General features: G+C 44.1%; 1 protein-coding gene across 1 annotated transcript; it reads left to right on the top strand.

The window, feature by feature from the left end:
- The first annotated feature begins 9,967 nt into the window (after window positions 1–9,967).
- NCKAP1L (NCK associated protein 1 like) lies at window positions 9,968–52,834 on the top strand. The gene is made up of 31 exons (XM_065886996.1): window positions 9,968–10,099; window positions 11,184–11,294; window positions 12,023–12,115; window positions 16,478–16,534; window positions 17,251–17,393; window positions 18,220–18,310; window positions 18,401–18,538; window positions 19,351–19,399; window positions 19,495–19,651; window positions 25,186–25,242; window positions 25,535–25,631; window positions 26,052–26,161; window positions 26,333–26,465; window positions 26,866–26,947; window positions 27,127–27,185; window positions 27,402–27,547; window positions 29,818–29,950; window positions 30,228–30,347; window positions 32,483–32,628; window positions 32,937–33,068; window positions 36,311–36,529; window positions 38,044–38,174; window positions 40,541–40,638; window positions 40,771–40,864; window positions 41,016–41,098; window positions 41,394–41,474; window positions 44,852–44,945; window positions 45,855–45,971; window positions 46,305–46,414; window positions 48,457–48,546; window positions 52,445–52,834. The coding sequence occupies exons 1-31, from the start codon at window positions 9,998–10,000 to the stop codon at window positions 52,574–52,576; spliced, it is 3,405 nt and encodes a 1,134-aa protein (XP_065743068.1). The 5' UTR covers window positions 9,968–9,997; the 3' UTR covers window positions 52,577–52,834.
- The last annotated feature ends 6,201 nt before the right edge of the window (window positions 52,835–59,035 follow it).

Genomic DNA, 59,035 nt, shown 5'->3' with positions numbered 1-59,035 from the left:
ACTGCCTAATAAGTGATGACTTATTAGGGTAGTTGACTCGGTTTGTCTGGCTGTTATCCCAGGATAATTATTGTTCCCCTTTTCAAGCTCAAGAGTATCCTGGTTTGGAGGAAAAATTATATGGTCCCCCAGTTAAGACTGCATGCTCTTTTAGGGGAAGATTCCATATAGCTAAAATATGATAAAGGAAGACAGTTTTATCTTTTAGGGCCATTTTTCCTGGGAAACAACCTTTTGTTTTTATATAGTCTGGTGTTAATATACCAAAGTATAATTTTAAAAATTCAAAATATGTGTAAGGTCTTAGTCAAGAGATAAAAGTAAATCTTGTTTATATTCTGTAAAGCTAAGTGAGAAAGTCAGTAGCCCCCTACCCCCTCCACTTTGTACCAAATATACTGGAATGTGCTAGATGCTAAAAGTGTCTAGTGTTCTCCCTTCTATTTTAGTGGAAGAAAAAAAAAAGATCATTTGAAAAGGATCTAGAAAATACTTAGGTAGGGATAGGACTCTTTAAGTCTAAATATACCTGGACTAGTCAGTAAACTAGCAAAACCCCAAACTCATTATTTTAAAAGGATTAGCTAGCTGCAATAAAAATTACAGGTTAAGAGGAACTAATTTTGGCCTGTTTTAAATTGGGTCTTGGTTCAGTTTAAGCACCAAGTATTTGAATATCTCCTAGATGCACAGCACTAGGCTAATGAGGTAGCAAATATAAAGCAGTATGTGATTCTGCCTTCCTTCACGAAGGTTTGTGGTTTGGTTGAGGTCGGAGACAGGGAAGGTTTAAATGAGGTGACGATTAAGAATTGGACTTAAAAAAAGCTAGAACAGGGATTTGAATAGTTGAAGGGCAAGGGGTGACATTTTAAAAGGAACCAAGTGAAAAAGAATAAAACATATTTAACATGGGTGTAAACTGACTTCTGCAGAGTTAGGAAGGTAGATTTGGAGCCATGTTTCAAACTCAGCTTGTCATAAAAACTATATCCTTTAAGCATGGAAGATTCGTATGGAGAATTGATTGAAGAAGGTTGATATGATGGTCATACAGTAAATGACTTGGAGGTAGGAGAAAAAGGTTGGGGGATAAAGAACCTAACTAAGGAATAGCAGTATAGACCACACGGTGACTGTATTTCCCCTACAAAGAGAAATAGGCAAATCAGCCCTCCGGCCCTTTGGTTGAAATATGAGGATATGACAACAAGGAAGAATAAAAAACCAAAGGAAGCTTGTCATAGGAAAAATACTCTTCATTTAAATAAATAAAAGCATGTTAAGATGTCAACAGTGACAAGAGTTGTTACCTAAAACTTGACAGTAAAGATTTCCCCAAAGTTTTAAAAAAAGAATAAATCTTCCATCTGCTGGCTCTTTAATCTACAACTTCCCCATCAGTTCTTCTGACCTAAGGATAGAAAGAGGACATTGAGGCAGTGCCATTTTGATAGCAAGCGTTTTTATGGAAGACCTAAGCTTGATGTGTGTTAATAGCATTTCAAATAGAGTTCTAGACAGCTCTTTCTCCAGTCTGATTTAAAGCCGTCAGGACTTTCCCTGCATTCTGTTGTGAGAGGAGGAGGACTTTGAATAGAAAACGTTTATTTTTATTTATTTATTTTTTGAACGTGTTTATTTTTAAAGAAGAAAAGCTTGTCTAAGAATCTTTGAAGATTTAGAATACGATGTTAGTGATATTAGTTAAAACTATGTTAATATATATTAAAACTGTGATGTTAAGAAAGTTATTCTACCTTTTCTCCAGGACTTGTGGTTGTTAGGATGTTTATCATCCATAGTCTCTTTTTTTATGTCTCTTGAATCGCTATAGAAGATGACCAAAGGAGGAAAGTTAGCTGGAAATCAGAACTAGAGAATTAGTCTAGATAACCAGTTCTAGGAGATTAAAGTTACTTTAACGAAAATAGTTGATGCTACTACATGTCAGGGTAGGAATTACTGGTTTTGTGCTAGCATCTGTTTTATATAGTTCCTTTGCACCTTCCCTCCCCACTGTGTATCCAGTGGGTAGCTCCACTGAGGGCTCCTCTAGCTCTTGGCTGTGCCCTTGAAGTTTGTGTGGTTGGGGATCCTGCCCATGTATAGTATACTAGCTCTTTCCCCTTTGTAGCTTTAGGAATTGGGGGTTTTTTCCCTTGAAAATCTTACACAGAATTGAGAACCTTGTGTAATCAAGTCCTTGATGGATTAAAGTCCTAAGTGGAGCCTCAGGAAAGGAATGGAAATACTCAGAGCCCATGAATACAGCTCTTTTAAAATTTGTAATTGAAGCTTAGGCATCTGCCATGCCTATGATCTAGTGGCCATTCTCCTAAGGTATTAAAGGTATTCCACTCTCTATTCCAATAACTTCTATAGGATGATTTATCTTACCTTTCACAAACCAGCATTTTTGGAGCAAACGTCTTAAGGACAAATGAAGGAGAATGATGTGTGTTATCTAGAAAGAAAGAAATCAGGATGAAGTAACACAAGTACTAAGTATTTTTACATTATTGCAGAGAAGGCTAGCTGGCAGGAGATTTGAGTCTCCCTTCCATAGCTGTTGCTGGGAAGTGACTGCTCTGCCTGGGCCTACATTTCTGCCTCCCTGACATAGGTATGGTCTTGTTACTAGTTTTTGCCAATGGGATGCGAGTAGAAATATTGTCTTCTGGGCTGAGGTGGTTATGAGGTAGCTGTACTTTCTCCATTCTCTTTTTGTGGCAGCTTGGGAAGCCAGGTGTGGGAGGTGACAGTCAAAAGTCAAAGAGCCTCTGTTCTTGAATCACCACTCCTACCAAATACTTGCACTGGATTGTATACAAGGGAACTTCTGTTGTGTTAAATCATGACATTTAACACAGTTTGGACTTTATCTGTTAAAGGGGCTTGCATTGCTCTAACACATACATACATCTTTATTTAATATTAATCTACCTTATGAGGTAGATATTATTCCTTTTATGGATGAGGAAGATGTGTTTGAGAAGTAACTTGAGGCCAGAGCAGATAGTTGAACCTAGATCTGACTGAAAAGCTAGTGAATTCTCCAATATAACATGCTGCATCTTAGAGAAAGGATATCACTTGAGATAGGATAGATCCTAATCTTTCAGATTACAAGTAAAAAATTACTTCTATGGAAAGTGACTGGGTATTGGTAAGATAAGAATCTTTTAACTGTTATAAGTGAATTTAGATTTAATTAGATTCCTTTTTACTGGGTTGCCTCTCCAGAGAGAGATGAAATTCTGAGATTTACTCTTTTGATTGCTTTGGTGAAGGATTTTGTGGGAGTAGTATTAAGACTAATTACTGCAGGGCTTCTGTACTTATTAGCTATAGAGGACTTAGGGTCCAAGCCTTCACTTAAGACTGTGTTCACTGTCTCACCCTTGCTTACCTACATTCCAGACATCAGGGTCAGGAATCTGATTGGCGGCGTCAGAAAATTTTTCACTTGGTTCCAAACTTGGAGAAGTAACCTTTGGAAGATTAAATGGCTCTGAAATAAAGCAGACCAAAAGTTATAGAAGCAGAGTGGAAACTTCTTTTTGTTTTTCATTCCTCATTTGGCTAAGGTGTCCATAGCTATGAGATATGGAGGGTGGGGGGGGGGCAATAGAACTCGACTCCACTTATCTGTCCCCCAAATGAAAAACTTGCCGTCATCTATAGCAGTTCTGTTGACAGAATTAGCCTCATGTTCTTTGAGCCTTTTGATTGGGACCACATGACAAGCATTATATTTGCAGTTAGCCATCTTTTTTAGTTTTCTTTGGATTTTTCTAAAAGGAAGAAGTTCTTGTTAAATGGCTATTAGGTTTTGCCTGTATTCTACCCTCCATTCCTTTCTGGAAATGCTGAAGACATACAATGTCTTCAGGTGCTATGTATACTCAGAAGTTTTTTTTTTTTAATTTATTACTTTCTTTATTGATTTTTGGCTGCCTTGGGTCTTCGTTGCTGTGCCCGGACTTTCTCTAGTTGCGGCGAGCGGGGGCTACTCTTCATTGTGGTGCACAGGCTTCTCATTGAGGTGGCTTCTCTTGCTGTGGAGCACGGGCTCTAGGCACGTGGGCTTCAGTAGTTGTGATACGCAGGCTCAGTAGTTGTGGCTTGCAGGCTCTAGAGTGCAGGTTCAGTAGTTATAGCACATGGGCCTAGTTTCTCCGCGGCACGTGGGATCTTCCCGGACCAGGGCTCAAACCTGTGTCCCCTGCATTGGCAGGTGGATTCTTAACTACTGCACCACCAGGGAAGTCCTGTTCTTTTATTCATTTATTTTTGGCTGCGCTGGGTCTTCATTGCTACGCGCAGGCTTTCTCTGGTTGCTGCGAGCGGGGGCTACTCTTCATTGCGGTGTGAGGGCTTCTCATTGTGGTGGCTTCTCTTGTTGTGGAGCATGGGCTCTAGGCGTATGGGCTTCATTAGTTGTGGCATGTGGGCTCAGTAGTTGTGGCTCGCGGGCTCTAGAGCACAGGCTCAGTAGTTATGGCACACAGGCTTAGTTGCTCTGTGGCATGTGGGATCTTCCCGGACCAGGGCTCAAACCCGTGTCCACTGCATTGGCAGGCGGATTCTTAACCACTGCGCCACCAGGGAAGCCCCCTGTTCTTTTTTTTTTTTAAGGGTCTTTAACCTTTTATATTCTGAGCTTAGTTTTCTCCCTCCAGTGACTTAAGAGTTATCAGGAAAACTCACCTTTCTACATGATGCCAGGTGGTACTGTAACCTGCTGACTGACATCCTGTGGTTCGGGTCATAAGGACATATTTCCAAGACTTCTAGCTCCATGAGCCCTAAATAGCAGGAGCCATGGGTTGGCAAAGAAAATACTGACATTTAGGATCAAGTAATGTTGACATAGGTCTATTTTCTGTTCTCAGAGAAAGAGTAGTGTGAAAGATATGGGTGTCTCAAGTTTTACCTACGAAAGTTTTGGATAACTAAACAATAGTCTAGCCAGTTAGATAGTAGGATAATAGGTTAAATTCACTGTTTATCTGCCTCGGAAGGCCAAAACTTAGTATTTGTACATATTATATAGCTTGTTTTAGATAGTTTTTTTTTGCCCTTCATTAGTGTGTTAAATAAACAGGTAAGATTCCTTGGAAAATTCACAGTACTGGGGTAAGGTGAAGTTTAACACCATAAGCTTGAGTGCTGGAGAAAGCAAGGGCTGGGGCAGCCGGTTCTTTCACTGTTCAGCACTGCTCCCTTCCATCTCTCTGCCAAACCTGTCTAAATTAAGCTCTTTTCCAGACAAGGATGCTACTTGTCAGATAGGTCAGCATAGACGCTTTTGGGGAGGGGGATTTGGAAGAATGAACATCACCATATTCAAGTTCAGGCTACTTTATAATTATCTGAGAATGCCCATCCATAATCTCTAAAGTTGTAGGTATTAACACATGAAGACTCCTAGAAGTGAACTAAGAATACACAGTCTCAAATCTGCCTCATTTTACTACCAATAGGAGGCCTACACTCCCTTATGGCTAGCTGTCTTTAGCATCGCAGACATTCACTTCAAGGACTCCCAAGTTTCCAGGCAACAGCTACAGTTGAGATTTCTGCAAAGCAGAGACAGCACAGTCTGATAAGGGGGAAAAAGATCAAGGCAGACTGCCAAAAGCAGTAGGGATAGAGAAGTGCCTAGAATAGCCCATTTCAATTCTACTTTACATCATGCCTAGGGCATAGACAAAGGGCACAGAACTAGACTGTTAAATGTCAGATTTTCCTGAGGGCATTTAGGTGATTAAGTCTAGGGATTTAAACTCAGGTACCTTTCAGGAACACAAGCTAAGGTGTTTTTTTAAAGCTTACAATGCATATTAATGGTTATGTTAGAGCCGTGAATACTTACTCTGAAGTGAATTGTCTCCCTGAATATAAAGGCGCAGTATAATCCAACATTGCATAGCGATCTTTAGATTCTTCTTCTTTTTAATTATTATTGGGGTATAGTTGTTTTACAATGAAGATTCTTAAAGATAATGGAAAAAGAGCTTTAATACCTAAGTATAGTCTTTAGATAACCTCAAACCCTCATTTTTAGCCAGCAGCCTAGAAAAATTTGAAGTTTGATTGGACTGAAAGGCTGGTCTTAATAAACAAAGAGTGCTTCAGGCATAGGCCTCAAGAATTGGTGCCCTGGGACCGTTCACCTAATTATTGCTAGCTGAATATCCCATGTAGAGAGGCCAACACTCTAATGGAGCCCGTTTGGTTTAATGCCATTTGTTAGACTTGGCAAGAGTATTCCAACCTTGATGCTAGCTTGAAACTTAAACCTAGTCGGAAGGCTTTTTAGACGGAACTTATTCTTGAAGCAGTGACTCAAGAATCTGAAAGGCAGGGTCACTTGAACAGAACAATCCTTCTGTAAGGCAAAGCAAGGCAAACAGCTGAAGTGTGACGGGAGGGAAAGCGCAGTACCTTTCAGTCAAGTGGTGTGAAGCAACTTTCTACTCAATGCCTCTTCTCCCATCATATGTTCTGTGGTTTCTCAGAGGTTTGGAAGTTTTTGATGCCATAGTTAGGTCCTGAGAAGTGGTTCTCAAGCCTGGTTGTGCATGAGAATCACTGAGTAGTTTCAAAGTGACAGAGCCTTTGGCCCCACTCCATAACTGTTGTATTAGAATCTTCACGAATGGGGTCTGGCTAACTGTGGCTTTAAAAGAGTTCCACAGGGTATTCTGATTTGTAGACAGGGTTACTAGACCCTGCTCTGGGGTAATTGAACTCCCCTTAGAAGGGTTCCTCCAGTTTCCAGCAGGACCTGCCACATAATGTTTCCAGTGAAGTTTCTCTAGAGATTACCTGTTGGCATGATTAGTCTCATCTTTAAACTTGGCCTTTTTCTTTATGGGGTGCCAAATAGAATTCCACAGAAAGCAGCATAAGCTCACTACATGCTAAAAAAAATCAAAAATTGATATTTGGCGCTCCTAATCCAGTGTACCAGGTCTTGAGCCAAATATTTACATACACCATGTCATATAATTACTTGCACAGTTGTATGAGGGATTACTGCCATTGTATAGATTAGGAAACCAGCTCAGTGGTGGTAGATAGCTTAAAGTTACAAAGCTAGTTAAGTGTTGATTTCATCAGGAACGACTTTTTTTTTTTTTAATAAATTTATTTATTTATTTATTTTTGGCTGTGTTGGGTCTTCGCTTCCGTGCATGGGCTTTCTCCAGTTGCGGCGAGCGGGGGCCACTCTTCATCGCGGGCTGTCACTGTCACGGCCTCTTCCGTTGTGGAACACAGACTCCAGACATACAGGCTCAGTAGTTGTGGCTCACGGGCCTAGCCGCTCCGCAGCACGTGGGATCCTCCCAGATCGGGGCACAAACCTGTGTCCTCTGCACTGGCAGGCAGATTCTTTTTTTTTTTTTTTTGGCAGGCAGATTCTTAACCACTGCCACCAGGGAAGCCCCAGGAACGACTTTAAGTATCGGGAATCTGTCAGGCTCATAGTAGTGGATACAAGTTTTCCAGAATTGTCATTTCTGCTTGACAGTTTGTATTTTATCAGTGGCAATAAATACTGTCAGTTGTTTTCTCTGAAAAAAAAAAAAAAGCTAGCAAGTGTTTGAGTATCATTATTACTATTCTTTGATGTAATACATGTCAAGCGCTTAAAGTACATGGTACATAGTAAATAACCAGGTCATCACTTTACATGCAGTAACTTACTTAACACACACAGTACTCCCAAGAGGTAGGAACTATTAATATCATCTCAATTTTACAGACAGAGACACTGGATCAAAGCTGCTAAGTGATAGAGTTGGGATGTGAACTCAAGCTGTCTGGCTCTAGAACCTGGGATCCTAGCCTCTAAGTCATAAGGCTCAGTCCACTGTACTCAACTATTGAACCCAGAATTCTGTCTGATTCCAGAATGTAGGCTTTTCCCATATGCCAAGTACAGGCAAATAAGTGTTTCTGGGCTCTAGCAATCTTACAGTTCAGCTGAGGTGGCAGTATAATATGAAACGGGCAATTAAAGGTGAAAACTAATTTAGGTGTAAAATATGTGCTATAGACCAAGTGCTATAGGAGTTCAGCAAGGGCTGGACTTGGGATTGTTTGTGCTGGATCCAGAAGATTGACTGGGATTTGGGTCAGCAAGAGGGAAAGCATCCATAAATGAGAAAGGCAGAAATGAAAAATGAACATAGGACACTGAGAACATGGTCCCCACTAAGCTGGTGAGTACATAATAGGGGACAGCAGAGCATAAGATTGGCTTGGCATGGAGTGTCTTTAACAAAATTTTTTGGATGAGGATAAGAAATGCAAGTGAGAAAGATCCAATAGGAACTATACTAACCCATAAGGAGGCTGCTGCTATACTGCTGGTCAGCTCCGTAGATATTGGTGTCTTACTGCCTGCCCTTTATTCTCCTCCATCAAGGTGAAAGACCAATAGAAACCTCATGGATCTCTTTAGTAGAACCTGAGTTTCGTTGGTAACAGCAGGTAATTCAAATATTTGGGGCCACTATCACCTTATGCTAGGCCCATAGCCTTCTAGGGACTCAATTGCAGTAAATAAACTGGAAGGCAAATCCTGTTTTCCGAAAATGCAAAGTCTACCTTAGAGATATTTGAAATTTTATTCCATCTTCTTGTTTATTTGAAAAGGTGTTAGAAAGGAGGTAGATATGAAGACAATTCTGTTTGATTTAGAATTTTCTGAGGACTTTCTGCTTTTTGCCTTGAAAGAAACTTGAAAAGGAGCTGATTTTCTTGAGTTAGGGCGTTAAGGCCTAACTTGGAATGACAAAATATTATAGTGCTAAAATTTATCTAATCTTCTAAGATTTAAAGTCTGTCATTAATTTCCCCTTGTTAATCTCAATTAATTTGGTTCTTCTTTATGGGGCCTATTTCCCAGTTTAGTCTTAATAATTCAACAAATAAATCAGCATATTTATTGAGTGGCTATTGTGTCTAAGAAGTGGTGTTCTAGATCATTGTTTCTCAATATGTGTCCAACGGAACATTTGCACCAAAACCTCCTAGAGTACTTGTTAATGCACACTTCTAGACCCCACTGCAGACCTGCCAATCCTGAATCTCAGGAGACAGGGATTGATCTCAGTTTCTTAAGCACCTTTAAGAATCATTGTACTTAAGTGGTGGTTCTCAAACCTGGGAGAGCATTGAATTTAACCTGGAGGGCTTGTTAAAACAGAGTGCTGGATACTACCCCAGAGTTTTGGATTCAGTAGGTTTGGAGTGGGACCTGAGAATTTGCATGTCTGGTAAGTTTCCAGGTGATGCTAATGTGACCACACTTTGAGAATCATTGTGCTAGAAGGATATAAAGAAGTGTTAGATACAATTCCTCTCATTAAGGAGCTTATGATGTAGTTGGGAAGATAAGACATATACTTAAAAATATAACAAGGAATACAGTGTTATATAATGTTTGACAATGAATGCGGTAGTTTGGAGGAGTTGGAATTTAATCTAAATTCCTAAAATGTGAATAGGCTTAAGGTTCAGGAGAGAATAACATAGGCATTCTTGATGGGGATATAAAAGAGGGAAAGTATAAAGGTGGATGGGCCTGGGGTGGTTGATACTTTTTGTCTGGTGTGGAGCTTTATATAGGGCACTAGTGGAAGGGTAAGGCCAAAAAGGCTGGTGGCAGACTGTGAAGAGCCTTGAAAGCCTGCCCCTCTCCCCCACTTCCACACATTTTACAGTCTTACCAAAAATGCTGCACAGCTAGAAAGAGGAAGTCTCCCCTGCTGAGTGTGCAAGAGGAAGCACAGAAGATTTGGAGGCCTGTGAGGTGTAATGACTGCTTTCAGCCATGAGCCAATTGTAGAGGCAACGGGAAGACCAGCGCACCAACCAGGCTGGGTGCCTCCGCCCAGAGGGTGTCACCACCCAAGCTGAAAGTGTTTGGGGAGATCAGGCATTGCTGTCTGGATACTCCTCTCTCTCCGTGGCCATCATGTCTTTGACTTCTGCCTACCAGCATAAGTTAGCAGAGAAGCTCACTATCCTGAATGACCGAGGTCAGGGGGTTCTCATCCGAATGTATAACATCAAGAAGGTAAGCATAGGCAAGTGGACTAGTACTAACTATTCCAGCAGTCGTAAGGCAGGGAACCCTGAGGCAGGTCCAGCCGTTAGGCTTGCTCCTCTTTCTCACTAGTTTAACTGGCCTTCAGTCACTTGGATTATGTAGGACAGCCAGTGCTGGGAGGCAGAAGTGGAGGCTTTTTTTCAGGGCTTCCGCCTTTCTTGGTATGATTCTCACCCCCAACGAGGGTGTCTGCTTCCTGCTGGGGTTAGAGATGGGATGGGAAATAACTGTGTTCCGGGTCTCCTGGATAAAAGTCTGGGTCTAGAATTCTGGGTCTTATTGTTTAGTGCTGGTCCCTCACACTCTGAAGACAGCCAAAGTTGGGTCTCTGGCAAAAACTTTTTCGTGCAAGTACTTTCCCTAAAAGGAAAAAATAGGTATGCTATTTGGATTAAAAAAAGAGTAGGTACCTTCTGAGGGACTTAGGCTCTGAGACAGTTGTTGCTGTGTTTATATATATATGTGTGTTTAGGATAGGAACTTCGGAATTGGGAGAAGCTGGTGGCAAGAGGTGGGCTAGGGGCTGGGCCTAGTGAAGTTAAGAGATAAAGATGGGTGGGAGTGGGGAATTTCTGGAAGAGAAAATAGGGGACTTGGGGGGAGGGGACTTTGGTGCATTTCATAATAAAACAAATCACTGGGGACATAGTTTCTCTGTCTCCATGCCCCCTATAAATGCCCTTTGGGATAAGATGCTTATATAATGGACATAATTGTGACACTGATTCTCCCACAGAGTCTAAGTCCTGAGCAGCTGCTTTTCTCACTCCTTCCGGCTTCAGCTGAGGGGTGAGGAGAGAGCTTCCTCTTTGTGCCGGGCGAGCAGATGTTAAGCTTTACCCAGCAAGACGAAATGCTGAGGTTATTTAGCTCTTCTGATAGTTAGCTTAATGTCCTGGAACTTGTTCCTGACCTACTCTTATGCTTTTATAATTAATTCCCAGATTCCCTTTCCCTAAGAGAGATTGTGTGAGAATGCATGATGCAGGAAGAGGTATGTTTCCAAGGAGCGGGAGAAAGGGTTGAAATATAGTGTTATTTATTTGTGCAGACTTGTTCAGACCCCAAATCCAAGCCCCCTTTCTTACTGGAAAAGTCCATGGAATCATCTCTCAAGTACATCAACAAGAAATTTCCCAACATAGATGTCCGAAACAGCACGGTGAGAATGCTGTCCCTCTTCTCTCCTTTCTCTGAAATAACTCTGTGCTTGGATGGTTCAAACTCTCTTTTGACTGCCTCTTTTTGAACTTGGCAGGGGATGGAGTAGCCTTCTTTTAGTTTTCCTAAGCTCAACCACAGGGCTTCAGGTTGTTGTAGTCTTAAGAATTCTGAGATAAGATGGGATTCTCCTAGGGTAAACTGGAGCAAAGCATTGCCCCTTTCTCCATTGTAAGATTCACAAGAACACTTTGTTCTTTCCAAGAAAGACAGCTTTATCGATGAAGCAGTTGCATATATTTTATTGTTGTTCCTATTTCCCCCTCAGTGTGTTCTCGGTTATTGTCTTAGAGTTATGCATCTAGTGTCATATCCCTTACTTCTCCCTTATTAAATGTTAGCCCTAGATTTCTTACCATCTTACCTATAGCATCTTCTCATTCAGCTTCTTTTGACTTTGATATGAATAATAAACCTCTTTAGCTGAAAGAGACCTTGAAATTTCCTCTCATTTCACAGTCTATATCCAGTCAGGATTGCATGCAACCGTCCTGCCTAGACAGAGAATATTCTCTGTTTAAAAACCTTCCGAGTTCGGAGACTTTCCAGCTTCCTCTGTCAGTGTATTTTAACCCTCTTTAAGAATGTTTTAGGTACAACCCCTGTTCTTCTTGGGTTACTTTGGTCAATTGTCTTCATAATTTGTGTTTTTTATTTTGTTTCTCTCAGCAACATTTAGGACCAGTACATCGGGAAAAATCTGAGATAATTAGATTCCTCACCAACTACTACCAGTCATTTGTGGACGTTATGGAATTTCGGGTGAGCTCTCTCTAGCCCAGGTCCCCAATGTTTGGATGTTCTTTTATGTTCCTTATTCCCGTTTCTTGAAAAAATAAGATGTATTGATATATGGAGGGATATCTAAGTTGTATTGTTAAATGGAAGTGAGTTGCAGAATAGTGTATGATACAATTTTATTTTTGTTTTAAAAGATACATAAGCTTATATACACATAGTGTTAGTATATATATATATATATATATATATAGGAAAGATTTGGAGTATTTCACATTAAACTGTTAAAAATACCTGCCTTTGGGGGTAGATTATTATGATTAGCTTTAACTTATTATACTATACATTTTTGTATTATTTGAGTTAAAATTTTAAGTATTCTTAACCAATAGTTTATTACAAATCTACTGAAACATTTCAAGAATGGTACAATGAACATTGTTCTACTCTCCCCCTGGATCTCCTGATTTTTAGTATTTTGCCATGTTTGTTTACCTTTTTTTTCTTCTTGAACCATTTGAGTTAGTTGCAGGCATCGTGACATTTCCCTCCCTGAACACTTTAGCATACATCTGCTAAGAGCAAGAATATTTTCTTACCTAACCTTAATACAATTATCGTACTCAGGAAATGTAAAATTGCTACAATGTTATAGTTAATATATAGCCCATATTCATATTCCTCTAGTTGTCTCAAGGATCATACATTGAATTTATGATGTCATGTCTCTTAGTTGTCATGTCTCTTTAGTCTTTAATCTAGAATAGTTCTCAGCCTTATTTTGTCTTTCATGACACTGACCTTTTTGAAGTGTCCAGACTAGTTATTTTTCAGAATTTCCCTCAGTTTGGATTTGTCTAATTGTTAACAGTGTTTGGTAGCATAATACATGGATGATAAATTGAGTTTTAAACAATGAGCATGTACTATTTTTGTAAACATAAACTGTGAAAAATTATTTAGTACAATGTTTTTGAAGGGCAGATCGATATGGTGTTTCAAAAGTCTTAAAAATATATACTTTTAAATGTAACAATTCTAATTCTAGAAATTTGTCCTAAGGAAACAATCAGAAGTGCAAAGGTATATGTACAAGAATGTACTCTGTTGCATTATTTATGATAGTGACAACTTGATGATGATATATTCAAGAAATAGAGGCTTAGTTAAAAGTTCAGAGTATATGTCTATAAATGAATATTATACAGCTGTTAAGGATAACACATATTTATATTAATCGGCATGGAAACATGCTCTTCACATGTTCTTTAGTATAAAAGCAAATTACAATGTAGCTTACGACAGGAGATGTCCCTAAAATGTATATTTACATAGATAAATATGCATATAAATAAGGCTGGAACTTCTTTACATAGTGAGATTATGAGTGGCTTTAAAAATAAATTGAAATTATGTTTGTATTTTCTAATTTTTCTGCAATGAACACCTATTATTTATGTATTCAAGAAATAACACAAATTTTAGTCATCTGAGCCATTTAAGTTTGTGATGGTATTATAGTATTTCTTCAGGTGGTACAAGAGTATGGGACCCTGCTTTGGGTGTCCTGTATTTTCTCTAGGGAGCTAATCTAGGCTGTTCATTAGATCATGCAATGAAGAGAGAAGTTGGGACATGGAAGACCGTAAGGTCTGAGGGAGGGTCAGGTCAGAGGTTAATTCATTTGGAATTGAGAGTAGTGATTAGGAAGAAGGTAGGCACTGGTGGAGGTAGTAGAAGAATGCTGGAAGCATATAAAAAGTCTATTACTAGAAAATTTGTCCAAAGGAGACTTTAGGATACCTCTGGTTGCTGCAGTGGTAAAGTTCTGAGCCCAAGGAATCTAGTATGCCTCATTCAGGGCAGAAAGGGAAATAGAGACACAGAGGTATTGTGCATTGTAAAGTAGGTAGGCTCTGAATCAGACAGAGCTGGTTTTAAATCTTAGCCTTATCACTTACAAACTGTATGGCTTTAGACAAGAAACTCTTTGACTCCTAGTTTCTTTATCTATAAAAGGGGAAATGAGATTTACTACATGGGGTATTTGTGAGAATTAAATGAGATAACACATTGAAAACATCTAGTACAGTGTTTAGCATATAATAAAGTAATAGGCCAAACAGATGTTAAATCCATTCCCTTCTGATTCTGTCTTTACAGTATAGTGACACTGGTTGTATGAGAGGCTGAAAGCAAACTTCAGTTATATCTTATATCCCTTGGGAATTGGGTTGCAGGAGGGAGTTGTAGACAGGCCCTCCCAGCAAAGGAGGCAGCATAGACCTAGACAGAGGTCTTGAGATCATGTAGTATAGACAGAAGATCATGGCCTCCGGGTTCTAATTCTGATACTTTGCCTTACTAGTTTTGTGATCTTTGGGGAGTTTCTTAACTGCTCTTAGCCTCAGTTTCCCCATATGTTACTTTAGATACAGCCTTTTGGGGAAGGTAACTTGGAAACATTTTTCCCCATACATTTAATAAGTTTGCAAATGTATACACCTGTGTAACAACCGCCACAAAGTACAGAAAATTACCATCAACCCAAAGCTTCCCTGCACCTTTTTTTCCTCAGTCCATCCCTACCTCCCTGACTCCTGGCCCCAGGCAACCACTGGTCTGCTTTCCAGATTAGGTTTTTCTTTTTCAGGGGTTCATATATATAATTAGAATCTATATAGCATGCTTTCTTTTGTGTCTGGCTTCCTTCACTCAGCATGTTTTTAAGATTTGTTTATGTTTCATGATTCATTTCCTATTTTTGCTGAGCACTATTTCATTGTATGGATACAATCTGTTTATCTACTTACCTGTTGATGGACTTTTAGGTTGTGTCCAGTTTCTGGCCATTATGCACAAGTTGCCATAAACATTTGAGTACAAATCATTTTTCATTTCACTTGGGTAAATAATCTAGAAGTTGAATTGCTAAATCATATGGTATGTATATGTTTAATTTTATAAGAAACAGCCAAACATTTTTTCCAAAGTCGTGGTTCCATTTTCCCTTCCCATCAGCAATATACTAGTGTTCCAGTTGCTCCACATTCTCATCAACACTTGCTTTTAGTCATTCTTTTTTTGTTTGTTTTTTGGCCGTGCCAAACAGTTTTCGGGATCTTAGTTCCCTGCACAGGGATTGAACCTGGGCCACTGAAGTGAAAGTGCCAAGTCCTAACCCCTGGACCACCAGGGAACTCCTGAATTTTAGTCATTCTGATGGGTGTGTGTAGTGATATCTTCTTGTGATTTTAATTTGCATTTCCCTGATAACTAATATTATTGGGCGTCTTTTCATGTGCTTGTTCGTCATTTTTATATTTTTAATTGTAAAGAGCCTGTTCAAATCTTTTGGCAACATACTTTAAAAATAAAAATATATATACCCTTTGATCTAGCAGTTCCACTTTTGTAGAAATGAAAGTACCCATGTGCAGTGGATAGGGCCAGGAATTGGAACAAAGCAAACACTCATCAGTGGGAAAAAGGCTGAATGAACTGGCCGTACCGTGGGCTATTATGCAGCCACTAATAAGAAGTACATTAGTGCTCTACCAGATGACTTGACGGCTTTTAGCAGGTAAGGTTGAATAAGAAAAGTAAAATGATAAGAACAGTGTAATATTATCTCAAATTTTTAACACAAATGATTTTCAAAAAGACCCCTCTCTCTCTTTTTCTCCCTATCTAATAGGATTATATAAATAGGATGAAAATTAAGAAAGGACATACCAGGTTTACCTGAGGGTTGGGCAGGATGGAGGGTGGGTGCTGATGTTGCGGGGAGGGAAGTGTCCACAGTAAAACTGCATATTTATTTAGGTAAAATTATGTATGAAAAGAAAAAGAATCCCTCTCACACTGAAATGAGGTTAAATGAAGTATATGCAACTTACCTAGTAAGTACTTAGTACATAGTAGGTGATCAGTAAACAGAAACATGTAGAAAGTTGGGTAGTTTTCCCATTTGTTAATGATTAACTTCTGAGAATAAGAGACAGAATCAAAGAACAGACTGATTTTGGGATTCATCAATAAAAGTGGGTCTGATTTTTGGTAGTTTAGAAACAGCCTATCAGATGGTCTGCATCTTGTAACCTTTTTTTGTGGAGGAAGAGGGCACTGGGATGATAAGATCAGGGAAAGTGTGCATAATGTAGTAGTGACTTGTGCCTGTGGAGACATGGGCATCCAGTAGGGTAGCCTGATAGGGGCCCACGGACAGCTTACAGAGGAGGAACTCCCTCTACTCAGCAACCCTCTCTTATGTTATTCAGTGGCTCTCTAGGACCTCCAAGGGAGAGAACCTTCCCCTCAAATTCTGGTTGTACATGTCATCTTCTCTTTATCTCTATTCATTCTCATCTCCGATTCTACCCCCAGGATCATGTATATGAACTTCTCAACACGATTGATGCCTGCCAGTGCCATTTTGATATTGTAAGATTCTTGGCAATTCTCTTCTATCCTAGAACCACGGAAATTGTCTCTGTTGGGACAGTGTGGGGTGAGATGGGACTGGAGGAATGGCTATTCCCCCAGGACTATAATATAATATGTATAATATAATATATACTGTATAATGAATGAATGGCTATTAATTCCAGGACTATAATTCTTTTGTAAAAATGTTGAAGTTAAAGTGTATTTACGGGCTTCCCTGGTGGCACAGTGGTTGAGAGTCCGCCTGCCGATGCAGGGGACACGGGTTTGTGCACCGGTCTGGGAAGATCCCACGTGCCGCGGAGTGGCTGGGCCCGTGAGCCATGGCCGCTGAGCCTGCGCGTCCGGAGCCTGTGCTCCGCAACGGGAGAGGCCCGCGTACCGCAAAAAAAAAAAAAAAAAAAAAAAAAGTGTATTTACATGTTAAGCAGATCAGCAATGTGATTTATTTAATCCAGAATTCACATAAAAATCTTCTTATTCTACCTCCTCCAACCTCTAAATGCTACCTTATTTCCTGGCCTCCTTATATCTTGAGCTCACTTTTAGCTCCTGAATTTTGTTAAAATTTTCTCCTTCTGAATTTGCAGTCTTGTCAGTTTCTCCTTCTAAATAGATCTTTCCAGAGTCTGTTAAGCACTGTCTGAAATGGTTGGGGAAATAGTGGTTAATAGGCCTTGCTGTTCTCGGGTTCCTATGTATTTTCCTTGTAGAATCTCAACTTTGACTTCACTCGGAGTTACCTGGACTTGATAGTTACCTATACCTCAGTTATTTTACTTCTGTCACGGATTGAGGATCGACGGGTACTCATTGGCGTGTACAACTGTGCCCATGAGATGCTGCATGGACATAGGTGAGTTGAGATATACAAGATGAAGAATCTCATACATGGTGCTATGAGGTAAAGGTGGATACAAGAGAAATAGATGGTATGCTTTCTCATGTGAGAATCTATAGTCTATATGATAACCCAGGCAAAGTAAAACAATTGCCCTGTCTCTAATGAGTTTTTAATCCTGGGCTGGCTGCCACTCTGCTTTTGAGGTTATTGCAAAAGGCAAAGAAAATTCTTTTTAATATTGGTAGGGATAATATTAGTAAAGTTAAAGCCATTAGAGGTAAGTAATGTTTGAAAATACATTTGGAGCCAAATATAAATGGATTTTGGATTATCTGCAATTCTTTGCCTTTCCATTAGTGCAAATAAAAGTATTTAAGGGCTGAAAAAAATAAAGACCAGAGGGATCAGAGGGGACCGTGGAACATTGTTCTATGTATGATGTGTATTCCCATGTGCCTACATGAATACCTAGGCACATGACTTATCATTCGCTTTGAATGTATATATATTCTTTTGGGTTGTATACAGATTTGGGTCCAGCCATATCACTTGATTTGTGACTAATCAATATGAATTTATAGAATACCCATCATGTGTCCAACCTTATTTCAGGTGCTTATAATGAAGAAACTTTCATGGACCAGCCCCAAATCATGTGATTCTATCTTAGTTATTCCTGGGCCTGGAGTGGGTTATCTGTATATGTAATTCACAGTTTAGTATCTTTGGAGGTGGTGGAGAATACCAGACTATGTACACATCGTTATCCTATATGCAAACATGAGAGTTTACATCGTGTTTAAGGGAGGGCTGTAACTCCTTTTTCCTATGCTTCCAGTGACCCCAGTTTTGCCCGTCTTGGTCAGATGGTCTTGGAGTATGACCACCCTCTGAAGAAGCTGACAGAGGAGTTTGGGCCTCACACAAAGGCAAGTTTCTTGAGAGAGTGGAGAATTCCTCAGGCAGAAGTATGTTGTCCCCATCATTGACATTGGAGATTCATTTGTTTTTCTCCACAGGCTGTGAGTGGAGCCCTGCTTTCTTTGCACTTTCTGTTTGTCCGAAGGAACCAGGGGGCTGAGCAGTGGCGTAGTGCCCAGCTTCTAAGTCTCATCAGCACCCCTGCAGCCATGATTAACCCTGCTAATTCAGACACAGTGAGTTCCCTTTTCCTCTTGTGAGTGGAAGCATTCTCTTTCCAAGGCCATCTCTTTAGAGGGTGCTTCTTTTCAGGAAATATCAGCCCTAAGAGTGCTTTAGCCCTCTTCTAGGATATGCCTCTGAGTTGATCACCTCTTGTGGCTAAAAAAATCATAGTTGGGTTGGGGATTTTCTTTGGACCAGGATTAGTGTGTGCCTGCCCACAGAAGGAATTTAATAAATGTTCATAGAATGAATGAATGGATGAAACTGAGTCATTAAGCACCTATTCAGCCCAGCAGGAACTTGAGCATAGATGTCAATTAATTAACAAATGTTTTTATTCAACCACTATCGGCCCAAGGTCCTTGCTTCAAAGAATTTATAATCTAGTAGGAAGATACGCCATGTATTCATAAAAATACAACTGACGGTACAAGAGTATGAGAAGCACCAAACAAGTGACGTATACTTTACATGGTAAAAGAATCCAAGGGAGACGGAAATCATGAGATTTTGAGTATTACTTTCCTGAATTGTTGAAGAGAAGTTATGTCAAACCATTTGTTTGTCCTCACTTCCAGTCCAAGTTCCTTTTTCTTTTCTCAACTATATTCTTGTCTCCTCACTCCACTTCTAGTGCCTCACCTCCATTATTGGCAGCTTTCCCAGATATTGGCTTATCAACATGCCCTTATCCAGTCTGGTAAAATAAAAGTTGCTTTTGATACTCAAACTCTAGCTTGACTGCCCTTGTCTCGACTGCCTTAGTCTTTAGCGTGGACCAAGTTAAATAACTGCTAGACCGTCTCTGCCTCTCTTCTCATAGATGGCCTGTGAGTACCTGTCTGTGGAAGTGATGGAGCGCTGGATTGTCAGTAAGTTTTGTGGGATGAGGTGGGAGCAGACATAGCATGTTATATGGAGATCAAATTCTAAAAGTCTTCCTCTGCACTGTTTTACCCACCCACAGTTGGGTTTCTTCTTTGTCACGGGTGCCTCAACTCCAATAGCCAGTGCCAGAAGCTGTGGAAGCTGTGTCTGCAGGGTTCCCTGTACATCACCCTCATACGGGAGGATGTGCTACAAGTGCACAAGGTCACCGAGGATCTGTTTAGCAGTTTGAAAGGGTGAGATATGAGGTCCCAGCTAATCTTTTAGCCCCTCGTGACAGGGATTTTTAGCCCCTCCTGACATCCTTTTCTTTAGGGATTTTTAGCCCCTCCTGACATCCTTTTCTAGTCTCCATAAGTGTCCCAAGTACAGGTGTTAAGGAATAATTCTAATTATTGAAGAAATATTTATTGAATACGTTCTATTTACTAGGTACTTCACTTGATACATTAGTTAATAAGATAGCATAGAGGTTAAGATAACGGATTCTGAAACCAGATTACCTGGGTTTGAATTCCAGCTCTACCACTTACTGGCTATGTGATCTTGGGCAAGTTACTTAGCTTCTCTATGCCATGCCTCAATTTGTCTATAAATAATAATAATACTTCCCTATGACCTACCTCATAGGGTTGTTATGAGGAATGAAAGAGTACTTATTTATAAAGCATGTAGAAAAGTGCCTGGTACTTTGTAAGTGCAATATATGTGCTTATTAAATTAAAAAAGACAGAATCTCTGCTCTCAAAAGAGCTTGCAAATTAGTGAAAAATAAACTGTTGTGATATAATAAGGGATTATGATGTATAAACCTAAAGTGCTTTAGAAGGATACTTAAACTGGCCCTGGAGGATCCAGGAAAACCTGGAGACAGATAGACCTGAAGAATTAAAAAGGGGAAGCGTGTGTGTGTGTGTGTGTATATGTGTATGTGTGTGTGTGCTGGAGTGGTGGGGGTGGGGATGGAAAAGCAGGGAAATTGCTTAAGGCAGAGAAAGATACTTTAGGCAGAGAAACTATCAAGATTTCGAGGCAAAAGGGAGCATGGCAAGTTCTAAGAAACTCATATAGCCCAGGTTACAAAAATGAAGATGTTGTCAAGAGACAGATTTGGAGAGGTAAGTTGGGGCCTTGGATGTCCTGTCATGGGGTTTGAGCCTGTTCTAAAAAGGCTAGGGAGGGACTTCCCTGGTGGCACAGCGGTTAAGAATCTGCCTGTCAGTGCAGGGGACACGGGTTTGATCCCTGGTCTGGGAAGATCCCACATGCTGCAGAGCAACTACTGAACCTGTGCTCTAGAGCCCGTGCGCCACAACTACTGAGCCCGCGCGCCTAGAGCCCGTGCTCCGCAACAAGAGAAGCCACCACAGTGAGAAGCCCACGCACCACAACGAAGAGTAGCTCCCGCTCTCCGCAACTAGAGAAAGCTCGTGCACGGCAACGAAGACCCAATGCAGCCAAAAATAAATAAATTATTTTTTTTTAAAAAAGGGATAGGGAGCCATTGAGTGATTTTTCTTTTTTTTTTTTTTATAATTTTTTTTTATTTTTGACTTAGCTGGATCCTCCAGGGCCAGTTTAAATTTTTTTATTTTGCTGTGCGCAGGCTTTCCTCTAGTTGCGGCAAGCGGGAGCTACTCTTCGTTGCGGTGCGCGGGCTTCTCACTGCGGTGGCTTCTCTTGTTGTGGAGCACGGGCTCTAGGTGCACGGACTACAGTAGTTGTGGCGTGCGGGCTCAGTAGTTGTGGCTCGTGGGGTCTAGAGCGCAGGTTCAGTAGTTGTGGCGCTCGGGCTTAGGTGCTCTGTGGCATGTGGGATCTTCCTGGACCAGGTCTCGAATCTGTGTCCCCTGCATTGGCAGGCAGATTCTTAACCACTGTGCCACCAGGGAGGTCCCCATTGAGCGATTTTTAAACAGGGGAGTGACACAATGATATTTGCATTTTAGAAAAAGTCACTCTGGCTGCATGGAAGAAAAGAAGTTACGTGGAAAAAAACTAGAAGCAGGGATTAATTAAGTAAATTAGGAGGAATTGAGGATGAAGTCAAGGTTTCTGGATTGGATACTTGGTATTCCTTAAGATAAAGAACATATGATAAAAGCTGGTTTGTGGGGGAAAGGTTGTGGATTCACTTTTAAGCAGTTTGAATTTGAAGTATTTGTAGCACAGTGAAGTTAGATGTAGACCTCTTACCTTGTGATTGTGGAACTTAGGAGTGAGATCTGGATTCAGATAAAGGTTGGTGAAATGGTAATCAAAGCCATGGGAGTAGGTGAGATTACTCACGGAGAATGTGTGGAGTGGGAAGAGACTGGGATAGAACCTCTGAGAACGTTGAAATTTAAGGGCCAGCAGAGGCAGAGAAATCAGTGAGAGGTGCTGAGAAGAAGAATAACAGAGGTAAGGGAAGAAGACATGCTAAGAAGAAAGGACCAGTTATCTATAAATATGTTAGACGATGTTGGGAGGTCAAATAAAATGAGGACAGGAAAATGTTCGTTGAATTTGGCTGTAAAGATGGTCTTAGTCCCCTTCTTGTGGATAACTTCAGTTGAGTGCCGAGGTCAAAACCTGGACTGCAGTGGGTTTAGGACCAAATGGGAGATAAGGAATTTAGTAAATAACTCTTTCATGAAGTTTGACCTTGAAGGGAAGAATAGAGACAGAGCTATAATGGGAAGGAGGTGTGGGATTAAGGAAGGGGTCAAATACCTTTATTATCTTTGTAGTTGCAAAACTAACACCAGAAATGTGAAAAATACAAAGAGGAAGTTGACTACAGTCTCACTTCCCAGAGTAGTTTGGTGCATGTCCTCCAGATGCTTGTGTATATATATGAGCATGTAAAGGTGTGCATATATTTTCAGCCTTATATAAGCAATTGATAAAAAGCAATGGATCCACATTCTACATTATATTCTTTTTTTTTTTGGCTGCGTTGGGCCTTTGTTGCTGCGCGCGGGCTTTCTCTGGTTGCAGCGAGTGGGGGAGACTCCTTGTTGTGGTGCGCGTGCTTCTCACTGCGGTGGCTTCTCGTTGCAGAGCACGGGCTCTAGGCGTGTGGGCTCAGTAGTTGTGGCTCACGGGCTCTAGAATGCGGGCTCAGTAGTTGTGGCACACGGGCTTAGTTGCTCCACAGCATGTGGGATCTTCCCGGACCAGGGCCCAAACCCGTGTCCCCTGCATTGGTAGGCGGATTCCTAACCACTGTGCTACCAGGGAAGCCCCTCTACATTATATCCTGAAGTTTTGGGGTTTTTTTACTTTATTTTGGATATCTTTGCATGTCAGTCTATAGAGACTTATTCTTTTTAACAGTCAAACAGTATTTCATTATGTGGTTGTAACATAATTTATTTACCCAATCCACTATTGATGGACATTTGAAGTGTTCCCTCACTCCCTCCTTTTTTTCTTTTTCTTTTTAAAAAAAAAACCTTTACAAACAATGTTGAAGTGAACATCCTTAGACATATATCTTTGTGAACATTTCTATAGGGTAAATTCTTACAAGTGGAATTGCTGGGGTAAAGGATATGCATATTTCAAATTTTAATAGCTCTTCCCAAATTGTCCTCCAAACAGATGTATTATCTATCATCTATGAGAATACTTATTCATCATACTCTCAACAGCTGAGTATTATTATTATTATTTTTTTTTGCGGTACTTGGGCCTCTCACTGTTGTGGCCTCTCCCATTGCGGAGCACAGGCTCCGGACGCGCAGGCTCAGCGGCCATGGCTTATGGGCCCAGCTGCTCCGTAGCATGTGGGATCCTCCCGGACCGGGGCACGAACCTGTGTCCCCTGCATCGGCAGGCGGACTCTCAACCACTGCGCCACCAGGGAAGCCCCAACTGAGTATTATTAAAAATTCATTGCCAGACTTAAGAGAGAGTAAATCTAAGATTAATAATTAGAAGTTACAGGAGGTAAATAGATACAGATATATAGAAACACTTTCTAATGATTACCGCTTCTGGGGAATGGAAGGGATGTTTGAAGCGTGTGTTGTTCCCCATCACTAAGAACAACACTAACATGTAAGATTTATAGTTTAGGGAGTTCTTTGCCATAAATGATCTAATTTGATCTTCATGTTACTTATACTCAGGTATATGTTTAATATATTCTTTTTTTCTTTTTTTTTTTGGGCTGTACCACGCGGCATAGGGGATCTTAGTTCCCTGACCAGGGATCAAACCCGTGCCCCCTGCAGTGGAAGTGCTGAGTCCTAACCACTGGACTGCCAGGGAAGTCCCAATATCTTCTTTTATAAATGAGAAAATAGAGGCTCAGTCTCAGTGTCACTCAGTTAATAAGAGATGAAATTAGGAAATCATTCCAAATTTTTTGACTCTTAATCCTCTCACTTTCCATCATACCATGTAGAGGATGAAATAATTACCCACCAGGAATGCTGTGGAGTTGAATCCTGATTTGATTAAGATACTTTCCAACTCTCAATTTCCTTGATTCTGTGCTAAGGTCAGGAAGGGGTGGTTTGGAGAAGAGAAACGAAAAGTTATAAATTCGACTAATGTGGTGGCAACAGATGCAGTACAAGAGAAGACAGATATAAGGGACATAGGGAGCACAGAGCCTAAAGTAGTGTGGGACTTTTGAGCATGGGTCACTAGTTGAAAAAAAGAAGTATGGTCAGGAGAGTCAAATGTTACGGAGAAACAAAGAACAATGAAAAGGCCATCTAACTTGGTGATTCAAAAGTTGACGGTGACCTAAGAGAGAGCAGCAGTTTGTTTAGTGTCTAAGATCATATGGGCTTCAAGGGTCAGTGAAAGGTGAGGTGAAAAAGAGTAAAGGTGCCTCTCTGGAGGAGTTTGGTGGTGTGGGAGAATGAGCAAAGTTCAGTAGATTGTCAGGGTCAAGCGAGGGTCCTTTTAGAATAAGGGAGGCTTATTGGGAGAAGAGAATAAAAGCAGTGGAGAGAGAGAGAGATTGAAGTGACAAAAGGGTAACTGATAAGGTTAAATTCTAAGAGGAGGTGGGTGGGAATGGGACCCAGGGGAGAGCTGGAGTAACTACTTTTTTTTAAAAAATAAATTTATTTATTTATTTATTTTTGGCTGTGTTGGGTCTTCGTTTCTGTGCGAGGGCTTTCTTTAGTTGTGGCAAGCGGGGGCCACTCTTCATCGCGGCACGCGGGCCTCTCACTGTCGCGGCCTCTCTTGTTGAGGAGCACAGGCTCCAGATGCGCAGGCTCAGTAGTTGTGGCTCACGGGCCTAGTTGCTCTGCGGCATGTGGGATCTTCCCAGACCAGGGCTTGAACCCGTGTCCCCTGCATTAGCAGGCAGATTCTCAACCACTGCACCACCAGGGAAGCCCTGGAGTAACTACTTTTACTTGAGAGCAGGGCCTGTGCATATGTATGCACTGCTTCTTTGTATTTCCCTCAAACCTGAAAGAGTACTTCGGCTTGAAGGTGTCAAGGCAGGAGCACAGGACAAGAAATCTAGTCCCAGCTTTGCCATTAAAACCCTATGTGACCTTGGGCAAGTCAGTTTTCTTCCACAGGTATTATTTTCTTTATCTGTAAAATAATGATGAGAACTAGATAATCTCTAAGCTCTGTGAGTCTCTTGTTAATAGGTCAGGGTAAAAAGTAAGGTTTGGAAATATCCTGATGGTGAAGGCTGCCCATGCCCCTTCAGGCTGTAGTTTGGAATCTCTGAGGACTGGGAAGGTGGGACAAGGCCTTTAGCTGGTGGTATGGCCAACCCTTCTGTGTGTATGTCAATCCTCAGGTATGGCAAGCGAGTGGCAGACGTAAAGGAAAGCAAGGAACATGCAATTGCAAACAGGTAAAGGCCCGGAATGAGCTCTTCCAGAGGGGATGGCATAGGAATCTCTCCTGAGATTGTTCTCTCCTCTCCTTGTTCTCACCCAAGTTTCTGTACAGCCTTATTGTCTCAACCCAAGAACTTGCTGCTGCCCCACAGATTCTTGTGTTTCCTTTACCAGGTCTAACTGTGGCATTGACCCCTCCTCCTAGCTGACACCCCTTCCTAAATGCAGCTGTCTTCTGCACTGCCTTTGGAAGATTTTTAAGGGTCGGTGAGGCAATATTCTCCAGTTTCCACTTTCTTTCCTCAGTGGCCAGTTTCACTCTCAAAGGCGTCAATTTCTGCGGCTGGCTGTGAAGGAGCTGGAGACCGTGTTAACCGATGAACCAGGACTACTGGGTCCCAAGGCAAGAGAAAGAAACATTGGTGGGGGGGGACGATGTTCAATGATGAAAGACTCCTATGTGGGGGATGACTTGGCATTCATGAGTTTTTGCATTTCTGAGTTTTTTGTTCTGTTTGTGTATGTATATGCTGATTCCCTTGAATCTTCTTAGAGTACCCTAAAACTTCTTGTATCTCTTTTTTGGGCACTATCATAGTATATCATATATTATAGCTATTTGTGTACTTCTCTTATCCTCTATTTGACTGTGAACTAATTGAAGACAGATAGTTTTTTGTGAGTCTCTGTGTTTAATATTGGATACCACTGTTGGTATGGTTACACAGTTGTTTCCATATGCATATTTTCATGATAGTTTTCTCTGTGCTTTGAAATCCGTTTTTAAAGTTGAAAATTCTCATAGTCCCTGTCCCCTCCTTAGGCCCTTTTTGCTTTCATGGCCCTGTCCTTCATTCGTGATGAGGTCACTTGGCTGGTTCGCCACGCAGAAAATGTCACCAAGACGAAGACACCTGAGGACTACGCTGACTCGTTAGTACTTGGCATGGTTAAGAATCTTGACCTTAGATGGACTGGAAAAAGGGACGGCGGGACATCAAATGACCTCGGGAGGTCTCAGTTTCTGCCCTGTTGTTGCTGTCTTTGTTTCGGGTCACATTTTCAGTCTCATACAGCTCTCTGTTCTCATCCTCGACTTTGTAGGAGCATTGCAGAACTGCTTTTCTTGTTGGAGGAGATTAGGGCTCTGGTCCGAAGACACATCAAGGTGATAGAGCAATACCACCTTCAGTACCTGGCCAGATTTGATGCTCTTGTGCTCAGTGACATCATTCAAGTATGTTTAATTGATGATACTTTGGAAATTTTGGGGTGATCCCTGGTCATTTTCCCCTGGGGGCCACTCTGGCTGAATCTCATGCTCTGTAGATTGTGTGTCAAAAAGCCTGATTTTCCCCTCTACGTTTGTTAAAATTTTAAAAAAGGAGTAATAATCTTAGCAATTTTTTCCCCCAAGTGAGGCTGCACAGAAATAGGAGAAAAGAGTAAAAGGCAGTTGGGTGTTAGCATGGCAGGGAACTCAGGGAGTTTCCTCCATGTCTTGTTTGGCTCTTTCTCTTTGTTTGTGGCACTTGGCAGCTCTTCCTACCTTCATACACTGACTGAGCCTTGTGGTCCTTGTTTCTCTCTTGGTGGAACTTATACCTCCTTGATGGTAACTCCACCTTCTCTTCTAGAACCTGTCTGTGTGTCCTGAGGAGGAGTCGATCATAATGTCCTCATTCGTCAATACTCTCTCCTCTCTGAATCTCAAGCAAGGTAACTGGAGGGAATTGGAGGAGGAAAAGTGAGGGCAAACATCTTTTTTCTAGAAATATTGATCTCTTGAGCCAGGGAATAGCCAAGATGACTTTGAAGAGGACCTATTATACCATTCCATGCAGTTGGATAGAGGTGCTGTTTTATTATTTCCTTTTAAACTTCTATTTTTCTTGCAGTCGATAATGGAGAAAAATTTGAATTTTCTGGATTGAGGCTGGACTGGTTCCGTCTACAGGTAGGTCTGTTTCTGTTAATGGTCCCCCATTCTCAAGGTTTTCTCTCCCTCACAATCCCTTCTCTTTCTAACTCCTAAGCTCTGCTGTATGGAATGATTCAACACTGAAAACTGCTGATTGGACAGGACAAATACCAGCCAAACTGTAGTCCCAAGGCTGGGAGTCTTTTTCATTTATCTTGTTTTTCTCCACCCTTTTCCGAACTCCAACCATAGGCGTATACCAGTGTGGCTAAGGCTCCCCTGCACCTGCACGAGAACCCTGACTTAGCCAAGGTGATGAACCTCATTGTCTTTCACTCTCAAATGCTGGACTCAGTAGAGAATATGCTGGTGGAAACTTCTGATTTATCTACTTTCTGGTATGTCCTGACTCAGAGCTCTTTATCAATTGACCCGATCTCTTGCCTGGCCTCTGTGGAGGACTCTAATTCCCCCAGATACACAGGAAAGGCTTGTTTTCTTTGAGATCCCTTTAAAGACGGATGCTCAAACTCCACAGCTTCTTCTTTCCAGCTTTTATCAAGTGGTAGGAATTTGAAGTTGATTCCCTTTTGTGTTGGCTTTCTTTAGGAAAGCCATTTGGACTTTACACAGCATTCTCTTCTCTGGGATAATTCATTGATTATCTTTTCCTCACGGTTATATGTGGAACCTCCTTCTTCTTTTTATTCTTGGGACATTGTGATTTAAAAGAGACATGGAAAACTTGGAAGTTTCGTGGAGAGGACTGAAAATAATTGAGAGGGCTGGGGAACAGGGTCTTTAGAGAATGCAAATGAGTTTGTCTTCCTTGGGTATCATTCGGCCTTTACTAAGTGACCACTGTTGTTCATAACTCTACCCTTTGAGGGGTAAACACACAACACAATATGTTGGCTCTGCTCTCTGCACTCAGCATGAGTGGGGAGGTATAATACCCACATGTGAAAAGGACATCAACATAATAATGGCAAATGTGCATGATGCTGAGAGAATACAGGGTTGAGGAAAGATCAGCCTCATGAAATTAATCAGAGAAAGTTTTCTGGAGCCTGAGTGTCAAGTTTTGAGAGAGATGTGAATTAGTAATACTGAGGGACTTCTAAATCAGGGCCCAAATCATGCAGAGGTTCTGAGGGAGGAGTAGCAAATTTTGTATAAGAAAAGGGAAGGAGGTATTATTCGGTTGGCCAAAAGGTTCCTTCGGTTTTTAACGTAAAAATGAAACACACATTTTTCATTTTCACCAAGAACTTTATTGAACAACGTATTAACCCTTTTGTTCCACTACGTTCTGCCATTTTTCAGGCAGCTTCATAATTCCATCTTCCCAAAACTTTTTATCTTTTTGTGCAAAGAACTGTTCCAGGTGCCTTTTACAGTCTTCCAGGGAATTGAAATTCTCTCCATGAAGAGAATTTTGTAAAGACTGAAATAAATGGAAATCTGAAGGTGCAATACTGCGGGTGGTTCAGAACTTCCCAGCCAAGCTATAACAGTTTTTGCCTGGTCATCGAAGAAACACGTGGTCTTGCGTTATCCTGATGGAAGATTATGTGTTTTCTGTTGACTAATTCCGGATGCTTTTCGTTGAGTGCTGCTTTCAGTTGATCTAACTGGGAGCAGTACTTGTTGGAAATAATCATTTGGTTTTCCGGAAGGAGCTCATTATAGAGGACCCTCTTCCAGTCCCACCATATGCACCTTCTTTCGATGAAGCCCAGCCTTTGGTGTGGTTGGTGGTGGTTCGTTTCGCTTGCCCCACGATCTCTTCCGTTCCACATTATTGTACAGTATCCACTTTTCATCGCTCTTCACAACTTGTTTTAAAAATGGAACTTTTTAAATGTTGAAGTAGAGAATAACATGTGGAAATATGGTCAAGGAGGTTTTTTTCTTGCTTAAGTTATGTGGAACCCAAACATCAAAGCGATTAATATAACCAAGCTGGTGCAAATGACTTTCAGCACTTGATTTGGATATTTTGAGTATGTCAGCTATCTCCCACGTGGTATAACATTGATTGTTCTCAATTAATGTCTCAATTTGATCACTGTCAACTTCAACTGGTCTACCCGACCATGGAGCGTTGTCCAGCGAGAAATCTCCGGCACGAAACTTTGCAAATCACTTTTGACAACTTTGAGCAGCCACAGCACCTTCTCAATATACTGCACAAATCTTTTTCTGCATTTCAGTTGCGTTTTTACCTTTCTTGAAATAATAAAGCATAATATGCCCAAAATGTTGCTTTTTTTCTCTCATCTTCAATACTAAAATGGCTACACAAAAATTCACCAATTTTGATAAGTTTTTTTTTAAAGGCATGCTGATATGACAGCTGTCACAATACAATCTAACAGAAGTTGTTTCGAATGAAGTTAAAGACAGCTAAGTGCTACTAGAGCCATCTTACGGAAAAAAAACAGATGAACTTTTTGGCCAACCCAATACTAACCTGTCCTGGGATCCAGTAAAAATATCTGAAAGGGTTGAGTTTCTTGGGTTCCCTTCTACCTTAAGGGTAGGGAAATTAAGGAGGGAGGGGTGAATATCAATAAATATTTGTTGAAAGAATGAATACCCTCTCTATCTCAAAGGGACCAGCTCCTAAACCCTGGTTGTAATTGTCCTTCCCCCTTTTCCGCAGCTTTCATCTTCGTACATTTGAGAAGATGTTTGCTATGACCCTGGAGGAACCTGCCATGTTGCGTTATGCCATTGCTTTTCCCCTGATTTGTGCTCACTTTGTCCACTGCACTCATGAGATGTGCCCAGAGGAGGTGAGTACCCTGAACTGCAAACCCTGTCATCTCTTTAATCACATCTCATTCTTATTCCCCCAAAACACAATTCCAAGAGTTGATTTTGGTCCCAGGAAGGGTACAAACATAGGTATCTGATGCAAGTCCCTAAATGTCTCAGCTTTATGTAGAATGTGTACTCTCTCTGGGTCTCATTTTCTTCTTCTGTGGGAGTGGGGGGCTCAGAACAGTATTATGAGGAAGAAGTGGTTGTCCTGGTGATGACAGTTTCTTCCTTGGGTCCTCTTTCCCAAAGTACCCCCACCTGAAGAACCATGGCCTTCATCACTGCAACTCCTTCCTGGAAGAGTTGGCCAAGCAGACCAGCAACTGTGTCCTGGAGGTCTGTGCTGAACAGCGAAACCTGAGTGAGCAGGTAGGCTCAGCCCTCTCTCTGTTTCAGTCTGTCCTCTGCAGTCCCTTGGTGCCTTCCCCTCTATCTACCTTTATCTTCTTCTCAAACACCAAGTTCTCTAACCCTTTCAGGTAGGGCTAGGGCTTTTGTGTACATGAGTTTATGGCAGGCTTCTTTTTTTAGTGTAGTCCCATCGGCAGTCTTTACTCCCTTGGGACTCAGTAGAGGTGTCTAAAAATACTCTAATTTGAACAGCTGCACTGCAACAAAATCTGTGCTTTCATTTGAAGTGTTCCAAGAGATGAGTTAACTTTCTAATTTACTTCCCCTCCTCTCTCTGCCCTGTGTACACGTACTTAGAACAGTGGCCCCAGATCACCTGTCTTGTCTCGCCTTTCTGTCCATCTGCACCCTAATCTGTAGCTATCTGAACATTTTCAGGCGCCTCCTCTGCGTTTATCCTCAGGGCTGCTTTTGTGTCTTTTTTTTTCAGGAGTCACCCTTCCTGATTTTATTAGTATTTTGAATTATGTTAATGGATTTGAATATTGAATCACTAATTCAACATACTTCACCATCATAGTGTTATTCTTCCCTTTGCTTCTGGATTCTGTTTGCTGATTTTCAGCTGGAAATTTCTGCTTTGCTTTTGTGTCTTTGTCTGTTGTTTTTCCCTCCCCTCCATTGACTGACTCATAGCACCCGGTCATGATTAGCTCAACCTAAGTTTATAAGAAATTTGAAAATGAAGAACTTGTTCCGCTGTTGTCCTGGATTCTTTCAGGTTTCCTAGACTACCCACCCTTCCTGGGTTTGAGTCAGGCTTTGTAGCAACTTTGGTAGGCGGGGAGTCAGGTTGTGTGCGTGCGTGTGTGTACATGTGTGTGTGTGTGTACATATGCACAGTTATATTATTACTTAACCTTCCCATTTTCTCATATGTAAAATGGGGATAAAAATAGTTTCTTTTTTTTTTTTAATTTGTGGCTGTGTTGGGTCTTCGTTGCTGTGTGTGGGCTTTCTCTAGTTGTGGTGAGCGGGGGCTACTCTTCGTTGCGGTTTGTGGGCTTCTCATTGTGGTGGCTTCTCTTGTTGCAGAGCACGGGCCCTAGAGTGCGCAAGCTTCAGTAGTTGTGGCACGTGGGCTCTAAGGCATGTGGGCTTCAGTAGTTGTGGCGCATGGGCTCAGTAGTTGTGGCACACAGTCTGAGTAGTTGTGGCACACAGGCTTAGTTGCTCTGTGGCATGTGGGATCCTCCTGGACCAGGGATTGGACCCGTGTCCTCTGCATTGGCAGGAGGATTCTTAACCACTGTGCCACCAGGGAAGTCCAAAAATAGTTTCTTAAAAGAAGTATCATAAAGGTGAAATGAAATAGCATATGTTAAATATTTGGTATGCGATTCTCAGTCGATGTTAGCTGCTATATTATTGGGTATTTATTGGGCACTAAGCCCTGTGCTGGGTTTTTGGGATGGGGTCCCAGAAGGAAAGGTACACAATTCCTGCCCTTGGGGAATGTCCCAATTTAAGGGAGAAAAGTGTACAAATACATGTTTGAAATTAATTTAAATAATTAATGCGAGGAAGATATGTAAACAAGTACAATTATGGGTATATTCATCGCTCAACTTGAATACCTACTACATACAAAGGACACAGTTAAAGATATTTGCTCAGTGCTGTATCAAGGTTGACTAAAACATTATGTATTATTTTCACACACACCAAAACTTTTGCAAATGACTATTGACCCCTCCAAAGTTATCATTTTGAATAAATAGTGATGTTGCCTTACTAATGGAGTTGCGTTTTTGGAACTACTTTCAGAATCTACCACAGACAGCTTTGCATAGTTTCAAGGTTGATGCACCTTTGCGCATCACGGTAGACTTGATTTTTTGGAAACAGTAGAAGCTTGGATTTAAAAAAAAACAAGTGTGACTATTAAGTAAGAAAACCAGTTTTCTCATGGCTGGTATCGTGCTCTAAGAGTAATTCCAAATGAAGAGATGTATGGGAGGAAAGAGAGGGAAAGGCAGAACGAGAAAAGAACAGACAATAAGGGAGGGACCTATTTATAACTGTTAGATGGATTACTCGGCAGTTTTAGGAACGAATCTCATTTCTCCATTCACTTGTGTTTGTTTCTAAAGCTTCTACCTAAGCACTGTGCCACTACCATCAGCAAGGCCAAAAACAAGAAAACCATGAAGCAGAGGCAGACTCCGAGAAAAGGAGAGCCTGAGAGGGACAAACCAGGAGCTGAGAGTCACCGGAAGAACCGCAGCATTGTCACCAAGTGAGGACCTAGGCCTTAGAGGACCAGCAGGGCACTACCTCAAAGAAGGGAGAACAGGAAAGAGGGAAGGTGATGCAGCAAAAGAGTGTGGAAGTGGTGGTGGGGAATGACAGATACGGAAAAGCACTTAAATATGAATTTTCTACTTTGCCTTTGAAGTCACCATCAATGTGTACTCTTCTAGGCTGAGTTTTTCCAGAAGATGAAAGGGGTCTAAGGGTCATGGGCCTGACAGATCCTCCCCAAATACTAGCAGGCAGTGCCAGACCTGTAATGGAGGCTCATTTTACTTTCTCAATTTTACTCAGCATGGACAAGCTACACCTAAACTTGACAGAATTGGCACTGACAATGAATCATGTACACAGCTTCTGTGTATTTGAACACACCATCTTCCCTTCTGAGTATCTCAGCAGCCATCTGGAGGCCAGACTCAACAGGTATCACTCTTTTGTTGTCTTCTGTTTGCTTAGTATGATCGTTCTCAAAGCTGGGTTCCATTAGATCTATCTTGGTGGTCATTCTGATGCAGTCAATCTGGCATAGGTCCCAAGCATCTCTATTAAAAATAAATAAAAGAACCCAGACTTCCCTGGTGGCGCAGTGGTTAAGAATCTGCCTGCCAATGCAGGGGACACGGGTTTGATCCCTGGTCTAGGAAGATCCCACATGCTGCGGAGCAACTAAGCCCGTGAGCCACAACTACTGAGCCTGTGCTCTAGAGCCTGCGAGCCACAACTACTGAGCCCGTGTGCACAACTACTGAAGCCCGTGCGCCTAGTGCTCATGCTCTGCAACAAGAGAAGCCACCACAATAAGAAACCCATGCACTGCAACGAAGAGTAGCCCCTGCTCGGCGCAACTAGAGAAAGCCCGCACGCAGTAACGAAGACCCAACGCAGCCAAAAACAAACAAACAAACAAACAAATAAAAGAACCCCAAACCTTTATAGGTTTCTTTTTTTTTTTTAAGATTTATTTTATTATTTATTTATTTACTTATTTTATTTTTGGCTGCGTCGGGTCTTAGTTGCAGCATGCTGGATCTTCGCTGAGACGTGTGGGATCTTTCATTGCAGCACGTGAGCTTCTCTCTAGTTGTGGCGTGTGGGCTCCAGGACACTTGGACTCCGTAGATGTGGCATACGGGTTCCAGAGCGCATGGACTCTGTAGTTTGTGGCACACAGGCTCTCTAGTTGAGGCGCTCGAGCTTAGTAGTTGCGCGGGCTTAGTTGCCCCACGACATGTGGGATCTTAGTTCCCTGACCAGGGATCGAACCCATGTCCCCTGAATTGTAAGGTGGATTCTTTACCACTGGACCACCAGGGAAGTCCCTCTATAGGTGGTTTTGTTGAACAACGAGAACTGGTCATCACTGGTTTAGTAGGGTGACTGGGGCCTTTGCAGTCAGCAGATCTGTGTTGATGCTGTTAGCTAAGACATCAGAGCAGGTTATCTAACTTGTTTGAGCCTTAATTTCCTACCCTATAGAGTAAGGATAATGATATTTACCTTATAATGAGAATTACCTGTAACTGAGAATTTGTAGAGAATTAAAGATAATAATGAGTGACATATATAGGCCTCAACAAAATAAATTCCCTTCCTTCCACTTTGCCTCTCATTCTGTTGCTCCCTGAAGCTGCAGGAACATTCCTTATATTCAAATTGGGCACTATAGTAGGCAAATTAGGGGAGTGAGGGGAAAAATTTTTTATGAATAATCTCCTAGTCTTCTGTGTTTCATTTTGCAATACGTAGTATATTTACTCATTCACTTAACAAGTATTTATTGAACATCTATTGTGTGTCATCAGTGTTCTCAAAGCTGTTAATACAGCAGTATACAAAAGAAATAAAGACTCCTGGCCACATAAAGCTTACCTTCTAGCAAAATAAGAACGTAGGATATATGGTAGATTAGAAAATGAGTGCTAAGCAGAAAGTTTAAAGCAGGAAAAGGAGATGGGAAGTGTGTAGTGGTGGTGGTGGTGAAATTTTACATAGGGTGGCCAGGGAAGGCCTGCTTGAGAAAGTGACATTTGAGTGAACTCCTGAAGGAATTGAGGAAGCCAAGTGGGTGACTATCTGGGGAAAGGACATTCTGGGCGGAGGAAACAGCAAGTGCGAAGGCTCTGAGGTGGGAACATGCCTGGTATGTTCAGGGAACAAGGAGACCAGTATGAGCCAGGGGGAGACTGGTAGGACGTGAGGTCAGAGAGCCTGGAGGAGCGGCAGACTGATGGTTCAGGTGGCTCTATGCCATCGTAAGGATTTTGGCTTTGATTCTGAGTGAGATGGGAAGCCTAGGCATGGTTTGAGCAGAGCAGGAACACGATTTCACTCAACATTTCAGTAGGTTCACTCTGTCTGCACTAGGGGGGCCAAGGACAGGAGTAGGGAGAACAGTTAGGAGTCTGTGCCTTGACTGTAGGAGATGCAGGCTAATTTTTCAATTAGTTTTCTGCTTGGGTGACAGTAAAATTAGTTTGTTTTCATTCCGTACACTTTAGCTATATGGAAGGAAGTGTCTCAGGTGCATATAAAATGTCAAGAAGATGACAATTTGGTAATCATCCATGTGTAAACCTTCAGAAGCTGGCAGTGGTTTCTAGGCCCTGGAGAAGCATGTCACTGGCATCATTGTTCCTAAAGCCTGGAAGTTGGCCTAAAGGTTTGGCCTCAATGAAAACTCTAAAATAGATTAGGCTTGCCTCCCATCTGTCCCTTCCGTAGAATTTTTCCTCAAGTGGTACCTCTTCTCTTTTCCTTTTCATCTGGGGAGTAGGCCCTCCTGTTCCCTTCCCCTCCCCTGCCATAAAGTTTTCCAAAAACACAGAACAAACAAAAAACGCCCAAACATCTGTGACTTTAGGGAGAACCTGATGGACTCTTTCATACTGATGTGGAGATGACTGACAAAAGCTTGTGTTGGCAAAGTCTAACGTTCCTCTTCCCCTACTGTTTACATTTTAACGAGGAAGAAAGCCTCAGGCAGAGGACTGACTCTAATTGTGAATTCTCAGGTTCCTGGGGAAGGTGTTTTGGAAGGGGCTGGGAGTCCAGTGAGGAGGGGTGTTCCTGGTGTGCCCCTAAAATAATACAGTGTGGACAGTTATTCTACCTTCTCTAAGGTTGGCTATAGATGTGTGCCAACCAAGTGTACCCTCTCTCCACCTGGCATCCCGTGGCCACTTGGGATTGCACTGCCCTTCTAAGGATTTCTGGGTGTGGCTTTCCATTTCTGACAGTCATTGGAACTAATTCTTTCCGAGGAGAAAAGACAAATGCTGGCCCTGAGAATGCAGGAGGTTGTAAGCAAGCACGTACTGTTAGATGGCGTTTGGGAGCCCAGATCTTTTACCACCTGATTTAATTTCTCCAGAGGAGGCAGAAGAGCATGGTGATTGAGAATCCAATGTTATTTGATTCAGGTCCCAGCTTTGCCACTTGCTAGCTGTGTGGTCTTCACAGATGGCAAGTGGCTTACTATCTGTGTCTCAGTTTCTTCATCCGTAAAATGGGGATAATAATTGTACCTACCTTATTGGGTTGCTGTGAGATTTACATGAGATAATGCGTGTAGTTAGATCATAGCACAGCACGCAGAACACAGTATAAATGTGATAACTGTTACTATGTTTGTCATTATGATTGTGATTATGGTTTTTGTCACCTAGAGCCATTGTGTGGCTGGCTGGCTACAATGCCACAACCCAGGAGATCGCCAGGCCTTCTGAGCTCTTGGTAGGAGTCAAAGCGTACATCGGTTTCATAAAGTCACTGGCCCAGTTTTTGGGTGCAGATGTGTCCAGAGTCATCCGCAACGCCCTCCTGCAGCAGACGCAGCCACTGGACTCGTGTGGGGAACAGACTATCACCACTCTTTACACAAATTGGTCAGTGTTGCTTATCCTCTCTCGCTGCCTTGCTTCTTTGTTAGCACTTTTTCCTTTATGCAGTAGGACCTCGGGACCAGGCATTTTAGCTCCTAGGGTCATAGACCCCCAAACAGAAGCTTGTTTCTGCCCGAGGACTGGAGCTGTAAGCTGGGGCAAACTCAGATCCCCTCTGTCCACCATGAGGTCTCTTTCTAAGCTTCCATGTAACATCCATTGATCTACTCTGTAACAATTTGACCCTTTTCCTCTTAATCTGCAGTTCTTAACCTTCCTTTTCTGGATTCTTACTGTTTTCATTTCAAATGATCTCTCTTCCTCTTTCTGAAGTTCTTTTTTATTTCTCTCTTTGTCCAGTTTCTTCCCCTGGAGACCATTCTGTCTCACACCATCTCTCCGGAGCACTGCCTCCTTACCTCCCGACATGACTGTGTCGCGTCTAGTAGATTGTTCTTCATAGCGAAAGGGGCCTGCTCCCCCAGACTGGAGGAGGCAGGGGTCAGCAGTATTTCCTTTGAGGGTTAAGGATGGAGAGGAGCTGGATTCCTACCTCCCTAAGCCACTGGGTGGCGTTCTTAATCCAGTATCAGCTCGGCAGGAGCCCGCCCGGCTGCAAAGAACCCCCTGAGGAGGGAGAAAGACTGAGACAAGGTTTACAATAAAATGCCAACAGGGGCCTGGCAGGTAAGGTAAATGGGTGTTGTGGGCTAGGTGGGGACTTTGAGTAGTTGGAGAGGGCATGCCCCTCTGAAAGGCGATGGCCACCACTTAGCCCCATCTGATCGCTGCCCCACTAAATCCTTATTTTAATGTAAAATCTCTCAGTTTCAAAAACTTGACAACTGATTCAACTTAAAAGGGAAAAACCTCACGTTTGAGTGCTGGTTTTGACCTACCCGTGGTTAGCTTGTGACTTTTGTAAGACCTAGGCCCGGAGCTAGTGCCTGGGTGAGTGGCAGGCATTGCCACGCCCTCTGCTGACACTGGCTGGAGGCCTTCTCAGCTTGCCCAGAGGTCAGGAGGGCATATTTGGAGACTGGATGACAAGTGTTCACGGGGCTTCTGTCTGTCCAGGAGGTTTGACTTGAGACCTGCTTCCAGGGTCCTAGGCCCTTAGTCCAACACTCTCATTGGAGAGGTTGAGACTAAGTATATTTCAGAGGAGCCCAATTAGTAGGAATTTTTGTCCTGTCAGCTTAGGCTTGTCTCACCTGACAGAGGAAGGCCAAGGGTGAGGGGCATGCAGTAGCTGGTAAAGGTGGTAGGGCGTGCACACCATTGCGTCTGACAGCACCGCCAAATGCCCTGCAGATTAGAGGCAAAGCGGAACCACGCTACTGCCAGGTGTTTTTGAGCCAACAGCTTGGGGTGTTAATTAGAGTGTTGTACTGTCTTCTTTGAGTCTCTTCTCCCCACCCCAGCCTTTGGTGGAGTTTCTCTTCCTGAGCCCAGTGGTGGTGGTAGGGAGAAAGGATTGAACACTGATCTTTTGTGCTTTCTTGCCAACCTTGTAGGTACCTAGAAAGTCTGCTTAGACAGGCGAGCAGTGGGACCATTATCCTCTCACCAGCCATGCAGGCCTTCATCAGCCTCCCCAGAGAAGGGGAGCAGAACTTCAGCGCAGAGGAGTTCTCTGACATCTCTGGTGAGCCCAGAGCCTGGTCTCCTGTCAGGGAGCCGAACCTTTCCCCTCAATACAATATCTTAACCTATGGATCCCATCTAAATTCTCCTACCTTCCCAGAGGCTCATTCTGTACTCTTCTAGATCTCTGCTAGATTCTGCCTTAGGGACAGTAAAAAGAGATTTCAAGTGAGACCCAGAATTGAGGAGTAGCTTGGGGGTTGAAGGTGGAGAGGGAAGATGCGGGGAGTTAGGAGCTGGGCAGGGGCACTCAAGTCACTGAAAGGATTTATTCTTCGAAGGGTAGTAAATGGTTATTTTCCATTTCCACAAAGAGTAAAGAGTAGGACATATAATGAGGGGTAAAGGATAAATGTAAGGAGGACATTCTGATGTTTGGAATTATTAAACAGTGGTCTGACATCATGGCGTCTTCTTCCTGAGGGATAAGTTTTAGAGCCTTATCTAGTGCTTGGATTGCTGATGTTTAATACTGATGATGAGCTAATGGATGACATTTAGTGTGGGCTTGGCTCTAAATGTTCACATGTATTTAACTCCTTTACTCCTCACAGCTGCCTTGAGGTAGGTACTCTTATTACCCCCATTTTACAGATGAGGACACTGAGACACAGGGAGGTTAAGGAGCTTGATTAAGGTCATACATCATTCATACATGGTAGAACTGGGATTTCAACTCAAGGCAGTCAAATTCCAGAGCCCGGGTGCTTAGTCACTATGTCACGCTGCTTCCCAGTGTATAGAAGCGCTTTTGTGTCTCAAGGCAGGCAGATGAGGAGTGTGTCGTGAATGAGTTGGGAAGTTATTCTCTTTTTAAAGAGGGCTTGAAGCCATGCAGATCCTTTTTAATAGATTTGTTTTACTGACTGACTGATTCATCAACTATCCCACTGCTTCCTCCTTCCTCTCACCTCCATGTAAATCATGGACCCCGCATGGTATCTGAGACAGGTAGGAGATGTTTCAATGACCCTGCCCTCTCCATTCTTCCCCTTCCTTGGGGGGCGTTATGAAAATCAGAGTATACAGTTCTGTTTTCCAGCTCTGCCTTCTTCTTACCCTCATACTGACTCCATCAGTGAGCTGACCCTACCCTTTACCTGCTGGAGGCTTCAGATGTCCCCTTCTTATCAGCTCCTCCCACAGGCTGTAGGCAGCATCTAAAATCAGCTTTAGGTCTCTCTGACAACTGACGAGCAGCAGGAGGTAATGCTGATTCCCCCTTCTACCACCCCCACCCCAATTTCCCTGGGTTACCATGGTGATGGGGCAATGCTGCTGCAAAAATAGATAGATGGATAGAGAAGGATGCCCTAGGGTTACTAGCCTAGAGAGGACCAGAGTAAGGACAGTTGGCAGATCCAAATCAGATCAGTGTGTCTTCTCTCCAGAGAAGGCAGTTCAGCCCCTCTGCCTCTCTGTCAGCCATCTTAGAATTGTCTGAGTTGACCAGTTTGGAAATCCTTTTCTAGTTCTCAGCTCAGTTGTTCCTATTGTAAATATGTGACTAAAAATGTTTAGTATTTATTCCACATGAGGCTCTGTGTCAGCTGCTGTGACCAGTTCCACTTCCTTTGTCAGTGGTAGAGGTGGAGCTCAACTGGTCCTGCCTTTAAACCCTTGAGTGTGGAGCCTTGATTTCCTTTTCCCTCTGAACTCTTGTTAACTATATTAAACTCACCTTTCCTCTACTGGTCTCTTGTTACTTCTGGTCTTTATGGTTTTCTCTGCTGGGACCGCCCATAGCCAAAGATCATAGCTGGAGCTCTTCCCTGTCTGAATTTGTGTTTCTAACATGGGATTTCCTCAGCCAGGTTTTATTTAATTCACAAAGGGCCAGAAGCAGGTTGGGTAGGGAGGGATAAGGTAATGGGGCAGACTTGAGGGAAGAAGAATTTAGGGGAAAAGACAACTGGGAGTCTGGGGATGTGTACTGATTATGCTATCATATCAACTCTGTGAGGTGTTCAGAGTGGATATTAGTTTCTTCATTTTACAGAGAAGTGAACTGAGGCTCAGAGAGGGGCTTAACATCTGATAAAGCTAGTGCAGCTAGTCCAGCAAGAGTAAAGCCCAGGGCCGTGTAAAGGGACTGGGAAAGTCTAGATTCTTATAGGAATGAAAAGTAAATAGTTATCATTTGTGGTACGTCTTGGTGTGGGTACCAGTGGGGAGAAGGTAAATTGTCCCACAGGCAGGCCAGACCTCTCACCTGAATATAGGATTTCAGGCTACGTTTGCTCTCCAACTTCCCACTTCCTTTCCTTGCTAGAAAACACTTAAGGTGTTCACGTTACCCTATAGCTATTATGCAAACGCACCAGTGTTCTCTGAGTCCCACCTGGGACCTCTGTGACTCTATTCCAGAGTTGCGGGCTTTGGCTGAACTCCTGGGCCCCTATGGCATGAAGTTCCTGAGTGAAAACCTGATGTGGCATGTGACCTCTCAGATCGTGGAGCTGAAGGTACTGTGGAAGCAAGCCCCCAGGAAGCAGGTCCAGCCCCCGGGGGAAGAAGGGTAGGGGTAGGAGACTGGGGGGAAGATGTACCATGGGTCTCATCTTTTCGTGCTTAATGGCTCTGTGTCCCGGCTGCAGAAGCTGGTGGTGGAAAACATGGATGTGCTTGTTCAGATCAGATCCAACTTTAGCAAGGCAGACTTGATGGCTTCTCTGCTTCCCCAGCTGATGGGTGAGCACGTCTCCTAAAGGGAGAAGGAACTGTGGGAAAAGCATTGTGGATGACGGGTTTTGGGGGCTCTGGGGCCTAGGCTGGGTCTGAAGAAGCAAAACCGTTGCCATTCTCCTGAGTTCTCTTCTTGAACGCACTTCTTTCTCCTCAGGGGCTGATAATGTACTGAAGCGTATGACCATCATTGGAGTTATCCTCAGTTTTAGGGCCATGGCCCAAGAGGGACTTCGGGAGGTGAGCTGGGGGAGAGGGGGCTGCCACAGGATAAAGCCTTGGGTAGGGCTTGTGTGAGAAGTTGTGGAAAGGGTTGGTGAGCATTGAGGAGAATGGAGCTTAATTCGGTAGAGGTCCTGGAAGTTCTTTGAGGCTAGATGAGCTGAAGAAACCTAGACGCATGAGGAGAGAAGTGGCATGGGAAGCTGGCTAAGTTCTTATCTAAGCTGAGGCCTTTTTTTTGTTTCTTTGTTTCCACCTGTTTGAAGGCATCGGCCACTGTCCCTTGGACTCATTTGTACTCTCTTTCCTCCAGGTTTTCTCCTCCCACTGCCCGTTTCTTATGGGTCCCATTGAGTGCCTGAAGGAGTTTGTCACCCCAGACACAGATATCAAGGTATGGGAGAGTGCAAAGTGGAATCTAATTAGGATATTTTTGTTGTTGAAAATGGATGGAGCTAGGGTCTTGTAAGGGAGAGGGGGCTCTGAAGAATACTGCAGGGAGAAGAGCCAGAATTTGAATAGAAACACGTTGGGGGAGATTTTTGTGGAGGGAGGGGTGTTGGTCAGACAAGAGGATGCACAGCTGGGGAGCCCTGGGGAGATCCTGCGGGGGCTAGGGAAACGTTACTGGAGGGAGAGGAGTAAGGTCTAGGATAGTTTCTACAGCTTTTCTCCTAAGATGTGCAAATTAGATACCCGACTATATGCAGACAAGTCCCCTCTTTAGTCAGGAGCCTGGGTACTTTTTGTAAATTTTTTTTCTTCCATTCCTGCCCACCCTGCCTGCCCTCAGATTTTCCGTTCTTTTTCTGGCCTTTTCTCCCTCCTAGTTCTGAAACTTTCTGGTTCCTCTGTGTGTGTGTCACCTGCCTTGGGCCTCATTTCCTCTAGAGATGGGGAAAGGCTGAGGGGACTCTGTAAGCACCCAAGTTAAACATCCATTCCCCCTCCCCCACCTCACGTCAGCTTGCCTTTTGAATCGCCTAGAACAAACAAGTATGTTTTGCAGGAAATACAGCTGAAGGCTGGGAACAAGGGCCTTCAAATGCACAGGGCAGGGCACTTCTCTTATAATTGATTCTGTTAACGGAGGGAGGTTTGTGAGAAGAGGAAACTGGTTAACAGGAAGTAGTCAGAAAAAAAAAAGAAAACTTAGAGAAAAAAACTTCCTTTACCTTGAGGTCAAAAGAGTTGTGAACATTTCCTCTCTCTCTGCCTGAAATCAGATGATGAGGGTCAAGGGGTCACGGGCCCTGAGGGGGTGACGTTTCACTGGGCTGGCTGCTCCTTCAGGCCAGGTCTTTGGTGTCACGGTGAACCTGGTTTTCGGGCAGCTGTTGGTGGTGGGGCTGAACGCTCTGGCCTGTCAGGAGTGTGTCTAGCTGGCATCTCCCAGGCAGCTCCGAGCTCTAGGCTCTGCCTGCCTGGGAGAATGCGCAGGTCGGTGGCACGGGGGATGACCTGTTACAGAGATACTGTTACTGCCTCAGAGGGGTGAGAAGATTAGGAGAAGAGAACAGAAGCTCCTTCAACAATCACTTTCTTCCTCCAGAAAACCACAGGTCATGGACCAGGTCCCTGATCTCCTAGGTCACGGGTGCCATGAGCAGGGTTATTTAGTTAGTAGGGAATTTAAGTAAAGGGCAGAACAGAACGTGGCTGAGGTTAACTTTCTGTGTCCAGCACCACAGGCAGTGTGTTTATTGTTATGTCTGTGGGGTTATTTGCATAAGATACTCTACTTCGTTATCTACTGTTGAAACAGTTATCCTTGTTCTCTCAGAACATTTTCAAGTCTTTTCTTTTTTTTTTTAACCTCAAAAGGGGTCTGAGTACTTTGTGGGTGGGTATTTGGCGCTACATCTTGGGAACCTGATTCTAAGTACAGTGAGGGATTCAGGAATCAATCAATCAATATTAACTGAATGCCTTCTATGTGCTTAGCATTGTGTTAAAGCCTAGAGAGGATAAAAGAAATGCAGAGTTCCTGGCTTTGAGAGAAAGGAAGTAGAGCGAAAGGGACAACGGTTATTAGTGTCTTAGTGACTCTGTGAGTCACTAGGGTAGATACTTTACACATGTGGTCTAATTTAATCTTCACAGCAACTTTGTGAGGTAGGTGTCATTATCCCACTTTTACAGATGAGAAAATGGAGGCTCGAAGAAGTTAAGTAACTCTTAGCCAAGGTCACACATTTAGTAAGTGGTGGTGCTAGGATTTGAACCCAGATCTTCTCACTCCAAAGCCTTTTTCCTCCCCTCTCTATGCCATGAGGTTAAAAAAAAATTGTAATCTAGTTGATGAGATAAGCCATACATCTCACTCCCAATCTGAAAAGAAAACTGATGATACCAGGTGCAGTGTATGATCACTGCGGAGTAAGTAGTGCCAGGTTAGGGAGGGAGAGATGAGCTTGGGCTGAAGTCAACAGGGAGGGCTCCATAAAGAATATGAGATTTGAGTTAGGCCTCAAGGGTGGGTGTCAGATGTAAGTAGAGGAGAGGTAAAGAGGGAAAACTCTAGACTTTTTTCCTTCCTATGTAGGGAAAAACCCAGTTCTTTCCTGCGTGTTTCTCTCCTGGGAGTCTTCTTTCCTCTCACACAGAACACTTCACTTCTGACACTTCTGGTCACCAAATGTGTGGAGGTTTTTCCCCCACCAATTCTCTGTGACACCAGTTGGATGTCCTGAGACTTAATTCTGACACTGTCTACCTGGAGATAGTGTCAGATCACACAGGTTAAGGGTTCACTCCCACAAGTCTGCACCTACTCCCCGCTTCAGAAGCCAGTTGCAAACCTGAGTTGTCCCCTGTGCTTCTGACCCACCGGCTGTAGGTCGGAGGTTCCAATATCCCCCTCCTTACTTTCCATTAATTTGCTAGAGTGGCTCACAGAACTCAGGGAAACACATCTACCAGTTTATTAAAGGATGTGATAAAGGATATAAGATAAACAGCCAGATGGAGAGATCCGTGGGGCGAGGTCTGGGAGGATCCTGAGGGCCGGAGCTTCTGTCCCCGTGGAGTTGGGCTGCGCCACCCTCCTGGTCCGTGGATGTGTTCTCAACCTGGAGGCTCTCTGAACCCCGTACTGTTGGGATTTTATGGAGGCTTCTTCACGTAGGCATGATCAATTATTAACTCTATTTCCAGGCCCGCTCCCCTCTCTGGAGCAGTGGGGGTGTGGTGCGGCTGAAAATTCCCAACTTCTAACCAAGCGTGGTCTTTCTGGTGAGCAGCCGCCATCCGGGAGCTGTTCAGGAGCACACCCAGAGTTGCCGCATAAGACCAAAAAAATGTTCCTAGTGTTTTTATCATTTAGGGAATTACAAGGGTTTTAGGAGCCCTGTGTCAGGAACCAGGGGCAGGGACCAATATATATATTTTCTATCATCTCTCAAGAAGAAAGGACACTTTAGAAGAGGGAAGCACATGAACCGAAGCATGCAAGTAAGAAACTAAGTTGTAGCTTGGAGACAGTGAATAAATCACCCTGGCTGCATTGACTGTAGGAAGCATTTGAGGAAATAAGGTTGAAAAAATAAATTTGTATTGTGGAGAATCTGAATGCCAAGCTAAAGAACTGGATTTTTTTTTTTTCCTCTTTCCCCTGTAGGTTAGGGAGATCTATGAAAGGAATACCCAGCAAAGATGATAGTACACCAAAAGTTTAGAATCTGTGATCCAGGAGTCTTGACTGCCTGTAGCTTCTGTCAAGCACTTCTCTCCAGGGGATACCCTCCAGAATGTTGTTTTCTTCTCTACCAGGTGACCCTGAGTGTCTTTGAGCTAGCATCTGCTGCAGGGGTGGGCTGTGACATTGACCCAGCTCTGGTGGCTGCCATTGCCAATCTGAAAACTGGTAAGATTGGGGAAAGGGGGCAACGGAGGGCTTGGACCCTATTTTGGGGTGGAAAAATGTGAGTCTCAAAGAAGCCTTTATTTAGGATTGTGAATTCAGAGGTTATAAACTGGGAGCTAAGAAAAGACTTAAAGCATAGTCTCTAATCCCCAGAAAATACTTCCACAGGCAATTTAGATTTCTAGTCAGGTTCTAACCAGTTGATCTGTCAATCAGCTAAAAAGTATTAAGTGAGAGTCTGGTACTCAGCAAGTGCTCAAAGGAACTTACAATCTGGTTGGGGAAATAAGAGCAATGCAGATGAAACGATGAGCGAACAGTACACACTAGACGCGAATTCGTACTAAGTTGTGTGGTATAGCATCCGAGTTCCCCAGAATGATCGTGTGCTCTCCCCTCCCCTATAATCAGCTTGACACCATGCACTTCCTCCCCTGGACTCACACTTGTCTCTTATATTTCCATTACACATGTCCTCGGATTAGCACATTCATACTTGTACACACTCAGAACAGGATGGAATCAGGGGGCTGGTAGTAAACCCTCTTAAAATTGCCAGACTGGCTCTCCCTCTTCTCTCTCGGTTTTGGTGAGACTCTTTCCTCTCCTTCCTGCCTCTGTACCCCACCAGGTAGCTGACAGAGTGCCCTCAAACTGCATGTCAGCAGAGCCCTTTGCCAAGAGCTATGCTCAGTCACCAGGGGAAGCCTCCAGGACTCAGGCCTCTCACTATCAGTGGAGGCTAGTACTGTCCCCTGCAGCAGTAATGACTTGCCTATAGTGCTCTACAAATTATTTTCACAGATATTTTCTCATGTGATTCTCCTAGTAATTCTGCGAAGTAGGACCCCCTGGAAGAAAACTCCCGTTTGCTGACCTTACTCTCTTTTCCTTTTTCCTTCTTTCCAGATACGTCATCCCCTGAGGAAGAATATAAGGTGGCCTGCCTGCTCTTGATCTTTCTTGCCGTTTCCCTCCCCCTCCTTGCCATGGACCCAGCTTCCTTCTATAGCATTGAGAAGGATGGTAAGTAAGGAGTAGGTCTGAGGGACCAGTGCAGTTTAGGTTAGTGTCCTGGGGTCGAGAGATGAGACGGAGACATTTATCTGGAAAACACAGACTTCTGACTCAGATGTAAAGTTCTGCTTCAAAAAGCACTCGAGAATGAACTATTCCTAAAATTCAATTCCAGTGAAATTTCATAGGAATATCCTTCTCCTAATCCTCAAATGCCTTCCAGTCCTTTTGGTGTCAAATAGGGACGGCCCAGCCTGAAAAACTGAGAAGTTACTAGCTGGGGTCGCCTGGGGTGGCTCACTTTCCTTTCTTTTCTCTCCCTCTCTGTCAATAATAACCTAGGTTACAGCAACAATATTCACTGCTTGACCAAAGCCATCATCCAGGTGTCTGCTGCCCTCTTCACCCTCTACAACAAGAACATTGAAACTCACCTCAAGGAATTTCTGGTGGTGAGTGGGTATAGGTTATAAGGAATGGACGATTGCAAAGTCTGGTGGGAACTGTTTGACTTAAATCCATAGACAGTTATTGTTGAGCAGGCCTTGGAGACTAACCTCCCATCCTATTCATTAAGTAGTGAGAGGCCACTTTGTGAAAGGCAGGGGTTTCTTCTAGATTCTCTAACAGCTGGTATTTCAGCCTCTGCCCAAATACTTGGAAGGAGCATTCGCCTAAGAGTTAGCAAATCTGAGCTCTAGTTTTGGATCTGCCACTAAGCAGTTGTGTGATCTCTGAAGACCCAAACTTTTGGGTCCTCAGTTTTCCCATTTATTAACTAGAAAGATTAAACTGAATCTATGATTCACTACCTTGGTGTGCATTACATTATCCTGGGGAATTTGTTAAAATACAGATTTCTGATCCTTACACCAGACCTACTGAATTAGAATATTCTAGGGTGAGTCCAGGCCTCTGTTTTTAACAAGGTCTCCAGGAGACCAGATGTACAGTGAAGTTGGAGAGACACTGAGTTTTATAATCTATAAGGCCCTTTTCAACTCTAATATTGATAAAAAGTCAAGCTTTTTTCAACTTCTTAAACTTCATTGTAAGTCAGAATCTCCTGGAGAATTTCTGATTCAGTGGATTAGAGGTGGGGCTGGAAACTTTGCATTTTCAACAAGTCCGGGAAATGTTGGTGCTGCCCGTCCTGTGGTCTCACTTTGAGAATCACTGTCTAGATTTCTAGGGGCTGGAACTTACAGTCAAGCAGCTGATTTTACTATAGGTTATGTCCAGTTTGTTTGAAAAAAATTGTTAAAAATTTTTTTAGCCGAAGTTTGACTCCCTGTAGCTATCATTATTGATCTAAGTTTTGCCTCTGGAAAATCACAGAATAAGTAATCTCTTTCCTTTGTTCAAAGAGGCCCCAGAGCTCCCCATTCTAAATACTCCATGGAGGAATCCCATCCATACACCTCTGAAACATGGTCCAGTACCCACTGCCTGCTGGAGCATTCTCAGCAATAGGGAGCTTATTCTTTTGCAAAGCACGGTCCTGATTTAAAAACTAGGTCCTTATCTGTCTCTTTTTAGGAGGAAGCAGTAGATCATATGCTCTAGGGAATCACATTCTTGTCCTGAGAAGTACATGTCGGGGACTTGGAAGCTTAGTGAGAGGGCCTCTATTTAAACTGGGACAACAGGCCACACAAAATGGGCTCTGAGCATCTTGGATAGAAAGAGGATTCACACCAGATCTCTAAGATGGGGTGAGAAGGGAATCACCCCCCGCCCTTCCCCTTTTACCCTCTTTGTTTGCTGAGTACAGGTAACCTGGGCCTGGGATGCAATTAGTGACATATCTTTCTCCCTCTTTGATCTGTTGGGGGCCTGAAGGTGAACGAAGAGGACAGCCATTCGGGAGCTGACAGGAGGAGAATACCAAGAGCGCTGTGTCTGAATCAGAGGCCCAGCCCTGTCTCTGGTCGGGTGGGGAGTCAGCTGTAAACAGTCTGATGACAGTGGTGTCTGGAGGCCGCCTAGGAAAAGGGATTAAGCTCCTGGCATACAGTATTACCTGCCTCTGCTGCAGGTCCTTTCTTCGCCCCTTGCAGCCTCTCCTCCAGCAACCTCCTGTTGTCTGCACTGGCTAGTTTAGAGGCGGTGTGCATCTCCGAAACCTGGGGGTTTGCCGCTTGCCCACCCTGAGCCTCCAGGAGCATCCCGGCACTTCTTAACTCACCTCCTTGATCTTTTGTTGACTTCTGTAGTCTGAGGCTGTCGTACTCTGACCATAAAAATCTGCTTCCTGGGCTTCCCTGGTGGCGCAGTGGTTGAGAGTCCGCCTGCCGATGCAGGGGACACGGGTTTGTGCCCCGGTCCGGGAAGATCCCACATGCCACAGAGCGGCTGGGCCCGTGAGCCATGACCGCTGAGCCTGCGCGTCCGGAGGCTGTGCTCCGCAACGGGAGAGGGCACAACAGTGAAAGGCCCGCGTACCGCAAAAAAAAAAAAAAAATCTGCTTCCTTACAAATTCTTCCCTTACAGGTAGCTTCCGTCAGCCTCCTGCAGCTGGGCCAGGAGACTGACAAGCTTAAAACCAGAAATCGGGAATCCATTTCTCTGCTTATGCGCTTGGTATGTATCTGGTGTAAGTTGGTCTTAGAGGAAGGGCCAGAAGGAGGTTCCTCTTTAGGGTCCTTGGCTCCCAGCCATTGTTATCACCCAAAAGCATTAACTAAGAACTTAATTCTGCCTGAGGAGGTCTAGGCCTTACGTTCTGGCTAACATTCTAGACTTGTCTTGTAATCCCAAGGTAGTAGAGACTTCGAGGACTTCTCTGCAGGACAGGGTCTTCCCAGCCCCTAGCTAACTGGGCCCCTTTCCCTGCAGTGTTCTTGAGTCTGATGTGGTGGGGCAGCTGTGTCCCTCATCCTTAACTATCTGTCCAGTACATGTTTGGTTTTACTTGACCACTTCCTACTGCTGTATTTCTTGTCCTTAAGAGTACCACGAAGAAGGTGCTGAGTAGCACACAGCTGAACTGGGGGAGGGGGATGGGGGCTCAGAGGAGGGATGGGATTTTAGCTGAAAAGCTGTAAGGCAGGGAGCCAGGTGGGCCATGAATCAGACAGCTCCTGCTGTCTCTTCTGTCTTCCCAAGCTGTGGCCTTTCCCCGACTTTGGCAGAAAGTTCTGGGAACTCTGACCCAGTTAACTTAAAAAAAATCTTTTCCTCTTTGACCCTGTTTCCCTCTTCAACATGTTTACTCTTTTGCTCTAAAGTCTGATTCCCTCGGTTAATGCTGCACTTAGATGTGGACAGGAGGGGCTCCTGTCCGGGGCCCTGGGTTTAAGTGGCCCCCTCTGGCCTACAGGAAGAGGACATGCCCACCTGGAGCCTGTGCCCCACCTTGAAGCCCCCACTAAAGATTTCTAGGGCCTGAGGATTCTCTGCTAAGCAGCTCCAGCCCACTTGTAGGGCTTGTGCTGAGCTTCTCCAAGTCCGTCCTACTGAGGCAGACTGTGCTCTGGAGGCCACGGAGTGTACGGCTGGAGTTTAGATGTGCAGACAGGAAGTTTATGTGTGTACACAGATCCCCCAGACTGGGGGTGGGAGGAGAAGGGGGCCAGGCTGGAGGCTGATTCCCTCTCTTCCCCCTGTTCTGGTGCAGAACTCCGAGGGGTCTAAGAATTCTTGATTCAAACCTGTCTTCCATGAAATTGTAAAGGTACACTCAGCCCTCCATATCCACAGGTTCTCAGCCATGGATTCAACCAACCGTGGATTGAAAATATTAAAAAAAAAATTCCAGGATGTTCCCTAAAGCAAAACTTCAGTTTGCCCACACCAGCAACTATTTAAGCATTTACATTGTATTTACAATGGTTTATGCAGCATTTACATTGTATTAGGTATTATAAGTAATCTAGAGGTGATTTAAGTATATGGGAAGATATTGTAGGTTATATGCAAATACTATGCCATCTTATATGAGTAACTTGGGCATCTGCAGATTCTGGTATCTGAATCCCCTGAATTAGTTCCAGCGCTGGTCCTAGAACAAATCCCCTGCCAGTACCCCATGAATACTGAGAGACGACTACATATTGCAAAGGTCACAAGGAAGAATAGTTTGTCTGATTTATTTAGTCATCTGGTATATGGGCTTCCATTTGTACTCTTGGCCAGGCCGACAAATATTAGGGGCAGGCAAGCCTGGGACCCCCTCTGGGTCTCCTTCTTTAAATACACAGGCATTGAGTGGTGTCTGTGTCTCCGTTTCTCCAGCTTGAAAAAGGCCTAGGCTGGGCTGATTAAGGATTATGATGGAGAAGAGAAGAGAATGGACCTGAGGGGGCGGGGGTGAGGTGAGGGGTGAGAAGGCACAGGAGGCAAAGGAGGGCAGAGGGAAGGCAAGTGTAGTATGCTAGGTAGAGCACAGTCTTCAGAGCAGCGGGACCTTGGGCAAGTTAATTAACCTTTCTGAGACTGATTCTTCAGCCATGAAAGTGGGCAATTATCCTTATGATAGAGGGGCAAGGATTCATGAGACAGTATATATAAAAGTGCCTACTACATAAGAGAGGCTAAATAAATGTTAGTCCCCTCTCTCCACTGCTTAGTTTAGTTTCTGGATGATTTAGGCACGCCTGTTCATTCCCTTGGGCAGTTTTCACCTCTGTGAGGTTGGAGGTGATGCTGTATTGCCGCTCCGTGCCATCTCCTCCCTCTGCTTTGCGTCCCACCCTCCCCCCGTCCCAAAGTGTGGGAAGCTGTCTGCCCCTTAAGGCATCACAGGCCTGCAGAGTGGCTGGAACAGAGCTAGGACCAGGCACTTTTTGTAGGAGGGAAGAGACAGAGGGCCTAGCTGCTGCAAAGCGATTTAAATGCAAACGGTTCCACGGAGAAATTGGAAATGACTGAAGGGAAGGAGCTGTATTTTGAGTTTAGAGGCTACTCAGGTAGCCCCAAATCCTGGGAAGGCACTTCTGTCTGTGGGGTCTTTCTGTCTTGGCTGTCAAGCCTGGGCAGTGCCCACCCCCACTACTGTCAGATTGTTCCTGGCTTGGGTGTCACGGGGGAAGGAATGACTCTCTCATAGGGTCATGGAATCCTAGATGTCAGAACCAGATCAGATGCGGGCAGTTAGCCCAGTCCTCACAATTCATAGGTGAGAGGGAGGGAAAGATGACAGCCAAGGTCTCCCCCAGAATACATGGGCAGATTTGGGACTAGAACCCATTTCTTGGCCTTCACTCTAGGGCTGTTTCCACTACCATGAATTTCCTCCAGTTAGGAGCCCTGTGGTTTTCTGTGCTTAATAGAGCAGAATATAGAAGTCTTGGGCAAGTGGGTCTTCTTGAAGCCACCACTCATTTCCCTGTACCCAAGGGTCATGTCCTGGAAAAGAGATCCTATCTGTCTCCTGGCTTAAGTTTTGAAAGTCTCGTGTGTAGCAAGAAATTCTTTCTGTCATCCAACCCAAGATCAGAGCTACAGTTTTACGGGCAGATTTCCTTTCCTTCAGCCTGTGGTGTCTGCTCTTCTGAGGCTGTTGTGTGTATTGTGTGTGCATGGTTTGAGAATTGCAGTATCTTACAAATTTTAAAACTTGAAAGGGCTTCAGGGAGAGACACATGTTAGAGTAGAGACGGTAGATTCTCTTCCCTGAGTGAATTTTCGGGACTTGAAACACCAGACATATCGGGAAGGCCCATCTGTGTGAACTGCCAGAGGATATGGGACACTTCTCTCCAGAGTGTGTTTTTAGTCCCATAACCTCTTGGGTGAGGAGAGTACCGAAGGAAAGACACCCTGTTCCTTCCTTAGGGAAGGGGGCCCTCTGGCCCAACGCTAGGCTGTGCTGCTCTTCGCTAATATCTCCCTGCCCCGCTTCCCTCTGTCTTACCCAGGTATCTCCATCTATCATTCTGCTTGGCTCTGGGGCTGCAGGGATTACCGCAGCACACAGGCTTCTAATTAAACTAATTAATCATGCCTGCTCCTTCATGCAGCGTCCTTACTGTTCCCCAAGCGCTGTACTAAGGGAGGGAGGAGACTGAGGCCCAGCCCAAGAGGACCGGGTGGATTCCAGACCCCTCTTTCTTGGCCTGTGGTGGTAATTGTTTCTTTCTTTGCAGAGCTTTGTCTTTAGCTCTTTTATCCATCCTTACCTGCATCTGTGCTGCCCACCCACGTATGATTTAGCATCCAGAATGGGAGAGAATGGGAGTTTTTCCGTTGCTAGAGAAGTGATTCTTTCCTGCTTTCTTCGTCTGAGCCCTTTATATAACCCTGAGGAGGGGCACAGAGGCCATTATAATGGATCTGAAGAGGCCACATTGCTTTCCTAGAGTGGAATGAAGTGTGGGAGGAACGGGGTGGGGGGGGGCGGGGAGAGTGCCTTGGGAGCCCCATTCACTTGTAACTCTAAGCACCCCAGAGGGCCCAGGGAACTGAATGAAGAGGACAGGGTGTCACTGAGGTACGCCCTACCTGGGGTCCTCATCTGTCTTGGCCCTTTCTCTTCCAGGTGGTGGAGGAATCCTCCTTCCTGACTCTGGACATGCTGGAGTCCTGTTTCCCATATGTCCTGCTTCGAAATGCCTATCGGGAGGTATCCCGGGCCTTCCACCTGAACCGAGTGTCGGCCAGTACCCACTGAAGGGCCCCTTGGACCTGCCTCAGCCCATGCTGCAGTGGAAACTGTGGCTATTTTCTCAAAGGGTGGGAATGGGGTGGGGTCGCTAGAGAGAGGATCAGCCAGAGTTGGTGAAGAATATGGGGGAACAGCCCAGGGCTGAGATATCATAGACAAGTGGGGCCCACTGGGGCGGGGAGTGGAGGATTTTTTTATGGAAAAAAGTTAGGGGATTGGGGCCACGGGTATGAATTTTTACAATGAAAAAAACTTGACACACAAGTATGTTTTCTATCTTCTGGGGCCTAGAGCTTGCGCTCTGACTGGCATGGGTCTCTCCGACCTTCATGACTATTCTAGGATAATGCTGGCGGGCAGAGATGATCAATCATATTAAACCATAATGAGCCTCTAATCCTCCCACTGGAGCTGCTCTCGTCTTCTGCACATTCATTAGGACGATTATCTCCTCTCTTCCTTTTCCAGATGTCTTCAGCAAGCGTTCGGCCTGCCCCTACTGCAAAGTAGTAGCAAAGGAGCCCCTTTCTCCCTTGTGGGAGCTCTTGTAGGAGCCGTGAGTCTCTTCCTCTGCTTCCAGCTCTGCAGCCTGCAGGGGCAATGAGGAAGTGCTCTTGAGAGGTTTTCACTGCCCCAAACCCCTCGCTCACCTGCCCTACCACACCTTGTAGGTAACCAGTTAAGTCCTCTCATCTGTTTAACTTTAACCCCTCCTGCTTTTCCTTGACATCGCCACAACCCAGAGCAGAGGGTCAGTCTAGATTAATTGTAGGTCACAGGACAACTAATTGGACCAGTGTCACGTGAGTTTCCGTCACATAGCATTTGGGGGTATTCTCCCTCCCGTTTGGAGAGACTAACTTAACCCAATTCCCCTTGTCATCCTGGGTACAGCTGTTGCTCCAGGCAGGAATTTCTCTTCTAGATCTTAACTTTCATAGACCTCATCAGGTTACAGGGCCCTGAGAGTAGGTATACTTGAGGGAGTACAAGCTGTTTCAGCTTAGCCCTTTTCTGCACTAATTAGAATTTCAAGTGTCACAAAGCCCAGGGCATTCAAGATAGCACTAAACTAGGTTTAGTTAACTCCGTGGCAGGAAACAGTGGCCCCCATCCAGCACTTCTGTGCACCCAGTGCCAGGGAGGACTGGAGCAACAGATCATATATGTCACAAGTCTAGAGTGGTTGGAATGGGCAAATATAATTAACGAATTGATTAATTAGGCTCATGTCTATACGTCCATGATAAAAAGGAAGCGATTTTTGGTTTTCAGCAAATCCATTGGAGTTCATTAAAGCTATTTGTTAGCTATTTTTAGATATTTGTGTGTTTGATCTTTATTTCTCGAGACCCAGGCTTAGTCAATACTCATTAAACTTGGCAGCCATAATCAATACACAAGTTTTTCTTAGCAACAACTGTCTACTCTTTAGGATAGAAGCATCAGAGGGTCCTGCTTCGTGCGTCAGCGAATTGTCCTTCTGTGCTATGGAAAGGACATTATGTTCTAAGGAGTGATTTGGGGTCAGGCCTACTGAGACTGAAGGCAAAGTTGATGAGGAAGAGAGAGCTCAGAAATATCTGAGCAACTACCCTTACCTTCTTATATCTCTGCTGGGATCTTCTCGTTGAGGAGCTGGGAGATCCTTTTTCCATATATATACATGTGGAATCGCTAAGAGGAGCCTCCCAGAGGACAAGTTGCTGAAGGGGAATAGAGGGTAGACATAATCACTTTTTTTTTAATTAAAATATTTATTGAGATAGTTAATCCACATGCACTTTTAAGAAATAATACAGAGTGATCCTGTGTACCTTTACCAGTTTTCCTCAAAGGTAACATCTTGCAAAACTATACTATGCCATCATAACCAGGATTTTTTTTCATGTTTACATCTTTTTTTAATCAAAAGTTGCCAACAGCACTTTATCAATCCCAATACTCGTTTCATTGTGTGTATTTAGCTCTGTACAGCTTTATCACGTGTAGGTTCACGCATCTGCCACCATGATCAAGACACAGGACAGTTTTATCACTGCAAGAACCCCCTCAGGGACTTCGCTTGTGGCCCAGTGGTTAAGAATCTGCCCTCCAATGCAGGGGACGTGGGTTCAATCCCTGCTCGGGGAACTAAGATCCCACATGCCACGGAGCAACTAAGCTCATGCACTCTAGAGCCTGCACACCACAACTAGAGAGCCTGTGTGCCACAACTACTGAGCCCCACGTGCCACAGCAAGAGAGAAGCCCACACACCGCAAAGAAGAGGCCACGCGCCACACTAAGACCTGATGCAGCCAAATAAATAAATATTTTAAAAAAGAACCCCTCATATTGTTCTTTTACGTCCCTCCTGCAACCCCCTTCCCCTTCCCTAACCCCTGGCAACACAAATCTGTCCTCCTTTTCTAAAGGAGGACAGCAAGACAAGTTGCTGCAGGGGAATAGAGGGTAGACATAATATCTGTAATAATGACATTATATATATATATATATATTTTTTTTTTTTTTTGCGGTACGCAGGCCTCACTGTTTTGGCCTCTCCCGTTGCGGAGCACAGGCTCCAGACGCGCAGGCTCAGCGGCCATGGCTCACGGGCCCAGCCACTCCGCGGCATGTGGGATCTTCCCGGACCGGGGCACGAACCCCTGTCCCCTGCATCGGCAGGCGGACTCTCAACCACTGCGCCACCAGGGAAGCCCGACATAATATCTTTTTATAAACATATAATCACACACATACTCCTCTACCACATAAAATTTTTCAAAGTGCTCTCACATCCTTAAGACAATTCTGCAAGGTAGCCAGGGAAGGCTTCCCTATTTCAGGCCAGTAAGCAGATTCAGAGATGTTAAATGACTTAATGAAGGTCACATGTTTAGCAGTACATCTGGAACTGGGACCCAAATATGACATTCAGTCCTAGACCTTTTCTACCTTCCCCGACTGTCTCTTCATCAGGGAAGGCTTAGTTGTTAGAATCGAGAGACCTTAGAATGAGCAAAAACAGGAGAAGGTGAGGACATATGGCCTTTACCACCTGAAACAAAAGGTGACTGTCTAGAGGTGAAGGACAGATGAGGTAACAGGACCCATTGGCATTTTAGGCTGTTTACTTCCTTGGCCAGGAGGGTCTCTGACCTCTTACAGTCTAGGATGCAATCAACAATGAACTGCTTTCTCCTCTCAGATCCCCAGCTCGCTTCGGTTAGGTCTAAAAGGAACTGCAGAATGAATATCAAGGAGAAATTCTGACCCCGATTGTTTTGTCTCACAGACAGAGAGTAGGTTCTAGCCTCAGCATTTTCATCAGTGCAGTGTTTTCATTAAAATCTCCATTAACTTGTTTGCGGCAATGAGATAGAATTATCCCTCCCACCAGACCCGGGGCGAGATGCTTGCAGAGGAGCTTCCGCTCCTTTGGGCAGTAGAAACAGTGCTTCCCCCACTATGCTGTTCAGTCCAGTGGGTGGGTGAGGGCAGCCTTCATGTGCAGGGGGGCCAGGGCCTGGCCAAGGGGATCTCACCCTCTGGCACTTTGCCTGGGAGGGAAAGAACAAATGTGGTTTGCACACGGGGACCCAGAAGGGAAGGAGGTCCCCGCTAGGGACAAGACTTCCCTAACCTTAGATCCTCTTGCCTAGATCAGCTCTCCTCCAACAAAGTCTGACTTTGAGAAGCTGGCACCTGGTGGAAACGCACTCACGCGGTTGGGGGACGAGTGTTCTTCCAGTCCTCCCAGGGCCTCCTGCTCCTCCTAAGTACCTGTCATCAAAGGAGACGAGGATGAATCCCCCCTCAGCCCCCACACCTCGATGAGTTGTCAAGTCCTCTCCCTCCCACCTAAATAGGAAGCAGGAGCGGCAGGCCAGGGTGCAGGTTGAGGAAGTCAGAAGTTAACTTGAGCTGAGTTTGCAGCTCTGGAGAGATTGAGGAGCAGGCTTTTCTCTTGTCACTTTGGAGGGAGAGAATTGTGAGGCTGCCCCTTTAAATAGCATTCCTGTAGGAGGCAGATCACATCCAGCCGTCACCGCCACCCGCTGCCAAAGCATCGTTTTTCTTTTTTTTTTTGGTCTTTATCAAACTCAAAGCTTGTCGGCTGGGGTTAGGGGAGTGAGGAGGCAGGGTCTGGGGCAGAGGCAGTTTGGAAGCTGAAAAAGAGAGGGATGAGGTTGGGCAGAAGGAGCCTGGGAAAGCTGGGGGTGGAGGACAAGGGGAAAAGACAGGGAGAGAAGAACGGTGGTGGTCTTTTGAGCCTATGAATGCAGCAGACATACCCTGTTCTTACCTCTCTAGAGGTACGGTAAGGCAGAAATGGGATTGGATTGAAACAAGGTTGAGGTTAAATGCCAGGACCGGGGATAAAGAAAGAGAAAGAGAGCCACAGAACAGAAAAGCACTAGAAACAGTTTAGGAGACTTGGCCCTGGCTTTGTCACTGACTCTGTGGGACCACATAATTTTTCTGGGCTTAGTTTCTCATTTGTTAAATGGATGGGGTGAGACTAGATGGACTCTGAAGTATCTTTCATGAATAATTTGTGTGTGTGTGTGTGTGTGTGTGTGTGTGTGTGTGAGTGAATTTTCCTTTTCTTAAACTGGGTTAGGACTTGGGGGCCTGAGAGGGCAGGGATGGGATATGCCACTGTGTTGACAAGAAACGTTGAGCGATCCCTCGGGAAGTACATCTCCTGCCTCTTTCCCACCTCTTCTACTTGAAATGCCTGCCTAATTTGGAGAGCTCCTTAGCTCTAATCCTAATTTCCTAATTAAAGCTCTTTAGCTGTAATCTTATTTTGCAGTTCTTTTGAATTATAGTTTTCAGGACTTCCCCGGTGGCGCAGTGGTTAAGAATCCGCCTGCCAATGCAGGGGACATGGGTTCAAGCCCAGGTCCGGGAATATCCCACATGCCGCGGAGCAACTAAGCCCGTGCGCCACAGCCACTGAGCCTGTGCTCTAGAGCCCACGAGCCACAACTACTGAGCCCATGAGCCACAACTACTGAAGCCTGCATGCCTAGAGCACATGCGCCGCAACAAGAGAAGCCACGGCAATGAGAAGCCCGTGCACCGCTACGAAGAGTAGCCCCCGCTTGCCACAACTAGAGAAAGCCCGCACGCAACAACAAAGACCCCTAATGCAGCCAAAAATAAATTTAAAAAAAAAGAAAAAAAAAGAATTATGGTTTCCAGCCCATTCTTTTTCAGTTGATAAGGAAGGTGATTGCTCTCAGGTTTTGAGAGCTGGATTGTGTAGGAGTCAAGACTCGGATCTCAGAGGCATCTATGTCTTGGCTGGGACAGTTCTACTGGCCAGGAGAGGAAACAGTGTGTGCTGAAGTTAGATGGACAGAGAGGCTGAAGTCTCAGTATTCTTTCTGCTTTTTTCTGCATCTCTGACTTTGCTCTCTCCTTCTGCTTCTGTATTTCCTGGGAGCTGGTTCTGCTGATACTTCTCTGTCCTGTCAGGTCTGAAGGCCTGACCTAACCTAATTGCCTAGAAGGCAATCATTTTACATTGGGACTCTTCACGCTGCCACTTCTGTTCTTTTCTCCTCCATTGCTTGGGAAGAGGGGAGCTTCCACCCGATATTTAGAATGGAGTACATATCTTTTCCTAATCACCCCTCCTTCCAACCTCCAGAGTTCTTGAAATTAAAACTCACATTCTGGGATCATGGATTCATTAGAGAAGACATCTCCACTTTCTGTTTATATAGGATTTTCCCCAATGCCAAAGTAGGTGGTCATTAAGGAGGAGAAGTTTAAGGACTCCTAAGATGGTTCCTGCCAGAGTTCCAGGTAGGACTCAATTTGATGGAAGAGGCTTTGCCCTGTTATAAGTCTTGAGTTCAAATTCCAGATCATACATTCTACAGATGCTTTAAGCAGCTAAACTGTTTTGTGTTGGGCCCTTAGCCATTAGATTTCTTTCACAGAAGACAGAATAAGAGGAAATAAACTGGAAAGCTACAGCAGGGGTTGAGATGAAATAGGAATGATTTCCTGGTCCTTATGGAGTTATCTATAGCCAAATGAAGATGGGGTGCGGCCTGCTCTTGTGAATTCTCTCTGGAAAGCTTTAAGCTTAGGAGAGACTCCCACCCGCCAGGTGGGTAGTTAGAGGCACCGGGGGAAGGCCACATGATGGGTGCGTGTCAGGAAGACCGCGCTAAGGGAACGGGGCGGGGGCGCAAAGGTGGGGGATACCGTGGCCACTCAGAGCACAAGCTAGACTTCTCGCCTCAAAGTCAGGACCACACATGCGAGGGTCTGGTCTGGGGCTGGGTTCTGGTGGTGGGGTGGCCTCACTCAGCGAGTGCCCAGGACCCCAGGCAGAGAGCTGTGGACTCGTCCCCGACCCCTCCTTCACGCCTGGGACGCACCGGCGGCTCTGAAACGGCACGCACTCACACAGAAACTCAAAACACACACCCAGGGAACCCACAGCACCGCCCAGAG

Source organism: Phocoena phocoena, chromosome 11 (genome assembly GCF_963924675.1).
Source record: "Phocoena phocoena chromosome 11, mPhoPho1.1, whole genome shotgun sequence".
Lineage (NCBI taxonomy): Eukaryota > Metazoa > Chordata > Mammalia > Artiodactyla > Phocoenidae > Phocoena > Phocoena phocoena.
The sequence above is the reverse complement of the archived record's forward strand: the minus strand, read 5'-3'. Positions and strand labels throughout refer to the sequence as shown.

Excerpts from the sequence above, each read along its gene's own strand:
- NCKAP1L (XM_065886996.1), top strand. The coding sequence starts at position 9,998 with ATGTCTTTGACTTCTGCCTACCAGCATAAGTTAGCAGAGAAGCTCACT. Across the intron at positions 17,394-18,219 it reads GAGATGCTGCATGGACATAG|TGACCCCAGTTTTGCCCGTC; the intron begins GTGAGTTGAGAT and ends CTATGCTTCCAG. Across the intron at positions 30,348-32,482 it reads AGCGAAACCTGAGTGAGCAG|CTTCTACCTAAGCACTGTGC; the intron begins GTAGGCTCAGCC and ends TTGTTTCTAAAG.